Consider the following 70,058-nt stretch of genomic DNA (forward strand, 5'->3'; position numbering starts at 1 on the left):
TTACCTTAAAATCGGCTATATTCATAATTTTTGTGGTTTTGTACCATATTATTAAATTAATTTATAAATTAAATAATTAAGAATAGCAAATTAATCATTATTTATATATAAATTAAATTAATTTAAAATTTTTCAAAAAATATATTTTTTTTAATTGATCAGGGTGAAATTCTAAGCCGATCTAGCTATGTCCGTCCGTCTAACGTAATCACGCTATTTTCTAAATGCACAGGGAGGTTTGTTACCATATACGACTGCAAAATACCAAATTGGAAAACACGCTCAAGAACCCCAAAATACCGAATATTGGGGGTACCTTTATATGGGGGCTATCCGAAAAACTTGATCTACATTCATAATTTTTTGTTAAGAGATTTGGTACCTATTAAGAACTCAAAGTACTAAATTACAGCCAATGCGGTGAAAAAATATGATCAAAAATCCCCAAAATACAGAAAATTAGGGGGTACCGTTGTATGGGGCTACTAGAAAAAGTGGACCTATATATATTTTTTTTGTGGAGAAATTTGGTACCCAATAAAAACCCAATGTAGCAAATTTCAGCGAATTCGGTTGAAAACGCTCTCAAGAACCTCAAAATACCGAAAATTGGGGGTACTTTGGGGTTCTTTCGGGTAGCCCCTAACCTATATTTATAATTTTTAGTAAAGAGATTTGCTATCCAATAAGAACTCAATGTACTAAAGTACCGCCAATTCGGTAGAAAAATGCAATCAAAACCCACAAAATACTAAACATTTGGGGGTTACGGTATATATTATTTTTTATTGAGAAATTTGGTAGAGATTTCAAATGATTATTTCCATGTGTTACAAACGGAAAAACAAAACTAATATACCCTCCATACTATGGTGGAAGGTATAAAAACCTTGAACTATTTACATTAATTAGCATTGGACTATTTAAATGTCACATTGTTAGAAATAACAAGTGGGAAAAACGGGTTCGATCTTTAGGTAGGGGACATGAACATTAATTAACATAGGCGCACGTGAATTATGCGCACGTGAATTACATTCCATCAGTCGAACAGTCTGTCAAGCTGTGCCAAGAGGTTATGCTGCCCCAGCGGTTGGAAACAAACTTGTGAAAACCTGTTCAATTCTGGTACTCTGACGCAGCTTACCATACATTATGTTCTCCCGCCAACTGCATTTACATTATCACGAGAAAATAAAGTTTTGAAAACTGTGAAACATTTTAGTTATAGGTAAATAAATGTTAGTTATTATAAGTTAAAAATATATAATCTTATTATTCGTAATTTTTAATAAATTGCAGCAATTTTTGATGACAAATTTCTTTAAGTTTACACCATATTGTATTGACATTAATTTGCAATGAAGATTATTATTCCACAAGGAACTTTATTATACTGCCGCGTCTTATATTGTAGAGAATAACGGGAGGGATTTTCTGAAATTTCAAAACTCCAACATGTGGACCGATATTAATAACGCATATTATGGTGAAAGATGTGCATAAATTCTTCAAAATACTGCTATTTAGAGGAAAATAGGAACAATGTAGGGAATTCGGAAAATCGGATGCTAAATGTGAATTTGTATTATTCATTGCTGTATTCTTATCGGTTTTAGAGAACGAAACCATATATGTATAAGATTTTTGACGAGGTATCTAAGTCAAAGAATGTTTACTTTGCTACGTGAAATTAAAAGGATCTATAGAAGTGGTAGTAGAATCTTTGGAAGAAATAGGGGAAAATGCTAAGATTTAATTTTTATTTATTTCTAAGAAGTAGAAGTTTCAGTTCCAAGAAAGGTTGCTACGCAAAAGTACAAGTTGTAGAACTACATTATTTGTCCCATGTTTGGACGAATTTTTATACCCTACACAACTATGTTGTCAGGGTATTATAGCTTTGTGCAGCCCCAAGAGTTTGTAACGCCGCGAAATATTGGTCCTAGACCCACCTTTAAGTATACCGATCGTCATATCTCGACTAGCTGAGTCGATCTAGACATGTGTGCCCGTCCGTCTGTCCATTACAATTTATAAACACGATACAGGCCATAGTTATGGACCAATCTTCATGAAATTTTGCATATAGGATGGGTTCTGGCCAATGAAGACCCTTATTGTTTTTGCTAAAGATCGGTTAATATTTAGGGGGTGAAATGGACAAAAACTTTATTTTTGCCGATTTTTCTGGTCGCTTCAAAGGCCGCAATTATAGCCAAACAACTCGAATTTTTATATGGAGAAGAGGATCGGGCCAAAGAATAAGCATGCCTGTTTTTATAAAGATCGGTCAATATTTAGCGGGTCAAATAGACCCTGACTTTTGTGTGAAAAATTACAAAAGTTGTATTCTATGGCGTATGTATTCTGAAAGACATAGACCCGAGAAGTTGATAATATATCCAAGAGAAGTGGTTGACCTTCAAATTGATACCAATTACATTAACGTATGTACTCGGATGTGGGAGTTACACTTAAATATTTACAGGTGTCTACGTAATCAGATATTATTTGGTAACCCATTACCACTCTAGAGGGCGAAAATTTAGCGCTGATCGCTTTGAAATTTTCCATCAGGTTCCAGTTATGGTCGGAGATTAACAGATAATAATATTGGGATAAGGTGGACCGAAAACATTATTTTATTGTTTTTTTCGAGTCTATCTATAGGCTACAATTGAAAGCCGAACATAACAACACAACCCACGGTGAAAGTCAAGAGAGTGCAAATATTGCCCAAGATCAGAATATGGAACCACACAAAGTTAGATATTCGAGTAAGTTGTGTATTGTATCATATGGTCGCCCCGTCCGACTATACCGCCCCGCTAACTGGTTTACTTTATAACGGATTTATATTATTCTTTTTTTCTTTCGAAAAGTAGAATTTTTCCCTTCAAACAAGATATATATTTGGTAAATCGGTTGAGGATTGGCTGAGTTACAGTGGTATAAATGTGAAAAAAATACGCATAAAAAGACAACATTTACTTTTCTTCGGACTGTACGATGAAATTATGACATCAAGCCGTATAAGTTTTATTATATTACAGGGAAGAAACTTAAATAAGCTTTTGAAAATGAGAAAAATCAAAAAAGGAATGGAAAAGTTCTACTCTTCCAAAGAAAAAAGAATAATATAAATCCGTTATAAAGTAAATAAGTTATTCGCGTTTCAAATTGAACATCTATGAGACCACGATTTTCTCTACATTTACCGTTATAAAACCAATTTTCGAAGTGACCCAGAAAAACCAAAGGTATTTTCGTTCTCCAGGGACTGCAACTAAACCGAATTGATACATTAGAACCCCTGAATAATTTTTTTGTTTTGTATCACAGTGTGATCAGATAATAATTTTGGGATGAATTGGACCGAAAACTTATTTTTTGTGTTTTTTCGAGTCAATCTATAGGCCACAATAAACACAACCCACGATGAAGGGAATATAGACAATTAATTAGAAGGCTGTACTGAATATTAGTAATATTTGTTAACCTCTAGTCGGTCAAGAGGGTGCAACTATAACGAAATATTGCCCAGGCTCGGAGTAAAAATGCACAGAAATTTAGAGTTCTGGGTAGTTTTGTAGGGTATCGTATGGTCGGCCCCGCCCGACTACACTGATCCGCTCACTGGTTTACAAATATTTTCAATTTGTCTTTATACCCTACACAACTATGTTGTCAGGGTATTATAGCTTTGTGCAGCCCCAAATGTTTGTAACGCCGCGAAATATTGGACCTAGACCCACCTTTAAGTATACCGATCGTCATATCTCGACTAGCTGAGTCGATCTAGACATGTGTGTCCGTCCGTCCGTCCGTCTGTCCATTATAATTTGAAAACACGATACAGGCCACAGTTTTGGACCAATCTTCACGAAACTTTGCATGTAGGATGGGCTCGGCCCAATGAAGACCCCAATTGTTTTTAGTAAAGATCGATTAATATTTGGGGGATGAAATGGACCAAAAACATTATTTGGTCGCTCCAGAGGCCGCAATTATGGCCCAAACACCGCGAATTTTTGCATGGAGAAGGGGATCGGGCCAGAGAATAAGCATGCATGTTTTTATAAAGATCGATCAATATTTAGCGGGTCAAATGGACCCTGACTTTTGTGTGAAAAATGACAAAATGTGTATTCTATGGCATATATATTTACTCCTGGAGGATGTAAACCTCAGGAGTTGATAGCATTTCCAAGAGGAGTGGTTGGCCTTTAAATTGAAACCAAATATAGTGATGTATCTACTCAGATGTGGGAATTACTGTCAAATATTTACAGGTGCTTACGTATTCAGATATTAGTTAGTAACCCATTACCACATTAGAGGGGGAAATATCGCGATTATGGCTTTGAAATTTTTCATGAAGTTCCAGTTATGGTCAAGAACAACGCCTACAATTTTCGGTGATGATCAGATTAAAATTTTGGGATGAAATGGACCGAAAACATAATTATACCCTACACAACTATGTTGTGAGGGTATTATAGCTTTGTGCAGCCCCAAAAGTTTGTAACGCTGCGAATTATTGGTCCTAGCTGAGTCGATCTAGACATGTGTGTCCGTCCGTCCGTCTGTCCATTATAATTTGTAAACACGATACAGGCCACAGTTATGGATCAATCTTCACGAAATTTTGCATTTAGGATGTGTTCTGTTTTTGGGAAAGATCGGTTAATATTTAAATTTTTGTCGGTTTTTCTGGTCGCTCCAGAGACCGCAATAATGGCCCAAGCATCGTGAAGTTTTGCATGGAGAAGGGGATCGGGCCAAAGAATAAGCATGCCTGTTTTGATAGAGATCGGTCAATATTTAGCGGGTCAAATGGACCCTGACTTTTGTGTGAAAAATGACAAAATTTGTATTCTATAGCGTATATATTTGTCCTTGATGGACATAGAGCCGAGAAGTTGATTTTATATCCAAGAGGAGTGGTTGACCTTTAAATTAATACCAATTATATTGTTGTATGTGCTCGGATGTGGGAGTTACACCTAAATATTTACAAGTATCTCCGTATTCGTATATTATTTAGTAACCCATTATCACTCTATAGAGCGGAACTATAGCGCTGATCGCTTTGAAATGTTCCATGAGGTTCCAGTTATGGTCAAGGACAACGCCTATAATTTTCGCTGATGATCAGATATAAATTTTGGAAAGTGGACCGAAAACTTATTTTTTTGTGTTATTTTCGAGTCGATCTATATACCACAAATGAAAGCCGAACATCACAACACAACCCACGGTGAAGGGAATCTGGACAATAGCTGTACTGAATACTCGTAATATTCGGAAAATATGTCAGTGTGAGGAAGGGGAGGTAGGACCTCTAATCGGGCAAGAGGGTGCAAATATCACGAAATATTGCCCAGGAAATATTGCCCATAAACATCCGCAGAAAATTTGAGCTCCGTGGTAGTTGTGTAGGGTATCGTATGGTCGGCCCCGTCCGACTATACTGCTCCGCTCACTGGTTTTAATTTATTATTAATTTTAAATAATTGGAATTTATTTATTTTACTTATAACTAATAAAAAACTGTAACAGTTTTCCATAATTCATTTCCTCTTAATGATATAAAAGCTATTTGCTGGAGCATATGGCGTATGATAAGCGGCGACAGAGTGCGTGGATTGAACAGGAACACCATAAATGGTTTCTACAGCAGGGGCAGTGTAACCTTTGGGCACAGCAATGGAAGGCTGTTCGACTGATGGAATGTAATTTACTTGAAGAGAATAGCTTACTGGAATAACAGCAAAACTTGATGGAAGAGCTGTAGTGACTACGGGTGCTGTAGGATATCTAACCGATTCGGCGGCATAGCGGAGCAAAGGTGTGGAGGAGTATCTTACTTGGGGAATAGATAATGTTTGATGGTTAACTGACCCAGGGTAGCTGAAAGCTGGAGCTTTGTATGTTTGCTGAACATTTGAAACAGAATGATGTTTTTGCATTTCTGGAACGGAATACGGGTTTGGGATAGGATGCCATTCATTGGAAGCAGTATATTCTTCATATTTTCTGGACAAGTGGCTAACATCGGCGGCAGCGATAGCCAAAAGAGCGAAAGCAATGACAATTTTCTGAAAATAAAATATTAGACATAGATGTAGATATAACTCTATTTGCACCATGTTGTGCTAATCCAACTCACCATTTTACTTCGGTTGCTTAAATTTGTGAGAAGGTGGCCCTTTGTTGGGTGTAAACGTTGCAACTGATACTGTTGAGTGGACTGCAGAAAATTATATATACTCACGAAACTGTTTAAAAAGCCCGATGTTTGTCACGTTGTTTTTCTGTCCAAACTTGTAATAAATATTAATTGATTAGGCCATTGTTAATGTAGTAGAGTAAGTCATAAAATGACACTATTGCAACAATCCAAATGTTAATAATAAGTTTTATTGCGGTTTTTAGTGATATTAAGATCATTTTTATACCTTCCACCATAGTGTGGAGGGTTTATTAAGTTCATTGGTCCGTTTGAAACGAATAAAAAAGGTAATCATATAAATATATATGGTAGCCATATCAAAATCTGAATTTTAACGATGAAGTCACTTAGTATTTTTGGATATTGTCGGATTATATCTTTAGATGGTGAAATGGACCAAAACCTGTATGTTTGTATGTTTTTCTAGTCGAACTATAAGACAACGATCACAAATTTTCGTGAAGAAGTAGATGTGATCGAATATGAGAGGAATAAAATATACTAATATGTCTTACTATTACACAGAGTGACAAATTTCATATTTTTATTGAAAATTATCGGGATGTTCCAAAAAATATGATAGAGGGGCTAAAAATAGAAGACACGTGTATCCGGGTCATTATCATTATATTCATGACATGACATTTTGATAATCCAAACACCACGTTAAACCAGATGTTATCAAAATAACACTCGTCTGTGTAGCGATTTGTAAATTACAGCGACAACAAAACAAGATATTGAGAAAAATTATTTATTTTTGGTTCTTCATCATATTTATTTTTTTTTTAATTCTATTCAAGAAATTTCAGAAAAACATTTTGAGATTATTCTTCTATTTTACCCGAATTTCACTGAAAAATTGACATATAAAAAAATATTCACTGAGTGTGTATAAGTATACACTTTACGGATTGTAGCAAAACCCTTTCGCAAAATCTTCGGGGTTCTATAAATAGGAATAAATCTTAAAATAAAACTATATTATGAAATATATATTTTAAATTGCGTCTAAATCGCGGTTTCCAGGAAGTACTCATGTTTATCTTCCAATCCATGTACATGTTGCGTTGAAGAACCCAAAAACTCAAAAAACGCGAATAATTTCCGAAGTTCACAGACAAAGATATTGGTGATATTGGTGCGATCATTTGATGTAAACTAATGGACACAATCCCCGTATTCACTGTGAGCATTGATAGGCTATAATAAGTATAAGATTAGACTAAGCTAGATTAGGTTATGTAGTTCCTAAGTCAGAATATTTCATAAATAAATTAGAACTGAAACTACAATCGAACAAAAAGGTTGTTTTTCAATATCTCATTTTACACTCTCTATATATATATTCTCGTTCGACTTAATGTAAATGATTGCGATTAAATTTTGAACAGTGAGATACACCGAATAGAGTGCATCATGTTTGATTTAAATCGATTTAAATAAGTTTGCCCATTGTATGCAAACAACTTTAAATCTGTCCGATTGAAGACATGTTGCAGATGGCATATGGTTGGATGATGTTAGTCGGTTCACAAGTAGATAAAGATCACATATTTAACCCTTTCAGAGTTTTTGTCGAATATATTCGACATTTAAAAGTACTCACTTTCTTTGCGATTTTTCGGATATCCTATGGACCGTTACTATTGATGTCTTTGATTTTGCTGAAAGACAGACGAAACTGGCCGAGGGTTAAAATGACAATATATATATAAATGAAAAATGACATTGTATTGAAAATATTTGAGAATACAGAAAATAATTGAGAAGTATATCATTGAATGTACACGCGAGTATTGTATTTACACGTTTTCTATAGAATTCACGTAAGTTTTGGGACATATGCAAGGATGGAATATCAGAAGACATTCTGAATCGAGTTCGTGTTCTGTGATGCCCTAGATTATTTTGGTTGAAAACAATAATTCGACTATTAAGCTTGAATGAGAACAACTAACTATAAACCAGGAATATAAAAATGCATAATAGTCATAATATACCGGTGCCATTAACGGTCTTCCAAATGATTTTTTCCCGTTCTAAAATGAAATAAATGAAAAGCACACATATGTTAGACAAAGGCACAAATTGCTGAATATTACATGATATGAATTTAATCAAATTTTTCTCAAATATGTTTGGTATAGAAAATGTGATATATTGGTAAAGTAGCAATATAAAAAATGCACAATAGGCATAATACCTAATGTGAAGGATATACCAAAACCTCCGTCAAAAACATAGCATAGAGTCTCATGATGTTGCCAATTTGTTTTAAAAATACATGTTTTACATGTCATTCACCGATTTATAAAATTAGGAAATCTAATAACAAGTAAAGACGTCTGTAAGTTCGACCGAACCAAACTTTTATACAAGTAGTCGTTCGGGACTGGGGTACCACTATATGAAGGATATCTTAAAAATAGAGCGATATCGATAACTTTTGTAAGGGAGTTTGTTACCCAATGGGAACTCAATGTATATAATTACAGCCAATTGGGTAAAAAGACTGCCTAAACTCCCAGACACTAAAACATTAAAAAGTTTACCATTATTCTTAATTTTTGGTAGAAAGATTTGCTACCATATGAGAATTCAAAATAATAAATTATAGCCGAATTACCCAAACACCCAAAATACAGAATAATGGGGAGTACCATTATATGGGGGCTATTGTAAAAAGTGGGTCGATATCGCAATTTTTTTGTAGGGAGATTTGCTAAACAATGGAAACTGAAAGTACCAAATTACAGACAATTCGGTTGAAAAACGTGACCTAAAACCCGAAATTCCGTATATTGGGGCACCTTTATACGTGGGATTACCCCTAAACATGGGTCAATATTAATGTTATTAGTAAGAAGGTTTGCTATATATCGAAAACCAAAATGCCAAATTACTGACAATTCGGTTGAAGAACGTGCCCAACATCCCCGATATATCCCATTTTCATTACCAAAAATCAATCAAACCTATCTTAAATTTTTTTTTTGTTCGTTCCCACGCCTCTCACACCCGCCCCTGCCGACCGAGGGGGCCACCTCCCTATACGCAGGGAGCACGTACACACCAAAGACCGGACTTGTAGTGGTAGTAGTGGTTTAACAACACCGGCTACAGATAGATCATCAGCCGGCATTTAGTAATAATACAACAAATAAAAACCAGTGAGCGGAGCAGTATAGTCGGACGGGGCCGACCATGCGATACCCTACACAACTACCACGAACTCTAACTTTCTGAGGATGTTTATTCCAAGTCTGAGTAATATTTCGTGATATTTGCCCCCTCTTGTCCGATTAGAGGTTAACAACACTTCTTCCTTACTTTTTTCGAATATTCAGTACAGTCCTTCTAATTACTTGCCCAGATTACCTTCACGGTGGGTTGTGTTGTGATTTTCGGATTATACTCTACTCGAAAACACACAAAAAATTATGTTTTCGGTCCATTTCATCCCAAAATTTTAATCTGATCATCACCGAAAATTGTAGGCGTTGTTCTTGACCATAACTGGAACTTCATGAAAAATTTCAAAGCCATCAGCGCGATATTTCTCCCTCTAATGTGGTAATGGGTTACTAAATAATATCTGAATACGTAAGCACCTGTAAATATTTGACTGTAACTCCCACATCTGAGTAGATACATCACTATATTTGGTATCAATTTAAAGGCCAACCACTCCTCTTGGATATGCTATCAACTCCTAGGGTCTACATCCTCCAGGAGTAAATATATATGCCATAGAATACAAATTTTGTCATTTTTCACACAAAAGTCAGGGTCCATTTGACCCGCTAAATATTGACCGATCTTTATCAAAACATGCATGCTTATTCTCTGGCCCGATCCCCTTCTCCATACAAAAATTCGCGGTGTTTGGGCCATAATTGCGGCCTCTGGAGCGACCAGAAAAACCGACAAAAATTTAGTATTTGGTCCATTTCATCCCATAAATATTAACCGATCTTTTCCAAAAACAATAGGGGTCTTCATTGGCCAGAACCCATCCTACATGCAAAATTTCGTGAAGATTGGTCCATAACTGTGGCCTGTATCGTGTTTACAAATTATAATGGACAGACGGACGGACACACATGTCTAGATCGACTCTCATATATATGACGATCGGTGTACTTAAAGGTGGGTCTAGGACCAATATTTCGCGGCGTTACAAACATTTGGGGCTGCACAAAGCTATAATACCCTGACAACATAGTTGTGTAGGGTATAATTAGAATTAGATACATTAAACAGACATTACATTAACATACATTAAACAGACAACAGTAAACAAAAGCTACAATATAAAATTTGGCAACTGCTGCTCAAATTTCAGGGTCAACTGCTTCCAAGCCCAATATAGAATTCTTGATAGCATGCAATGGACTACTTAGGCATATAACATTACTTATGCTGTTATATATTACACATAAGGACCTCATTGGGTTGTTTAGTTCGTAATTAGTTCTCGCGATGGACAATTTCAACGGTTCAAAATTACGTGTTCTTCGAGAGGGAACATTAAAAATTATTTCTCCCGTAAGAAAAGGTGAATCGATCAGACCACGTTTCGACATAGAATTTTATTCTGATCAATAATATATACAAATACTTTCTGGGGTCTCTAGGTTGCAAAGGGAATTGCAAATTTAATATACCCTTCACCATATGGTGAAAGGTGTAAAAGCTTACTTATCATTGTGCTACCGTAATGTGAAAGTCGTATAAAATATTGGGAAAACAAATTAATTAAATACAATTCCGGTTCTTGATGTCGAACTTATATATCATTACCCAAATTTATTCTTCCATGAATTCAATTATTAAAAAAGTATATCCCCTGAAACTTTAAAAGGGAAAACAACGTTTATGGCAGGACAACGTTTTATTCCGACAAAAACATTTTTTTCTAAACTATGTGTCTTTCTATGATATTAAATATAAAATTTTAGATTTTTATTCCGACAAAAACATTTTTGACACTGAAAGGGTTAAGTTCGTTCAATTTCACGTCAATGTTCATTCGAAAAGATGACGTCTGTTAGGATACATATGAATAATATTACCCATATAGTCGGCACAGTCCGACTTTACTGATTTCCTTACTGGTTTTATTAAAATAAATAAAACTAATAGTAAAATAAGAATAATGCTCCTACAATAAATACCCCCGTACACCATTGGAAATAGTATTATTAGTTTTAGTATTTTTTATAATTTATCAAAATGTTGTTGAACCTCTTACAATGCCATGCATTACGTTATTTTTCAAAGTAGTCAGAAACCAATTTAGAAATAAACCAGTGAGCGGAACAGTATAGTCGGACGGGGCCGATCATATGATTCCCTACACAACATCCGCGAAAATCTAAGTTTCGCTATATTTGCACCTCTTGGCCGACTTGAGGTCAACAAATTTTACTAATATTTTGTAAAGCCCTTCTAATTACTTGTCCAGATTCCCTTCACCGTGGGTTGTGTTATGATGATCGGCTTTCAATTGTGGGCTATAAATCGACTCGAAAAAAACACAACAAATTAAGTTTTTGGTTCACCTCATCCCAATATTATTACCTGATCATCACCGGCGTTATACTTGACCTTGACCTGGATCCTCATGGAAAATTTCAAAGCGATCCGCGCTATATTTCCGCCTCTAGTGTAGTTATGTGTTACTAAATAATATCTGAGTACGTAAGCACATGTAAATATTTAAATGTAACTCCCACATCCGAGTACATACGACGACATAATTGTTATCAATTTAAAGGTCAACCACTGCTCTTGGATATACTATAAACTTCTCAGGTCTATGTCCTTCACGAGTAAATATATACGCCATAGAATACAATTTTTTGAAATTTTTCACACAAAAGTCAGGGTCCATTTGACCCGCTAAATATTGACCGATCTTTATAAAAACTGGCAATCCTATTTCATTGGCCTTATCCCATTCTCCATGTGAAAATTCACTATGTTTGGGCCATAATTGCGGCCTATAGAGCGACCAGAAAGTCAGACAAAAAATTAGTTTTTGGTCCATTTCATTCCCTAAATATTAACCCATCTTTACCAAACACAAAAGGGGTCTTCATTGGGCAGAACCCATCCTACATGCAAAATTTCATGACGATTGGTCCATAACTGTGGCCTGTATCGTTTTTACAACTTATAATGGACAGACAAACGACGGACGGACGCACATGTCAAGATCGACTCAGCTAGTCGAGATATGACGATCGGTATACTTAAAGGTGGGTCTAGGACCAATATTTCGCGGCGTTACAAACTCTTGGGGCTGCACAAAGCTATAATACCCTGACAACATAGTTGAGTAGGTTATAAACATATATTTCTGCGACGAAGTGAAAGTGAAACAATTATAATTCAAAATTCAATTTTTGTGATGGAAAAAAACAGATTTAAGCACACACGTGCACAGGGGTTCATCGGCATTAGCAGTGCGGCAGTATAGTGTGTGAGGGTCATATAGTAACAACAACCAGGCCATTCTTAAACCGGTGTAAAGTTTGTTATTGTTGATATTGAATGTCAACACTATTGACGTCATTAGAAAGGTTATGAAATGTTGACGAAATATGAACAGCTACCTTCATTTGGAAGCAATCAAAAACTTATCACAGTTTTTCGGCAATAATCCATTTAAATTTGAATTATAAGCATTCTGCACATTCCGTATAATATTGTTTTTTTTATCTAAAAGGGATACTTAAAATGTTAATGGTGATTGTTTACATACTAAATACCTACGCCAATGTCTGTAGCGCAGTGTTGTGTGGGGAAAGACCAACTCACGCCTTCACCCATTGAATTATTTATATTGTGTATTTTCGGATTCATCAGATTCCGTTGATAACATAGTGCCATAATATTTTACAAAGTTTTTTATGCCCTTCACACACTGTAGTAAAGGATATTATCTCTTTGTCTATATGTTTGTAACAGGCGAAAGGAAATGATATAGACACATGGTTCCTTTTGAGAATATGCATAGAATGTCCGTCATTTCTTCCATGTATTCTTGTGAAGAGATTACGGGTCACATTTATTATCCGATTTGGCACAAGTCATCTATTTGGTCCAAGGACGAACCCTACTGATATTGGATAAAATCGGCTAAGATTTGTCCGATTTTTGACAGTAGTAATTGTGCAGATAACACTAAGGATATTATATATAATGGACGATTTTTAAAAGATCTATAGTAAAAACATACAACTTGGACAAATGTATGAGATTTTTATTTAAATCGACAGTATGGTCTAAACAATTTAAAGTTTGAATTATTTCATGCAAGTGTCGGCCGCGACTGCGCTTTAAATGATCCATCCGCCTGGTCCAATTTTGACACACTGTCATAAAGTGGATCTATGGTAAAATATACATGTTGAATCTCTGCAAACGGTGACGAATTGACAAATGATCGTCATCATTAACATAACAGAGCACGAATATTGATAATAAAATTATATGATTAGTAAGCGTTGTTCGTCTGTAAGACTGGTTTATTTATGGTTAAATTATAGACCAAAATAATAGACTAATAATTAATAGGTAAAAAGCTTAGGAGCCAAATCGCTACCGAAAGAAAGAAAGAAGATAAGTTAACTAATGAAATCGATTACGCTCAAAGAAGCAATACCTTCCAATTTACGGTATTTTCAAGATTGTGGACAATTGGGTAAAAGATTTTCTAACAATATAGGTGTCATATGATATAACTCGCTCCAATAAATTTTTCTGAATGAATGTAATTTAGTATATCATTTGTTTGTCAGTACTCGGAATAAATATTGGCATATCCCCATATAACTTTGGATTTTTGGATTTGGTGCCCAATATCTCCACTAAAAATAGTCATTATACAACTGCGGTCAAAATAATAGCAGCGTAATGCATTGAAATATTCCTACTGAAGAAAACCATATTCTTTTTTTGATATCGCGTAATGTTTTCTATTCAAATTATAGTTAAAACGTTACCAATTAGTATCTACTTTGTAATTATAACAATCAGTTTTGTATTTTGAAAATATTGTGTTGAATGGGGTATATTCATGAAATGAGGTCGGTGCAATGAAAACATAACATAAATTCATATTAGGTTTTTATATGAAACTTACGTGAAAAACGCTCAAAGCGTCATATGTGATATACTTTCTTCGATAGTTTCAGGGATTTTTTGTTCTGTGAATATTGTCATATATATTGTCGGATCCAGTGTGACAATAAAAAAAATATTTTGGAATTCGATCACTGCATGTTCTTCCGTTTGCCAAATATTGATCCTTTTTTATACCCTCCACCTTTGTACAAAGGGTATATTTAAATTGTGTTTCCTTTTGTAACACATCGAAATAATCATTTCCAACTCTCTAAATTATATATATTCTTGATCAGCGTAAAATTCAACCGAATTTTGATATTTTGTAGTCGTATATGGTAACAAATTTCCCTCGACAAAAATTATTATTATTCCTCCTTTTAGGGGAAGTCTCAAATATAACTGCCTTTTTACATTGAAATAGCTATTTGATTTGTTCTGCCCTTTGGGTTTATCCCCATATAATGATTCTGAACTCGGAAGTATGTTTCTTGGGTCCAAATCGTTTCAGAATATATGAAGTCGAATTACACATGTCCGTCTGTCTGTCTGGTGCTCACGATAACTCTTGAAGGGAATTATCGATTTCTTCCAAACATTGAAAATCTTAATATTTCTTCCAAACTTAGTTTAAGTTCGAAGATGGGAAAATCGGCCCACTCCGGTAACTCCCCCACAAAATGGTCAAAATTCTGCTAAAATTTAATTTTATAAAATACAAACCGATTTTAACGAAACTTTGTACAACCAATTATCTTCACCAAGCCTGGATTAAGTAGGAAGATGGGACCCATTTGTCCACTCCTTCTCCACAAAAGGTCAAATTTCAATACATATTATAAATCCAATATAAAGCTAATTTAATGTCCGATTTGAACCAAAGTTTACACAACCTATTATCTTTAGAAAACCTAGATTAAATATGAAGATGGGATCCATTGGTCCACTCCTTTTGGTACCACCCCCACAAGGGGTCTAAATTTTAGGTATTTATAAATCCTATATCAGGCTAATGGAACGTCCGATTTGAACCAAACTTTGCACAAACCTATTAAATTTACCAAGCCTAGATCAAGTTTGAAGATGGGACCCATTTGTCCAATCTTTTTGGCACCCCCGCACAGAGGGTCAAAATTGTCAATATATATGAATCCAATATCAGCCGATAGGAATGTCCGATTTGAACCAAACTTTGCACAACCTATTATCTTAGATATAAAGTTCGAAGATGGCACCCAATTTGAACCTGTACATCCTACAAAAAGAATCAATATTATATATTTGATCAACATAAAATCCAAAACATTTTTAATTAAACATAAACTTTATATAAAACGATAGTAAAAGCTTGTATTACTCCTAAGACCTCCTCGGCAAACCACAAATCTGAACATATATGGAACCTATATTTAAATCTGAACCGATTTTCACGAAACTTAGCACATATCATTCTAGACTCAGTTCAATATGATATGGCAAATTTTGTGCAAATCGAAATATATATAGGGCCTTTGGTGCATTGTTTATATAAAATCGGACGAAAATATATATATGGGAGCTATATCTAAATCTGAACCGATTTTCACGAAGCTAAGCATCTCGTTTCCTTTTGCCTGTTAAAAACGTATGCACAAAGTCATAAGGGTATAAATACACGTTAAATTTTGTACCTTTTCAAATTTCGACGTAACTTGTGGGATACAAACATGCGCATGGGTTTTAAACGATTTTGTATATATTTAATGCGCACTTCAGGGCGGAGGTAGGTCCGACCGAACTTTCATTTATATATTCAAAAGTGGTAACCCTACTTGTTAAATCCCATTTATCAGTTATACTCAAAAAACATGTATTAATACTTAAAATACTATTTGTTTTCATTTTATTTCTTAAACTAACATCAGGTAATTTCTTTAAATAGAAAAAAAATAAATAAATAAAATGTTTCAGTCTGTAAGGATTTACCTCTTCTTTAGAGTATAACCGCCGTTAACTGTAACAAATGCGGTATGAAAATTTGATGCAGGGTAATTGGTGTGAACAGCTGGGGCTCCATATACTGTTTGATATGCTGGAGTAGAATATCCAGTTTGAATTGCTGGAAGAGAGTATCCAGTTTGAACTGTAGCTGGAGCTGTACAAACAACGCCCGAAGGAGCATAATTGAGTGCAGGTGCAAAGTAGTTTCCTAAGGGAGCGACTTGATTTACAGATTGAATGGGATAGTTTGGTGTTTGAGCAGGATAGCTAAACTGAGTGTTACCAGAGTTAAAAGCTACACCAGGAACTGGGTAAGGCTGATGGACAGCTGGTGCGGTATATCCTAAAACTGGAGCAGTAGTATGGATATTTTGGACAGCTGGAACTGAATAAATTTGTTGTACACCTGGATGAGAATAAGATTGTCGAGCAGGATCTAAATATTTGGCAGCTGGTGCAGTATGTTCATTATGAACACGATGTTGAATTGCGGGCTGTCGTGCGGAATAGCTGGTTTGTTGAGGTTGTAAATATGTGTTGGGCAAGAAACTGACATCAGCGGCAACAACTGCCAACAGAGCGGAAAGAATAAAGAATCGCTGCAAAGGTAAGGCAAAAATATAAATACATTTTATTGGCATACTTTTAGGAGCACATGAATAACTTTTTTGTTTTGAAATATTGAAAAATGAAATGAAAGTTTAGTTTATTTTTCAATTCCTTAAATATTTGCTTTAATTTCACTAACCATTTTATTGTATGTTTTGTTTCTTAAACATGTGTCAAGGTAGTTTGCAGTTGCAAGAAAACTTCAAAACTGATGCTGTTAATAATTTTTACAAAGTTATTTATACTAAGCCAAACAAAAATGTTCATCAATAGTTGTCTAACTATTCCAAATATGCAAATAGACAAACATTATGTCTTTTTTTATAGTATGAAATGCAATCAAGTTTATTTGAATTGCCTATAGTTTTGCAATCGTATATTAGGCATAAAATCGAACAAATTTTTATCAACATTACCTGACAACGACCGTTACATTTTTACATTTTTGATGATGATGATGATGAAGAGAAAAACCATAAGCTTCTTAAATTCCATTTACAAACATCATGATCCGAATATTTTATCGCATTCGAGCATCCGGTTTTTACATAAATCATTGAAAAATCATATCATCAGAGACAATAGGCGTGGGCATGGCGTCTTTTGCTATGCAAAATATTATTTAAAATATACGAGTGAAAATGTTTTGAAATTTGAATGATCAAATTTTTTTATAATCTATATATTGGGATAATAAAAATCACCCCTCAATATCGGCAACACAAAATATCTATTTTACTACAATATAATTAGCACACTATAATATTTTAAATATTTTCATATTCTGTTTTAAATAATAATAACAATAACATCGACAAACATTGGAAGTTTGGTGCAAAATTTACATAAAATCAGTCGAAAATATATGTGGGAGTTACATACATAAATCTGAACTGATTTCACGAAACTTTGCACACATCATTCTAGACTTTATTTAATACACAATGCCTAATTTTTTGCAATTCGAAACATATATAGGGACCTTGTTGCACAACTTACATTAAATCAAACGAACAATTTATGGAGGATCTAAATCTGAACCGATTTTAACAAAACACGCGTTATGTTATAGCAACTTCAGTACGTTGTGCAAAATTTTGAGGCAATATTCTACCTCATTTTCTTCTGCCTGTTACAAACATATGTACAAAGATTTAATAACCTGTACCATAGTGTGGCGAAGGGTATAAAAAGCGGTGGTTTATATGGGGACTACCCTTAAAGGGGGTGAATATTTATAATTTTTAGGAGGGAGATTTGTTACCATATACGACTATAAAATATCAAATTACAGCGGCAAACACGTTCGGATGGCCCTTATATTTATTAAGTAAATTATGCACCAATAATCAATCAACTACAAAAAAAAAAAAATTGTAAAATCTATCAAAATTGGCAACCATAGATACAATTTATAGATATCAATAAATAATCTTAAACATACAATCAAATCTACTAGATTTGATTATTTTCTTCGATAACATAAAGGAAATTTCGTTATCGTAGTAAAAAGTAGTATATTCTTGCGGTATGGGAACAGACCATATGTGAGGAAATATCAGTTAATATTGACATTTATTATATCGAATCAATTGTTCGATTAGTAGAAAATATATTTGATATAAAAATATATCAGTCACAAAAGAATGGGCAGAGATAAACGCCTATTCTTCCGACTTGATCTTTGGACAGTTCGATGTGCTGCAGCATACCGATTGACTGGATTGATTTAATTTGGTTCATAAATCATTGTAAACCACTAATTTTATTTCGTCCGATTCCATTTCAATGATCCTCAAAAGATACAATCAAACTGATGTAAAAATTGTAGGAGAATATCTTATATAACAAACCAGTAAGGAAAGTAGTAAAGTCGGACGGGGCCGACTATATGATACCCTTCACCACATTGTGTATATCCAACAGATGAATCCTAACAGACGTCGCATTATTGAAGGACCATAAACATGAAATTAAACATGTCATTTTGCAACATATACTAAATTTTGGTCAGATATAGAGTTGCTTCTTACAATGGGACAAAATAATGTAAATAACTTTAAAGCAAAATATCGAAATCTAAACCGATTTCATCGAAACTTGTCACATGTTAAGTTACACTTATAGTTCTTTATTTACTTATAAATCCAAAATCGGACGAAAATATATATGGGAGCTATATCTAAATCTGAACCGATTTTCACGAAATTTAACACACATCGTTCTATACTTAGCTCAGTACGCTATGCGAAATTTCGTGCAAATCGAAGGATATATAGGGACGTTGGTGCACTATTTACCAAAAATCGGACGAAAATATATATGGGAGCTATATCTAAATCTGAACCGATTTTCACGAAATTTTACACACATCGTTCTAGTCTTAATTCAGTACGCTATGCCAAATTTCGTGCAAATCGAAATATATATAGGGACGTTGGTGCACTATTAACCTAAAATCGGACGAAAATATATATGGGAGCTATATCTAAATCTGAACCGATTTTCCCAATTTCAATAGGGTTCGTCCTTGGGCCAAATAAGTGAACTGTGCCAAATTTCATCCAAATCGGATCACAAATGCGACCTGTACTTTGTTAACAAAAATACATGGACGGACGGACATGCATAAATCGACTTACAAAGTGATTCTATGCATATTCTCAAAAGGAACCATGTGTATATCTCGTTTCCTTTTGCCTGTTACAAACATATGCACAAAGACATAATACCCTGTACCACAGTGTGGTGAAGGGTATAAAAAGGTGAAGAGTATCATATAATCGAACCCAGATTTTTGAACTTTCCTTGAAGGTTTTAAATTAATTGGCTGGAAAATTATGTAAAACAATTTAAAGCAAATATCAATCGAACACCCGTTGATTATTTGGATCAATATCTGATAAACATGAGGAGTTTTGTGAACCATTTACATTAAATCGGACGAAATTATATGTGTGAGCTATATCTAAATATGAACCCATTTCAACAAAACTTCGCATTCATTAATTATGACCCAATTTAGTACGCTGTGCAAAATTTTGTCTCAATCGGATAAATATTGGCAGTATGTTGCTCCATTTACATAAAATCGAACGAAACTATATACAGCAGCTATATCTAAATCTGGACCGATTCCAAAAAAATTTCGTATTCATCCGTAAGAACCTAATCCAGTACGCTGCCCAAAATTTTGCTTCAATCGTACCAATATTGGAAGTTTGGTGCACTATTTACATTAAATCGGACGATACTATATATGGGAGGTATATCTAAATCTGACCCGATTTCAACAAAACGCATTCATTAATTATGACCTAATTTAGTACGCTGTGCAAAATTTGGTCTCAATCGGATACATATTGGCAGTATGTTGCTCCATTTACATAACATCGAACGAAACTATATATAGCATATTAATATAAATCTGAACCGATTCCAACAAAATTTCTCATACATCAGTCGGGACCTAATTCAGTACTCTGTGCAAAATGTTGCTTTAGTCGGACCACTATTGGGAGTTTGGTGCACTATTTACATTAAATCGGACGAAACTATACATCGGAGCTATATCTAAATATGAACCGATTTCAACAAACCAACTATCTAGACCTAATTTAATACTTACTTAATACTCTGCGCAAAAATTTGTCTCAATCGGACCATAATTGGGAGTTTGATGCATCAATAAGTTAAAATGGGACGGAAATATATATGAGCTATATCTAAATCTGAACCGATTAAGTGACCTGTGCCAAATTTCATCCAAAACGGATCATCAAGCGACCTGTACTTCGTTAACAAAAATACATGGACGGACGAACAGACGGACATGCATAAATCGACTCAGAAAGTGATTCTATGCATATTCCCAAAAGGAACCATGGGACTATCTAGATTATTTTTGCCTGTTACAAACATGTGCACAACGACACAATACCCTGCATCACAGTGTGGTGAAGGGTATAAATATAGTTTTATTTTAAATTGTTTATTATTATTATTATTTTTATTTTTAAATTAATTAATTTAAAACAATGCATAACGACTTAAAACTAAATTATTTCAAAGTTTCTAACAAATTAATGCTTCTTGTAAACGTAACCACCATTGGAAGCGTATTGGGTTTCAGTGACAGCTGGAGCAGAGTAGGTGGTTTGAACAGCTGGAGCGGAGTAGGTGGTTTGAACTGCTGGAGCAGAGTAGGTGGTTTGAACAGCTGGAGCAGAGTAGCCAACTGAGGGAGCATAGTTAACAGTTGGAGCCGAATAGCTAGCTGCAGGAGTAGAGTAAGTTTGTTGCACAGCTGGAGCAGAGTAGCTTACACTGGGAGCTGAATAAGTCTGTTGAACAACTGGAGCAGAGTAGGTTTGTTGCACAGCTGGAGCAGAGTAGCTTACGCTGGGAGCATAATAGGTTTCTTGGACAGCTGGAGCAGTGTATGTGTGTTGAACAGCTGGAGCAGTGTAATTTTGTTGGATAGCTGGGGCAGAGTAAGTTTGTTGAACTGCTGGGGCTGAGTAAGTGTGTTGGATAGCTGGGGCTGAGTAAGTGTGTTGGACAGCTGGGGCAGAGTATGTTTGTTGGACAGCTGGGGCAGAATAAGTTTGTTGGACAGCTGGAGCAGAGTAAGTTTGTTGGAAAGCAGGTACGGAGTAAGTATGTTGAACAGTTTGTTGTTCAACAGGAGGCAAGTATTCAGTAACTGGAGCTGGAGCATGGTATTCTTGGTGAACAGGAGCACTGTAAGTCTGTTGGAAGGTGGCAGCTGGAACGGAATATGTTGTTTCATGTTGAGGTGGTAAATATTTCTTGGACAAGTGACTGACATCGGCGGCAGCGACGGCCAATAGAGCGAAAGCAATGAAGAATTTCTGCAAATGTAAGAAGAACAATTTTTTTATAAAATGTTAAAACAGGTGTTACAGAACCCCAACAATATATTTTAAATTCTAATTACTTAAAATATTTGTTATTGTTTAATTATCCCACAACTAACCATTTTGATATATTAGATGATTCTTAAATCTCAAATAAAGGTAGTTTACTATGAAGATAAACGTTGAAACTGATGCTGTTGGTTACAATCGGAGATTCATTTATACTAAAAAAAAACAACATATTGGAAACAATTCAACTAAGCACAAGGCCGATGTTGGTATCAATTCTTTGTGTGCGTTTTTTATGTTAAAAAAATCTCATAAATTTACTTGTCATTTACCTACTTAAGGTGCTACTCCCATAGTTTATGAAAATGTCTAACACAAACAAAGTAGACCAGATCATATCAACACAAATGCTAATAACATCTTCATTTACTGCATCTACTTACAGTGATGATCAAATATTTGGATACACTGAAAAACATTTGGGTTTCAATCAATTTAAAAATAAAAATTATAATTATTTATGATTAAGTTTCCTACCGGTTTAATTGAGAATGAACCAAATAAACCTATACTTGTATACCCTACGTCTTATGGCTAGTGAGTTATATTGAAGCGAAATTTATTGGTCTCATCGAAATATTGGTTTCCTTGGACCAAATCCGTAGGGAGTAACTGATTTCACCCCAACTTTATACATCGTAATATTTCTTCCAAACTTAAATCATGTTCGAAGATGTGGAATATCGGTCCACTCCTTATAGCACTTCACCCACAAAATGGTACACAATTTTGCATAAAATTAATTTCATAATATCATACGAACGGGCTATCCGCACCAGCTTACACATCGTCATATTTCTTTGAAACTCAAATCAAGTTGGAAGGTGGGGAAAATGTGTTTACTGCTTCTGGTAGCTCCCCCACAAAATTGTTAAACTTGTGTTAAAAATAAATTGTATAATATAATGGTATTCTTCGACCCACTCCTTCTAGTACTTCTTCCACAAAACGGTCGAAATTTTGAAATTAATCTAATATTAAGCTTATGGAATGCCTGATTTTATTTTTTACCAAACCTGGACTTAGTCAAAAGAAGGGGCCCGTAGGTCCACTCATTCTGGTACCCTACTCTACAAAGGGTAAACTTTACAAAAACCTGTAATACAAAATTTGAAGAAGTATTCAATCTAGAGAACAATATCGACCATAATAAAAATTTGAGTACCATTCAGTACTAAATTTCATGATTCGAGCTCTATAGTTTCACCCAAATTATAAGTTTACCAAATTTAATACCATTTAGCACATATTAATATAAATTTCTATAAATACCCACCTCAGCAATCGAATAGAAATCATATTTCCCAATTGCAGGACTCCAGCCCGTTCAGTCAACTCCAAATTGTACCAAATTTGGTACCATTCTGTATACATGAGTACGAATTTCTTCCCAATCATACACCCTATCTTAATTTCAATCTTCATGATTCCAGCTCTATTGGAACACCTAACCCCGATTGTATAAAATGTAGCACCATAATATAAATTTCCATCACTACCTATATCATAGAATCTAATGCAAATCGTATTTCCCAATTACCGGATTCCAGCCATATCGGTTCACCCAAAGTACAAATTTCCTAAACATGCCTTAATTCTATGATGCTCGATTGATTCATCGAAATCCAAATTTTATTGAATACATTGAATTGTATGATTTTTTTCACAGTAAATTTATGTTTGCAACAGCGAATTATTTCATTTTGTACTTTCGTGCCGTTCTAACACGAATTTCCCAAAAACCAATCCTTAACTGACACCTTCGTACTAAGAGTGACCCTCTGCCCAAATTTCAAGATTATAGATTCAGCCGTTTCATCTGGTCGTTGATGAATCGTTAAGTCAGTCAGTCACTTTACTCTTTTATTTGCATAGATGATGTATATAAATACTGAATTTGTGCGTATACATATGTTTGCTACTGTAAACAACAATTCATCATCATAAATATCAGCGCCATGAATGGAGATTTGTGAATGACAAATGTAACCGGAGCAACAATAGTGATAAAACAATAGAGGCCTAAAACTCGTTTAATGTTCATTAGCATATGTAAATGTCATTGAAGGTGCGAAGTTTTATAGTTTATTATATATTTCAATAAAAAAAACACATTTCTACATTAATTTAACCGCATTTACAAGTTGCACTATAGGCCTATTGAAATTTAGCAAACTAATATTAAAGATTCACTTTCCAAAAATTTAAATGACCTTGAGTTTCTTATTGTTAAATAGTCCATTAAAATAGACATTATTGATTGATCCAAATAAGTATTAACTGACAGGAAAAGTTTGCCAACCAATGACAAAAAAAAATTAATTAATTAATTAAAAAAATTAAACGTGACACAAACGACGATACCCCCGAATATTTGATATTTTTGAAATCATGGAAATTTTTTTCCAGCAAATTGGTATTTTGGGTCCTCATTGTGTAGCACATTTCCGTACCAACAATTTTTAATATTGATCAAAGTTTCAGCGTTGCCTCTATATAACGGTATCCTAATATTCGGTAGTTTGGGGATTAAAGGCTATTGCAATTGTCCTACCATCGGAAGGTATTAAGATAATGAGCTATATCGGTCCAGATTTAGGCAGTGTCTTCATATAATGAAACATCCCAATGTATGTAATTTTCTACCAGAGGTAATTTGGTATTTTGAATCATCATTGTGTATCACATTTCCATACGAACAATTTTTAATATTGAACAAAGTTTTAGGGTTGCCTCTATATAACGGTAGGCCAATATTCGGTAATTTGGGGGTTAAAAGTTATTGTAAGTGTCCTACCATCGGAGGGTATTAAGATACAAAATTAAAATGTCAGGTTAGAAAATGAGCTATATCGGTCCAGATTAGGCAGAGTCCTCATATAATGGAACATCCCAATGTTTGGAATTTTCCACCAGAGGTAATCAAGTCTGGTTTCCGAATGGATATAGCCTCATATAAATTTGCCCTATATTTACAAATTTGCACAGCGTTCCAAATTATGCTTAGAATGACGTGTATTGAATTTTGTTGAAACTGTTTCGGATTTAAATATAGGTCCTTTATATATTTTCCGGCGATTTCATCTAAATAGTGCAACAAATACACTAATATGGTCCGATTGCGACGAAATTACAAATTCTGAACCAAGTAGCGAACATTTTATTTTTATGTTTTAAAAAATTAAAATGTTTAAATATGTTTTAAAAAGAAAAAAAAATCATTTAAATAACAAAAATATTTTTTATTACTTTATAATTAATTTAACATTTTTTTAAAGAGTTATAACAATTTTTCTAAAATTAAATAGTTTAACAGTTTCAGACGATTTACTTCTTCTTGTAAATGTAACCACCATTGGCAGCGTATTGAGTATCAGTTACAGTAGGGACAGAGTAGGTTTGTTGAACAGCTGGAGCTGAGTAGGTGGTCTGGACAGCTGGTGCGGAGTAGGTGGTCTGAACAGCTGGGGCAGAGTAGGTTTGTTGAACAACTGGAGCAGAGTAGGTGGTTTGAACAGCTGGGGCAGAGTAGGTTTGTTGGACAGCAGGCGCGGAATAGGTGGTTTGGACTGCTGGAGCTGAGTAGGTTTGTTGGACAGCAGGAGCAGAGTAGCTTACAGAAGGAGCGGAGTAGGTGGTTTGTACAGCTGGGACGGAGTAGGTTTCTTGAACAGCTGGAGCAGAGTAGGTTTGTTGGACAACTGGGGCAGAGTAGCTTACACTGGGAGCAGAGTAGGTTTGTTGAACAGCTGGGGCAGAGTAGGTTTCTTGGACGGCTGGGGCAGAGTAGGTTTGTTGAACAGCTGGGGCAGAGTAGGTTTCTTGGACAGCTGGGGCAGAGTAGGTTTGTTGGACGGAGTAGGTTTGTTGAACAGCTGGGGCAGTGTAGGTTTGTTGGACAGTTTGTTGTTGAACGGGAGGCAAGTATTCAGTGACTGGGGCAACAGCGTGGTGTTCATGATGTTCGTGGTATTGAACGGTTTGTTGAACAGGAGCGGTGTAAGTCTGTTGAACTGTGGCAGCTGGTACGGAATAGGTGGTTTCAACGCTAGTACGTTGAGGTGGCAAGTATTTCTTGGACAAGTGGCTGACATCGGCGGCAGCGACAGCCAATAGAGCGAAAGCAATGAAGAATTTCTGCAAAGATAAGGCACACATATTTTTATTTTTCAAACTATATTTTTAGGAACTAATAAAATACACTTGATGCATTATTCATAAAAAATCACATTCACACAATTTTTCACATAATGCAAAACATATTGTTGATTAATTTAATCCGATTAACTCAATCAATATTGTCGATGTTCGAAGTGCTCCTTGGATTTTCAACTAACCATTTTAAATTATGAAATGGTTCTATAAAAATTGACTAGAGAAGTAGTTTACAGATTGAAGTAAACGTTGAAACTGATGCTGTTGATCATCATCGGCGATTAATTTATACTAGAGCATCGTTGATGTTAATACAACACTAATTTCCGCTGTTGTCTAAACATTTCAAGCAAAGCAAAGAGTTTCGGTGTGTTAGTTTGTGATTTTTTTATGTTGAAAAAATCTCATAAATTAAATGGTAATTTGCTTACCACCAGGGACGTATGAAATTATTTGTTTTTTTTGTTTTCTCTAAATAAGTTTAGTTTTGCAACAGAAAATTTTGAATTCCAGTAGAATTCTTTAAATTTCTTCTTGTTTGTCCATAATATGTTCTGTACGTTTTGCAACATCTTTCATCTCGATATAAAGTCTGGATTCCTCATAATTGCAATTTTGTGGTATTCCATTTTTTCGTGGACGGTAAAGCATTTAGTGGCATATTTGTAATTTTTAAGAGGGTGCGACAGAAGTAATTTTGGCACCTTCGCACCCTCTTAAAAATTGGAATCTCTTTGAGGGGAAGTAAAGACTCTGGAATACTGTCCTTAGACGTAGATAATCCGAATCAAACGAAATTTGAGAGCGTTGTTGTAAGATAGATTAATTTTAAATGTAGTTTCGATGTTTCGAGACAAAGAATAAAATAATCTAAGTTAAATTACACTGCAAGTCCCAAAACAAACTATATATTTATATTCAATAGTTTTTATGACCTTTACGGTATAAAAATAACTAGAGGCAGCAACAAAATTGTTGTTATTATTGATAATTTTATACTGTAAATTTCTTAAAATCTATTGAATATACATATATTGTTTGTTTTTGGGGCTTGCAGTAGAATTTGACGTAGAATATTTTATTCTTTGACATAATATTACTAAATTTAATGCGCTTAGTCAAAAAGGAGTGGGAAATGTCTTTGAAAAAAAATACACGAACTTCTTGAATATTTTGTTCAAAATATATTCGGAAATACATATATATACAGATACCAGCAAAGTGCCCGCTACTTCGTCTGCGGAAATGGAATACAAAAAATAAATAAATAAATAAATATTTCATATGTAATCGTGAATACTGTAAATTTGTTGGACTATAGTTTGTGATTTAGTACCGTTTATACACATAAACACTATTTTTCGAAATCTCTCTTACTTCCATTACACAGATTAAAACCAGTAAGGAAAGTAGTAAAGTCGGACGGAGCCGACTATATGATACCCTTCACCACTTTGGGTATATTCAACAGATGGAGTCCTAACAGACGTCGCATTTTTTAAGGACCATAAACGTGAAATTAAACATGTCATTCTGCAACCTATATTAAATTTTGGTCACATATAGAGTTGCTTCTTACAATGGAACAAAATTATGTAAATAAATTTAAAGCAAAATATCGAAATCTAAACCGATTTCATCGAAACTTGCCACATCTTAGGTTACAGTTATTTCATTATGTTTTTTTGCATTCGGCCACATTTTAAGTTCTTTATTTACTTATAAATCCAAATTTCGTGCAAATGGAAGGATATATAGGGACTTTGGTGCACTATTTACCTAAAATCAGACGAAAATATATATGGGAGCTATATCTAAATCTGAACCGATTTTCACGAAATTTAACACACACCGTTCTAGATTTAATTCAGTACGCTGTGCTAAATTTCGTGCAAATCGAAGGATATATAGGGACTTTGGTGCACTATTTACCTAAAATCGGACGAAATATATATGGGAGCAACATCTAAATCTGAACCGATTTTCACGAAATTTAACGCACATCGTTCTAGACTTAATGCAGTACGCTGTGCCAAATTTCGTGCAAATGGAAGGAAATATAGGGACTTTGGTGCACTATTTACCTAAAATTGGACGAAAATATATATAGGAGCTATATCTAAATCTGAACCGATTTTCACGAAATTTAACACACATCGTTCTAGGCTTAATTCAGTACGCTGTGCCAAATTTCGTTCAAATCGAAATATATATAGGGACTTTGGTACACTATTTACCTTAAATCGGACGAAAATATATATGGGAGCTATATCTAAATCTTTCCCAATTTCAATAGGGTTCGTCGTTGGGCCAAATAAGTGAACTGTGTCAAATTTCATCCACATGGGATCACAAATGCGACCTGTACTTTGTTAACAAAAATACATGGACGGACAGACGGACATGCAAAAGTCGACTTAAAAAGTGATTCTATGCATAATCTCAAAAGGAACCATGTGTCTATCTCGTTTCCTTTTGCCTGTTACAAACATATGCACAAAGACATAATACCCTGTACCACAGTGTGGTGAAGGGTATAAATATATCAGAATTCCAATTATTGGTTTCAGCAAATACGTACAGGTTCCATATTTACTACCATTTAGCACTTTTCGAATACATAACCAGTAAGGAAAGTAGTAAAGTCGGACGGAGCCGACTATATGATACCCTTCACCACTTTGAGTATATTCAACAGATGAATCCTAACAGAAGTCGCATTTTTAAAGAACCAGTAAAATGAAATTGGAACCATAAACACGTCATTCTGCAACCGATATTAAATTGTTCATTTGGTCAGATATAGAAGTTATATCTAAATCTGAACCGATTTCATTCTAGACCTAATTTGTCTGTGCCAAATTTCGTGCTTAAATCGACTCAAAAAGTGATTTTATGCATATTCTCAAAAGGAACCATATGTCTGTCTCGTTTCCTTTTGCATGTTACAAATATATGCACAGACATAATACCCTGTACCAGAAAAAAGAATTTGGTTCAAGAACCTCAAAACCTGGGGGCTACCAGAAACAATTAACCAATAATTATAATTTATAGTGGAGAGATGTGCTACCTAATAAGAAGTACTAAATTACTGTCAATTTGGTCGAAAAATACGATCAGAAACCCAAAATACCAAAAATTTGGGGGTACCGTTATATGGGGAGTACCAGAAAAACTGGACCTATATTTATAATTTTTAGTGGAGTAATTTTGTACCCAATAAGAACCCAATGTACAAAATTTCAGAGAATTCAGTTATAAAACGAGCCCAAGAACCCGAAAAAATGGACCTTTATTTATAATGTTTGGTAGGGAGATTTGCTACACAATAAGAACACAAAGTACCAAATTTCAGCGAATTCGGTCGAAAAATGCAATCAAGAACCTCAAAATACCGCAAATTTGGGGGTACCCTTATATGAGGGCTATCCGAAAAAATTGACCTTTATTTATAATTTTTGGTAGGGAGATTTGCTACCCAATAACAACACAAAGTACAAAATTTCAGCGAATTCGGTCGGAAAATGCGATCAAAACCCCCAAAATACCGAAAATTGGGGGTACCCTTATATGGGGGCTATCCGAAAAAATGGACCATTATTTATAATTTTTGGTAGAGAGATTTGCTACCCAGTAAGAACTCAAAGTACCAAATTTCAGCAAATTCAGTTAAAAACGCGCTCAAGAACCTCAAAATACCGAAAATTTTGGGGTACCCTTATATGGGAGCTATGCCTAAACGTGGACCGATTTTCTCCAATTTCAATAGGGTTCGTCCTTGGGCCAATTAAGTGACCTCTGCCAAATTTCATCCAAATCGGATCATAAATGCGAACTGTACATTGTTAACAAAAATACATGGACGGACGGACGGACGGACGGACGGACAGACGGACATGCATAAATCGACTCAGAAAGTGATTCTGTGCATATTCTCATTTCTTCTTCATCTCGATTATTTTTGCCTGTTACAAACATATGCACAAAGACATTATACCCTGTACCACAGTGTGGTGAAGGGTATAATTACTCATTTTCAAGACTACCTCCATATCATCACCACTAAATTTTAGGTTTCCAGCTCTCTCCGTTACCCAAATCCAAATTTAGTGCATTTGCTATTCTATTTAATATTCGTATACATCAATTCGAGTTTCCAAAGTTATCTCCATAGCTCAGTATACACTTCAACAGTAATCTAAATTCCAAATCTCAGGATCCAACCAAATTTAGTGTCATCATGCTCATAAGTAAGAATTTCTAAAACTATATCAATCTTGCCCTCTTAATTCCACCAAAGTCCAAATTATACCAAATTTAGTATTTTTCGTACTCATAAATCAAAATTTAAGAATTCCAGCTCTGTCTGTTTACCAACAACAAAATTGTACCAGATTTGGTACCACAGTACTTTTCGTAATCATATTCCAAACTGAATCTAAACTCCCACAGTAACCTAAGTTGCAACTTTCAGGATTCGAATTCTACCCGTTCACCAAAGTCCAAATGGTACCATATTTTGAGCTTTTCGTACCCATAAGTACGAATTTCCAAAACTACCTCAGTCATGCACTCCAATAATAACCTTAAGTCTACATTTAAGGATTCCAGCGCTATCCGTTCATCAACAACCAAATTAAACCTAATTATACCCTACACAACTATGTTGTCAGGGTATTATAGCTTTGTGCAGCCTTAAAAGTTTGTAACGCCGCGAAATATTGGTCCTAGACCCACCTTTAAGTATACCGATCGTCATATCTCGACTAGCTGAGTTGATCTAGACATGTGTGTCCGTCCGTCCGTCCGTCCGTCTGTCCATTATAATTTGTAAACACGATACAGGCCACAGTTATGGACCAATCTTCACGAAATTTTGCATGTAGGATGGGTTCTGGCCAATGAAGACCCCTATTGTTTTTGGGAAGGATCGGCTAATATTTAGGGGATGAAATGGACCAAATACTAATTTTTTCGGTTTTTCTGGTCGCTCCAAAGGCCGCAATAATGGCCCGAACTTCGTGATATTTTGCATGGAAAAGGGGATCGGGCCAAATAATAAGCATGCCTGTTTTGATAAAGATCGGTCAATATTTAGCGGGTCAAATGGACCCTGACTTTTGTGTGAAAAATGACAAAATTTGTATTCTATAGCGTATATATTTACCCCTGAAGGACATAGACCCGAGAAGTTGATATTATATCCACGAGCAGTCGTTGACCTTTAAATTAATACCAATTATATTGTTGTATGTGCTCGGATGTGGGAGTTACACCTAAATATTCACAGGTATCTCCGTATTCCTATATTATTTAGTAACCCATTATTACTCTAGAGAGGGGAAATACAGCACTGATCGCTTTGAAATGTTTCATGAGGTTCCAGTTATGGTCAAGGACAACGCCTATAATTTTCGGTGATGATCAGATAATAATTTTGGAATGAATTGGACCAAAAACTTAATTTTTTGTGTTATTTTCGAGTCGATCTTTAGACCACAAATGAAAGCCGAACATCACAACACAACCCACGGTGAAGGGAATCTGGACAATAGCTGTACTGAATAATCGTAATATTCGGAAAATATGTCAGTGCGAGGAAGAGGAGCTGTTTACCTCTAATCGAGCAAGAGGGTGCAAAAATCACGAAATATTGCCCAGGCTCAGAATAAACATTCGCAGAAAATTTGAGTTCCGTGGTAGTTGTGTAGGGTATCGTATGGTCGGCCCCGTCCAACTATACTGCTCCGCTCACTGGTTTAGTACCATATATTACTTTCCGTAGACGTATGTACGAGTTTATAAAACTTCCTCAATTCCACACTCCAACAGTAATTATACCCTACACAACTATGTTGTCAGGGTATTATAGCTTTGTGCAGCCCCAAAAGTTTGTAACGCCGCGAAATATTGGTCCTAGACGCACCTTTAAGTATACCGATCGTCATATCTCGACTAGCTGAGTCGATCAAGACATGTGTGTCCGTCCGTCCGTCCGTCTGTCCATTATAATTTGTAAACACGATACAGGCCACAGTTATGGACCAATCTTCACGAAATTTTGCATGTAGGATGGGTTCTGGCCAATGAAGACCCCTATTGTTTTTGATAAAGATCGGTTAATATTTAGGGGATGAAATGGACCAAATACTAAATTTTTGTCGCTTTTTCTGGTCGCTCCAGAGGCCGCAGTTTTGGTCCGAACATCGTGAAATTTTTCATGGAGAAGAGGATCGGGGCTAAGAATAAGCATACCAGTTTGATAAAGATCGGTCAATATTTAGCGGGTCAAATGGACCCTGACTTTTGTGTGAAAAATTACAAAATTTTTATTCTGGGACGTATATACTTGCTCCTGAAGGACATATACTCGAGATGTTGATAGTATGTCCAAGATGAGTTGTTGACCCTCAAATTGATACCAATTATATGGCTGTATATACTCCGATGGGGGAGTTATACGTAATTAAGTGAAGGTGACTATGTGCATATTATTACTGCTATTCCATTAGGGGACGGAAATGTATCGCTGATCGCTTTGAAAGTGTACATGAAGTTCCGATTATGGTCAAGGACGACGCTTATAGTTTTCGGTGAAGTTGAGATTTCATTCAGGGGGTGCAATGAACCGAAAACTTTAATTTAGTCAGATTTTCTAGTCGCTTTAGAGGCAATTATTATATACAGAACATGATATATTTTACAAGGTGAAGGGGATCTGACCAAATACTTAGAGCGGCTGTTTAGATGATGATCGGTCAATTTTCCGAGGGTCAAATCAACCAAAACCTAAAGTGACCAATTTTTTATTCTATGGCGTAAAAATTCTCTTCAAGAAAAAAACATTTTGGAAAATATGCAAGACTTAGAAATAGGCGTTGTTGATCTATAATCTGTAAAACGGGTGCAAATATCACGAAATATTGACCAGGCTCAGGATATAGAACCGCCGAAAGTGTGATTTTCGTGGTAGTTGTGTAGGGTATCATATGGTCGGCCCCGTTCGACTATACTGCTCCGCTCACTGGTTTTATTCATAAATTTCAGAATCCCAGCCCTATCCGTTCACATAAATCCGAATTGTAGCGTATTGAGTACCATTTAGTACCTTTCGTACTTTAAGTTTGAATTTTTAACACTGTCTCAATCCTGTACTCTAACAGTAATTTTATTTTCAAATATAATATATCTTTTCATTGAAATCTAAATTGTACTAAACTTAGTACCAATCCTACACTCCACCCCTAATTCCAAATTTTACGATTCCCGCTCACACAAAACGAATTGTACCCTATTTAGTACTATTTAGTGTTTCTCCTATCCATAAGTATGAAATTCAAATACTACCTTAATCCTGCAATTTGCATTCCAAATTTAAGTTTTCCATCTCTATCCGTTCGCTCTAATCTAAACTGTACCAAATTTAGTACAATTAATGACAAATTTTCAGGATCTCAACCCTATCCGTTAACACAAAAAAGATTTGTCAACTATTGGGTACCATTTAGTACTTTTGTTTCTATAGTTAAGCCTACCTCAATCCTACACTCCAACAGTTATTTTAATTCAAAAATTCTGGAGTCCAACTCTATTCAAACATAATCAAGTTGTACCAAATATAGTGTGTACTAAATGGTACACATAAGTACCATGCTTCCATATCTCAAATCTATATTCCAAAAGCAATTATTATTCCAAATTTTAGTTTTCCAGTCCAAACCCAAAGTGTACCAAATCTAGTGCCGTTTAGTACTTTTCGTACACATAAATACGAATTTCCAAATTGTACTAAATTTAGTACCATTTAGTACTTTTTGTACCAATAAGTACGAATTTCCAAAATCTACCTCAATTCTACATTGCAACAGTCATTTTAATTCCCAATTTCAAGACTCCAGTTCTATCTGTGAACCGAAATCCAACTCGCCCCAAATTTAGTACCATTAAGTACTTTTCGTACACATAAGTACGATTTTTTAAAACTACCTCAATTCTGTACTCCAACAGTAGTCCTAATTCCGATTTTCAGAATTCCATCTATATACACTCAACTAAATGCAAATAGTACCAAATTTAGTACCATTTTGTAGTTTTTATAAAAATAAGTACGAAATTCTTAAACCATTTCCATACATCAACACCACTTCCCAACCTGTATTCCATATCAAATTTCAAGATTTTAGCTTTATATGTTCAATATATGTAAAATTAGAGGTTTAGTACTTTTAGTACAATTATAGGTCAAATTTCCATAAAACCCTTTTGTACATCTTTCAAACATTCCATCAGTGACCCACATTCAAAATTTCAGAATTCTAGCGTTCGCCTAATACAAAGGGTACCATATTTGGTACATTTCGTACCCTTCTATATCGAATTTCCAAAAACCCAGCCTTATCTCACGCCTACACACCAACAACAACCCACACTAAAAATTCAAGGATTTCAAGAAATCATAATTCGAAAATTATCAAAATTCTTGAAAATGTGGAATATATATCTGAACCGATGTTACCCAATTTCACCGGGTTTTCAAAATTTGACTGTATATTGTTCGAAAATTTGATATATGACCACATTTTACAATACAGTTTGATGTTCAAGATTTCGTCATAGCGACGGACGACGAAGCAACTGTCTTGAGAATATCATACTTGGTTGAGAACTCATTTACGGATCAGGCGGAAATAAATTTATGATAAATACATAATGCGTTAGAAAAATATACGTCTTAAAAATTAAGTATAATTCATTTAAACAAAAAATATACATTTTTAATTATTTATTTAAAATTCTCTTTTATTAAAGAGTTATAACAATTATTCTAAAAACTAAATAGTTTCACAGTTTCAAACGATTTACTTCTTCTTGTAAATGTAACCACCGTTGGGAGCATATTGAGTATCAGTGACAGCAGGGTAGGTTTGTTGAACAGCTGGGGCAGAGTAGGTGGTTTGGACAGCTGGTGCGGAGTAGGTTTGTTGGACAGCAGGAGCTGAGTAGGTGGTTTGAACAGCTGGGGCAGAGTAGGTTTGTTGGACAGCTGGAGCAGAGTAGGTGGTTTGAACAGCTGGGGCAGAGTAAGTTTGTTGGACAGCAGGAGCTGAGTAGGTGGTTTGGACAGCTGGGGCAGAGTAGGTTTGTTGGACAGCAGGAGCTGAGTAGGTGGTTTGAACAGCTGGGGCAGAGTAGGTTTGTTGGACAACAGGAGCAGAGTAGCTTACAGAAGGAGCGGAGTAGGTGGTTTGGACAGCTGGGGCAGAGTAGGTTTCTTGAACAGCTGGGGCAGAGTAGCTTACACTGGGAGCAGAGTAGGTGGTCTGAACAGCTGGGGCAGAGTAGGTTTGTTGAACAGCTGGGGCAGAGTAGGTTTCTTGGACAGCTGGAGCAGAGTAGGTTTGTTGGACGGAGTAGGTTTGTTGAACAGCTGGGGCAGTGTAGGTTTGTTGAACAGCGGGGGCAGTGTAGGTTTGTTGGACAGTTTGTTGTTGAACGGGAGGCAAGTATTCAGTGACTGGGGCAACAGCGTGGTGTTCATGATGTTCGTGGTATTGAACGGCTTGTTGAACTGGAGCGGTGTAAGTCTGTTGAACTGTGGCAGATGGTACGGAATAGGTGGTTTCAAAGCTGTTACGTTGAGGTGGCAAGTATTTCTTGGACAAGTGGCTGACATCGGCGGCAGCGACAGCCAAAAGAGCGAAAGCAATGAAGAATTTCTGCAATGATAAGGCACATATATTTTTAGTTTATTTTCTAAAGTATAGTTTTAGGAACTAATAAAAACGCTTGATTCAATATTTATAAAAAATCACATTCGCACATTCTTTCACATAATGCAAAATATATTTTTGATTAATTTAATCCGATAATCTAATCAATTTTTTTATGTTCAAAATGTTCTTTGGATTTTCAACTAACCATTTTAAATTATGAATTGGTTCTAAAAATTTGACTAGTGATGTAGTTTACAGACTGAAGTAAACGTTGAAACTGATGCTGTTGGTCATCATCGGCGATTAATTTATACTAAGGCATCATTGGTGTTGATACAACATAGTTTCCTCAGTTGACCAAACATTTCAAGCAAAGCAAAGAGTCAATGGTGACAAAAACGCACGTTTCATAATTCTCTGTGTGTTAGTGTGTGATTTTTTTATGTTGAAAAAAATCCCATAAATTAAATGGTAATTTGCCTACCACAAACCTATTGGTATAGTTTAAGTAAATGTTTAACACACGTACACACACACACACAAAACCTGGCCACAGTATGCCAATACAAATGCTAATAAACTTCATTCGCAGCATCTGCCATCAACCATCTACATAATTAGCCCCTATACGCATTGACGAAGACAAATGTGACCGGCGGCTCATCATGGAAGTAAGAAATAAAAGCCTAAAACTTGTTTACAACCCATCTTCGGCTGGACAGAGGTGCAATTTTTTATTGTTTACAGCCATTTGATGTTTATAGAATTCAATGATTGAAAAGACCTTCCTGAAAAAGATTACATATTCCAGCAATACTCCTACATTTATTGGCGATGCACTTTACCGAACTTGACATTTATGATAGAGTATCAAATTTAAATGTAAATTTTTGTTTTATTCAAATGAACAAAAGACTGCTGAAATACACTTCAATCTTGTTGGTAAACAAAATATAAATCGGTTACGTCTGTATAAATTAATCGTCTATCATGGTGTTGACAACAATAATTCGATACTTTCGAATTAGTATCGATAGAGTGGTGTTAAGGTCAAGATAGTCTTTATATTTGGTTTAGCGCTGAAAAGGAAGTTCGTCAAAAAATTAATTTTGTATGATAGTCGGATATTTGTAAGTGATCGGGTAAATGAAAAAAATGTATCAATCGTTATGATCTATCTCGGAAAATTAGTGAAAAATTCGAAACGTGTAGTATTCTTATCAACTGGAAAAAACGTAGCTAGGTTTAGCCAGGCAGAACTTTTTTATAACATGGAGTGCGTTCAAACTACCCAAATCTGTCGGGACATTTATTTAAAAAAATTTAAGGGCAAATTATCGATCAGAAAATATCAAGGTTTTTCATAATCAGGTTGAATATTTCGGACACCGAAAATGAGGCCAGGACCTTTATATAGGAGCTATATCAACATGGAATGCCAAATTACAACAACTAAGGTGTTAAAAGCTTCTAGGATTATAAAATATCTAAAATTACGCTGGGAGTTATATTAAAAATATTTTACTCGCCAAAAACACAGTACCCCAAATAAGAACCACCATGATTTGATATAATGAGTTTAGGATTATAACAATAGGTGGGAGTACATATATTTGATAGATAATTATATTGAAATGAGAACTATATTGTATTGGTTTCGGTTTATAAGCAAATTATCCTGGGATCATGAAAATAGGGCAGGATTTTTATATGAGGACTATATCCAAACATGGACCACAGGGCGTTGCATTCTACAAATATATACACATACAAACATATGCAGTGGCAGAGTAGGTGGTTTTAACAGCCTGGTCAGGTATGCTGGAAAGCAGGATCTGGTGATTTGAACAGCTAAGGCAGAGTAGGTTTATTGGGCAGCAGAAGTAGATTAGCTTACAGAAGGGGCCTGTTGACAGCAGAATTGATGTATGTGGTTTGGACAGCTGGAGCGGAGTAGGTTTCTCGAACAACTGGACCAGAGTAGTGGGGAACAATTATTCAGTGACTGTAGTGATGAAACGTTTTACAGGAGTAGCATTGTCAACCAAAATGAAATTTATTGGTATTTCAGGGTATATATGGGTAAAATAAATTCGTACATACTATGAGGTACATAATGTAATTAGTTTGTTGTATTTATGTAGCACATATATATTCTCAAACCAGTAAGGAAAGTAGTAAAGTCGGACGGGGCCGACTATATGATACCCTTCATCACTTCGGGCATAATAGATGGTATCCTAACAGTCGTCGCATTTTTGAATGACCATTAATATGAAATTAAGCAAGTCATTTTGGTCAGATATAGAGTTTCTTACAATGGGTCAAAATTATATAAATAAATTTAAAGCAAAATATCGAAATCTAAACCGATTTCATCGAAACTTGTCAAATGTTAGGTTACACTTATTTCTGTATGTTTTGTGCATTCGGCCACATTTTGAGTTCTACATTTACTTATAATCCGTGCAAATCGGAGGATATATAGGGGCATTTACATAAAATCGGACGAACATATATATGGGATCTATATTTAAATCTGAACCGATTTTCACGAAATTTAACACACATTTTTCTAGACTTAATTCAGTACTCTATGCCAAATTTCGTGCAAATCGAAGGATATATAGGGACTTTAATGCACTATTTACATTAAATCGGATGAATGCATATGAGAGCTATATTTAAATCTGAACCGATTTTTACGAAATTTAATACACATCGAAGGATATATAAGGTCTTTGGTGCACCATTTACATAAAATCGGACGAAAATATATATGGGAGCTATATCTAAATCTGAACCGATTTTCTCCAATTTCAATAGGGTTCGTCCTTGGGCCAAATAAATGAGCTGTGCCAACTTCCATATAATTCGAATCAAAAATGCGACCTGTACAATTTAACAATGACAGCCAGACGGATGGACGGACATGCATAATACGACTTACAAAGTGATTCTATGCATATTCTCAAAAGGAACCATGTGTCTATCTCGTTTCCTTTTGCCTGTTACAGACATATGCACAGAGACATAATAACCTGTATCACAGTGTGGTGAAGGGTATAAAAATATATTTTCTCAAATCCCCCAATAATTGTCTTGGGACAATTATTCGGAGATTAGCATAAAATATTGCGTCGATGTCCTAGGACCGGTTTATTAGTTTTGAACTCGGAATGAAACATGATAATACAGAAATGAAAAACATCCATATTAAGTTAGGGGTATGTTAATATCCCGATTTGCAGGATCTAATCAGTTCACATCATGATGGCGGATATACAAATATCGAGTCGGCATCGTTTAACATCATTTTACTACTTAATATTTATTTAATATATCTAAGATACCTTTCACTCATTTGTCATAACATGAGTAATTAACGGTTGGCTGTATCAATATTGGCATCATCTTTGCTGACACACCCCAATGTCATTTGCAAAAAAAGTGAATGTTATAAGCGTAATATGTTTTATCTTCAGTTCCGAAATAGTTTATTGGAACGGCTACTCACTTATTATTTTATTTGAAGTTTTTAACTTAAATGATTTTTTTTTTCAACTAAAACACCGGAATGAACATGAATTTGGAGTGCGATCATTGTTGAAAATTTTGGAAAAAATCTATATGGGCTATACCATATAGATTTTATCCATGTTTTCTTTTACATCGACTCCTCTAGTCGATGTAGACATGTGTGTCGGTCTGTCTGTCCATTATAATTTATAAACACCATACAGATCAATGTAACGAAATTTTGCATGTAGGATGGGTTATGGCTAAAGAAGACCCCTACTGTTTTTGATAATATTCTGTTAATATTTATACAAGCCATAATCAATCTTTCATGTAGGTTCTGTACAATGAAGGCCCTTATCGTTTTTGGTAAAGATCGGTTAATATTTAGGGGATGAAATGGACAAAACAATTTATTATTGTCTGATTTTCTGGTCCCTCCAGAGGCCGCAATTATGGCTCAAACATCGTGAAGTTGTACATGGAGAGGTGGATCGGGCTAAAGGATAAGCATGCCTGTTTTGATAAAGATCGGTCAATATTTAGCGGGTCAAATGGACCCTGACTTCTTTGTGAAAAATTACCCATGAAGGACATCAAACCGAGAAGTTGATAGTATATCCAAGAGGAGTGGTTGAACTTTAAATTGATACCAATTATATTGTCCCATGTACTCGGATTTGGGAATTACACTTAAATATTTATAAGTGATTACGTAATTATATATTATTTAGTAACTCATTGCTCTAATTATGTAAAAAAATGGCATCACTGGCCCATAGTGGGCTGTAAAAAATCCTAGTCTTAATCCGACAAACCTCTATCTTTCAAAGCTCTATCTTAAATATTGTGATCTCTGATGTGATGAATTGGACAGTTATACAATCATGACTAAATCAGCATAGTATTTTATTCTGATTTAGAGTATACGAGTTTCCGAGGTGCTGCAATAGCAATGACAATTTTAATATCCCTTCCACCTTAAAAATAAACTAATTTTGATGGCATGTACTACTCACGAAGCGGTTACCTACGCCAATGGTTTCTGTATTTAATGCATCTATAGTTGATTGAATAGCGGTCAAACGCGTGGTATATCGCTGTCTGATAAAATAGATTTTTTATTCAAATTCGAACATAAAATACACTTCGATTTAAATGAATGAAAACAATAAAATGAAATTTATTGCTGTTATCGACATTTCCGATCATAAGTTGTCGTACACTTTAGGTAATATAAAAATTTGGCATGTTAGTAGGTCACATGCACAGTGTTTAGCATGTTGATTTAAATAAATTGTATTCCTTATATAGTGTTTTTAAAGTAGCTGAATTTTTTATTAAGGTCTTGTAAATATTATGTGTAGGATGTATTTATCGTGAGGTTTTCTCTCCTAAATAAATAACAATAGGTAATTAAACGGTTTAATGATAATTTGAATATTAAGAAGTACAGACACATATTTTTTCAAAAGGCATGCCATTAACAACTGCTATTCTAAGCTGTTTATAAGGAAAACACGAAAAGAACTGGTTCAGATTTCGAAGAAATCTTCAAATACACAATAAAAAAACAAAATTATGAATATAATCCACTCCTAAGTCCTCTAATTTACATACACTATGCTGAACTACTACATATATTGTTGTTGTTTTATTTCAATTATTATTCATTAAAATGTGTAAATTCATAACCATCATGAGGGGAAGTACCCAAAATGGACCACAAAAAACATCATTATATATGTAGGTGCCCGTATGTCTTGTCTGGCAAAATGGCATTGTATGCCTATCGAATTCTCAGAAACCATCACAAAACAAAAATTTTGTTTTTTGCTGCCAAACATGGGTAAGCACATAATTTGACTAATTGTCTAGCTGACTGATCGACACATGTTTAGATTGAGAGCAACATCATTGTCATAACACACACACACGCGATCTTATTCAGTTTTACCTCGATATGACTAAGCATGAATATTATAACGTGATGAATATTTATGTTATCATATTGAAAGATGCATGCTGTTTACCATGGACGTAGTAGGTAGATTTTATTGGAGGGAATGAAGGCGCAAAAAAATAAATACGGAATGCATGAAAGACTTTTTAAAGTTCAAAACTCTTTTTGACGGATGCTGAATGTATGTATGACTTCCAAATTACATTCCACCTTATTGTGGAGGGTACAACACTATGAAATGTCTAAATATCGATTTCGCACAGGCCATATAAAAACAATATAAACTAAAGCTGGCAAAACGTTATTAAGTTTTTATACACCCCACCATGAGGACATTTAAAAAACTGTAATCGTTCGGAACTTACTATATGATGGGCTATGCCGAAGTCAATTTTTGATTTAATTTGACAACGAATAAGAACCAATCCCCTAATTACCGATATCCGATTATTGGTCGGAATAAATGCAACACATTGTAAATTCAAAACAAACGTGTATTCTTGTGTACAAAATACAGGTCGCATTTATAAACCGAATTGGACAAAATTTAGCAGAGGTCACTAATTTAGTCCAAAGACGAACCCTATTGAAATTAGAGAAAATCAATTTTATATAAATGGTGTACAAAACTCCAAAGATTTGCCCGATTTGTTAAGTTGTATTGAAGTCGGTTCAGATTAACATATAGCTCCCATATATATTTCCGTCAGATTACATTTAAACAGTACAACAAAGAACCTATGTCTGTTCGATTTATTTTGAATTGTGTACAGAAGGACGTGTTTTAAGTTTTTTCCGATTGGAATTAAATTTTGGACAGCGCTGGCACCAGTTTTATTAATACCAAACTGGTTCTCCTTAACCTGTTTTTATCCATTTTATATATAAAAGTTGAACCCAATTATGCTTGATTGACGTGCAGTTTTACTTAGATTTAATTTCGTCCGATTTTATGTCAATGGTTCAAAGTTGATATGTCTGGTGAAGGGTATCATATAGTCGGCCCCTTCCAACTTTGGAACTTTTGTTTCTGGTTCTTGGATGGAAGGTGCACTTCCTACCTACTACCTACGTGCATTCAAAATACAAAACTACAGGCAATTGTGTTGAAAATGTGCTAATGTTCTGCGGATGTTTATTCCGAGCTTGGGCAATGTTTCTTGATATTATATTTTGCGCTCTCTTGTCCTCACCTCTTTCTTACACTGACATATTTTCCGAATATTACTAATATTCAGTACAGCCCTTCTAATTACCTGTCCAATTTCCCACCATGAGTTGTGCTGTGATGTTCGGCGTTTAATTGTCGCCTATAGATCGACTTGACAAAATTATTATCTGATCATCACCGAAAATTATAAGCGTTGTCCTTGATCATAAGTGGGACCTGATACAAAATTTCCAAACGATCAGTGATATATTTCCGACCTCTAGTGTGGTAATGGGTTACTATCTAATATATGGATATATACTATCAACTTATCTATGCCATAGAATACAAATGTCATTTTTCACACAAAAGTCCATGTAAAATTTCGCAATGTTCGGGCCATAATTACGTCCTCTGGAGCATCCAGAAAAATCAACAAAGTAAAATAAAGTATTTGGTCTATTTCATCCCCTAAATATTAACCGATCTTTACCAAAAACAATAGTGGTCTTCATTGGCCAGAACCTATCCTACGAGCAAAATTTTGTGAAGATTGGTCCATAACTGTGGCCTGTATCGGGTTTACAAATTATACTGGAGAGACGGACGGACACACATGTCTCAATCGACTCAGCTAGTCGAGATATGACGATCGGTATATTTAAATATTTCTCCAAACAAATACAATCGCGGTTAGGGGTTGATATATTGAGAATTATGTAAGAGGGTATAAAAATAAAAAAAGTCCCTAACATAATTTGAATGGCCACATAATACTTCCATATGAACGAACGTACTACTCCACATCACCTTGAGTATTGTTATATTGTTTTCAATAAACTTCTATCAGGAATATATCATACAAAACCGCATCAACATTCATGTTCCGGAGATCATTAATAACAACTACGTCTTCCGAAGGCTTACCATTTTGCATAGATAGAAAATCATCTAAAATGACTTCTTCTACAATAGAAATGATTACCTACGCCATTGGCTTTTGCATTTGATTATAACAGATAATTTAATGCATAGCAGCTAAACGTGTGTGTTATGGGGCGTTTTGACAATAGTTTTTTTTTATTAAAATTTAAAAATGACATGTTTTTGATTTAAATTTTTGAAAACAATAAAATGCAACATTGGTACTCTATGGGCATTTCCGACCAAAAGTTATGGTCATAAAATTTGAGATGCTAGTAGGCCATTTCTGTTCCGAGATGGACATATATTTATAACTAAGTAAATTAAAAATTAATCTAATTGTTGAATAAATAGTTAAATTGTAGCAATATAAGAGATGTCGTGATGTTTTAGTCATATATTTTAGTGAGTAGTGGACATGTATAATACTAACACCGAAAAAAAATCTGAATATAGTATAGACTATATTTTTTAAGTAAACGTATCTACAAAATTTAAATTGTTCCTTCTGTCGGAGAACGTGTTGCATTCGAATTGGCAAATTCTATTTTACTTCCTGTCCTATAAAATATTCTACATTTGCACAATTTCACGGTTGATCTGATATTCACTTGATAGTTAAGTGGTATGCCTAAAAACTATGTTTTGAATTCATCTTCCTCAAGTGTATTACACAGACACACATACACATTTATGTATTTATAAATTTGTAAAATCACCAAATGCCCCATAGCGCAAAGTTCTGTTAATTATAATCACGTGTTCTATAACATTGAGGTATTAGGCAGTGCACAGTGTGCCTAGCTTGGACGTTACACAAAACTGGCGAATACATCAATTAAGTAAACAAACATAAATTAATATCTTGAGGATGGATATTTCTTCGCCACAAACAGTTTTTTGCCGCTAAACAAACACGTACAATGGATTACTACCAATTATTTATATGCGTGCCGAATTAAAGTTTTAGGGTTTCAATGTTATTGTCAATGCTTTTGGCAAAATTAGCGTTTAATTATTTACAGTTGAGCTTAGACATTTTGAGTGGGGAATACATTAACATCTGAACCAATTTCAAAAAAGGCTAATCATTAGCTACGCTAACCAAAATTGCATCGCAATCGAACAAACTCCTGCTATTTAGTCCAGCATTTAAGGGGACCCCCCATTCTCGGGGTCAAAAATTTTGTTGATATAATTCGAATCTACACTCATTAAAGAATGTCCCTACAAAATTTCAAATGAAAATCTCAAGAACTCTTGAAGATATAGCCGATTTATTGTGTCAGCATTAAGTGACGGCTAAAGGGCTTCTCAAACTTTAAACGCGTTTTTCTCTAAACATTTTTTTGCGAATGGCGGGCACGATAACTCAAAAACTAATAAACCAATCGATTTCAAATTTTTACACGTTTCTCTGTGAGTCAGGGACGTACGCAGGGGGGAGCCCAGGGGGACCGCCCCCCCCCCCCCCAAATAAATTTTTTTCACAGTAAATTTATGTTTGCAACAGCGAATTTTTTCATTTTGTACTACCGGGCATCAACCGGCTTATCGAGCAGGAATTAATAGCATTAGCAAGGAAGCAATGTCAATGGGCCAATGCCACGTGAATGCAGTTCTTGCATGCCCAGCGTAATGTGCTATGTAAAAGTTTGTCTCGATCGGACGAATCTTAGGACTTCGGTGCATCATTTAAACCAAATCAGTCGAAAATATATATTGGAGCTACGTCGAAATCTGAACCTCGTCGACATCTGAACCTCAAATCAATCCAAAATGTCGTCTCAATTGGTTGGCGCACTAAAATTCGAGCTATATATTGGAAATATATTCATAATCTGGACTATAGTTGTTTGACTGTATATTAATTTACAATTAAGATACAAATGTTGATTGCAAATTAGATTAAACCCGTCTTTAGTATTTTATACATTTCCGCAAATTATTTCCGTTTACAAAATGGTTGAAGGTAATTGTTTAATCAATTTTTAATACAAAACAGTTGAAAATAAAATTATGGTACAATTTAAAAACGCGTGATATACAAATTTCAGTGTGAAGGCTTTATGATCAATAAAATAAATAGGTATATTTGCAGGTGAAAACAATGGTGTATCAAAGATAAAAAAATACTGATAAAAAATATATATTTAAACTAACGAAGTGCCTGATACTTCGTATGCAGAATGGGAATAAAAAGATAATAATATTTTAAATGGAAATAGAGATTATTGCATAATTGCGTGTACTATAATTCCGAATTCTACTTCGATTCCTACATCTAATATCAAGTTTATTACTTTTTCTTTTTTCCATTATACAGATTCTAAAGTGATCAGAATTTGAATTATATATTTTAGCAAATATATACAGGTTCCACATTTAGATTCATCCAGTACTTTTCGAACTTATAACTACACATTTTCAAGACTACCTTCATATATCTATCGCACTTCTAATTCCACCTAATTTAGTACTAGTTAATATCACATTTTTGGTTTCCAGCTATATCCGTTACCCAAATCAAAATTGTTCCAAATTTACTGCATTTAGTATAACTCGTACACATAAATTTCCAAAGCTGTCTCCATAGCTCAATCCTACACTTCAACACACAATCTAAATTACAAATCTCAGGATTTCAGGCCTATTCATTCAACCAAATTCCAATTGTACCAAATTTAGTACTTTTCATACACATAAGCAAGAATTTCTAAAACTACATCAATCCTATCCTCTAAGAGTAATCTTGATTTCTCCATTTTTAGAACATTTATAAAACTACCTCTATCCTATCCAAATTTAAGAATTTAACTTCTATCTGTTCATCGAAATCCAAATTGTACCAAATTTTGGTACCGTTCTGTATTTTTCGTACCCATATTCCAAAACTATATCAATGCTACACTCCGTCAGTAATCTTAGTTGCATCTTTCAGTATTCCAGTTCTGCACGTCCAAGTCAAAATTGTACAAAATTTAGAATTTTTCGTACCAAAACGACCTCATTCATACACTCCAATAATAGTCTTGAGCCCACATTTACGACTTCCAGCTCTATCCATTCACCAACTTCCAAATTGTGCCAAATCTAGTACCATTTATTACTTTTCGTAGACGTATCCGTCTACATCCTATCCGTTCACATAGATCTAAATTGTACAATATTTAGTACTTTTCGTACTTATAAATTTGAATTTTTAACACTACCTCAATCACGTACTCTAACAGCAATCCAAATATAAATTTTCCATCTCTATCCGTTCACTCAAATGCCAATGTCTCAATCATACACTTCCAACACTAATTTTAATTCCAAATTTTAGGATTCCCGCTCTGCCTGTTCATACACACCAAAATTGTGCCATATTTAGTACATTTACTGTTTTTCGTATCCTTATGTACGAAACTCCAATAATTTCTCAATCCTGCAATTGTAATTCCAAATTTATATTTCCCATCTCTATCCGCTCACTCAAAGTAAGAATTTTCTTAGCTACTTCCATCATGTTCTCTAATAGTACACATAAATACGCTTAATCCTGTCTCTATAGCTTAATCCTCAACAGTAATTTTATTTCCAAATTTCAGTGTCCTAGCTCTATCGGTTCACCAAAAATCTAAATTGCACCAAATACAGTACTATTTAGTACGTTTCATACATTTCCCAATTATACACTCTGACGGTAATATTAATTTTATATTTCAAGATTCCAGCTCCATAAGTTTCTCCAAATTTAAATTGTACTAAATTTAGTAAATTGTACCTAATACACACTTCCAAAACCACCTCATTATATCGAAATATTTAAACATGCATTAACATATTATTTATTTTCACAGCAAATTGCATATGTCAGAAAAAACAATCCACACATTAATATCGTACCATTGAGTACCAAATTCGATTCGATTAGTACATGATTCGAGCTCTAAAGTTTCAATAAAAAACTTTAGAGCTCGAATCAAAGCTTCAGGATTCCAACTCCATAGGTTCAAACACAATTCAATAGTACCAATTACAAAACTTCCTATATACCTCAATCCTACACCCCCACAGTGATCATAAATCCAAGTTTCTGGATTCTAACTCTATCGGTTCACCCACAATTCAAATTGTACCAAATTTAGTACACAGTAGTACTTATTTAAAAAAACTTCCTACCCCAAACCTACACTCCCACAGTCATCCTAAATGCAAATTTCAGGATTCCAACTCTATTGGTGCACCCACAATTCAAATTGTACCAAATTTAGTACATAGTAGTACGAATTTCCAAAACTTCCTACATACCCCAATCCTACACCTCCACAGTGATCCTAAATCAAAATTTCATGATTTCATAGCTTCACCCACAATTTAAATTGTACCAAATTTAGTACACATTAGTACGAATTTCTAAAACTTCCTACCTATTTCAATCCTACACCTCCACAGTGATCCTGACTCCAATTTTCATGATTTTAGCTCTATTGGTTCACCTAAAATTCAAATTGTACCAAATTTAGTACCCATAAGTATTAATTTGCTAAACTGAATCCTGACCCTAATCCAACATCCCTACAATGATCCTAACTCCAAATTTCATTGTTCCAGCTCTATCGTTTCACCCAAATCCGCTTTACTATTACACATAAGTAAACAATTTCCAAAACTACGTACATATCCTAATCCTTCACTCCGACGGTAATGTTACTTTTCTGGATTCCAGCTCGATTTGTACCTTCAAATCAAATTTGTACCATATTTCAGAGTTCTAGCTCTACTGGTTCGCCAAATACAAATGGTATCACAGTTAGTACTTTTCGTACCGTTCTAGTACGAATTTCCAAAAACCCAGCCTTATCTGACACCTTTGGACCAAAAGTGACCCTCACCTAAAATTTCAAGATTCTATCTTCAGCCGTTTCGTCTGGGCGTTGATGAATCGTTAAATCATTCAGTCAGTCAATCACTTTACTCTTTTATTAGAATATATGCTTCTTAACCCTGATTCGCATTTCAAATTTTTAGCTCTATCCGTTCACATGCTACGAAATTGTAACAAATTCAGTACATTTCAGTACTTTTCGGAAACTTATTGTTTTAATTGCGAAAAAAACCCCTTTGGCACGCCTACACTCCATCAGTGTCCCTCATTTTAAATTTAAGTGTTCTAGCCCTGCCGGTTCGCCAAATACAAATGTACCATATTTAGTACTGTTCGTGTCGTTCTTGTACGGATTTCTAAAAACCCAGCCTTATCTGACACATTTGGACTAAGAGTGACCCTCGCACAAAATTTCAAGATTCTTTCGCCTGAGCATTGATGATTCTTAAGTCAGTCAACCACTGTACTCTTTTATTAGTATACATAATTATTCTTAACAATTAAAACTTGAGATTCTTAGAAGTAGTAGTCACAATAATTTCGCAATAAGCATTTGAAATTAGAGCATATAGTAAACGTTTATATTCCGCACATAAGTTAGCTTCATTGACAATAGGAATCCTGAGAATACCCACATCATATTAGCAATTATAAAAAACAATCTTTCCAGACGTACTAATTAATGCACATATCCATAATTTTATTGTTTCAATATAAACAAAGTATAATTAAGCCATCAACTTATTTTAATATTGACAAATGTGGTTTCCTGACAATTAATAATTAGCAAATCTTTTCATATCCAATTGACATTTTTATTAATGGTAGGTGAATAATTTCTATGAATCATTGATTTGTGATTATTCTAAAAATCCAAAACAATTTTGATAATAGGCATTTTGAAATGTTTACCAAATAAACTATTGCAGATGTTTATTCCGATCCTGTGCAATATTTCGTGATATTTGCATTTCCTTGTCCGATAAGAGGTCACTGACATATTTTCCGTATATTACTAATATTCAGTGTGTTGAGATTTTTGGCTTATAGATCGATTAAAATATATATATATATATATATATGCTTTCGGTCGATTTCATCCCAAAATTATTATCTGATCATGACCATAACTGGAACTTCATGAAAAATTTTAAAGCAATCCGCGCTATATTTCCGCCCTCTAGTGTGGTAATAGGTTACTAACTAATAATTGAATACGTAGACACCGGTAAATATGTAAGTGTCATTGACTTCTTTGGCCAGAAAAGGCCCTACATGCAAAATTTTGCAAAGATTGGTCCATAACTGTATCGTGTTTACAAATTATAGTGGACGGATGGACGGACACACCAGTCTAGATCGGCTCAGCTAGTCGAGATATGACAATCGGTAAACTTAAGCTGACGTCAGAGAGCGCGCGAGAAGCGATGCTATGATATGCCGCTAGACGCTATAAACCTCTGCGTGTGCTGTCAGAGTGGATGCTATGCTACAAGCGAGACGAAGCGAGTGCAAGCGATAAAGCGTGTTGTGCAATGGTTTGGAGCAAGAACTCGCTTCGTCTCTGTTTGAGTTTCTTTGTTTATTAGTTTAATTTACCGTTATGATCGGTTTTTGGCATCGTTCTTGTGGACTCAAGTCCAAATTTAATTAAATAATAATAAAATAATTTTGAAAAAATTAATGAAATCGACGAACAAACATTTGTTAATTTCGTTAATTTTCGTTTAAAAATTAATTTGAAAATATTTTGTGATATGAAAAATTCTTCGTCTGAATCCTTCTTGAGTGAACAAACACCAGTTTACAATTGGCGATGTAAACAAACAACACGCTTTGCTCTCTATAGCACTCACTCTGACATACTATAGCATTGAAGTAGCATGAACTATTATAGCATGTAGTATCGCATCGCTTCTCGCTTGCACTCTGACGTTAGCCTTACAGGTGGGTTTGGACAGATATTTCGTGGTTTTACAAACTTTTGGCTTTGCACAAATCTTTAATACCTGACAACAAAGTTGTGGAGGGTATAAAAATATACTGCCTTTTTCAGCATTTACATAAATTTGGATATATGTATATGAGAGCTACATCTAATTCTGAACCTATTCTAAGAAAACTTAGCTCCTATCTTTCTAAGCCCAATACGGAGAGTTTGGTGCACCATTTACATAATATCGTCCGAAAATAGATATGGAATATATATAAGTCTGAACCGAATTTCACGAAAGTTAACTTACCGTATTAAATCTAGAATGCCAAATTTTGTCTCAATCGGACAAATCTGGTGAGTAGTGTGCACGATTTAAATTTAATCAGCCGAAAATAAATGTGGGAGCTATATCTACATCGATTTCAATGGAACTTAAATCAGAAAAAAAGTTTCGCCTTTGGTGAACCTTTTATATAAAATCGGGCGAATATATATGTTAGCTATATCAAAATCTGAACCGATTTAAACGACACTTGATACGCGTCATTGTAGACTGAATTTAGTACGATTAGAAAACTTTCATCTAAAGCGGATATACCTTGAGAGTTTAATGCACCACTTAATTCATCTCGGGTAAAATTACATGTGAGAGCTATATGTAAATGTAAAGAGATGTTGTCCTTGGGCCAAATAAATGATCTGCAACTTCACCCAAAATTATCCATGGTATGGCCTCATAAAACCTAGCTCCCTTACTAGATCATCATCGTTTTCTCTCGTATTTTTCGGTATATTCAAGGTCCTAATTTAATATACGTTTTCTTCAAGGAACCCCCATTAATTTCACATATTTTAAATGTGAAGGGTATAAAAAGTTCGGTCGGTAATAATTTTAGGGAGTTATATTTTCTTACAATATTTTTAAAAAAAGAAAACATATTTATTCGAAATGTTTTCAATAACATATATTTTAAATAAAAAATATTTTTTCAAAAATGTATAATGCAAATTTACAGTCCTGAAAATTCCACATTCAGTAAATGTAACCACCATTGGCAGCATATTGGGTACCAACATCAACCCCAGTTGATGAAGAGCTACCAGAACCCGACGAGTATGATTGTTGATAGAATGTAGCAGGAGCAGAGTATGTTTTCTGTATAGGGGCTAAATAACCACGAGAAGGAGAAGAAATACGATTGCCAGAAACGGTCGAAAATGATTGTTGATGGAAAGATACAGGAGCAAGGAAAGTTCTTTGTACAGGTGCTAAATATTCACGGGAAGGTTTTGAAATATGTCTACCAAAACCTGCTTGGAATGAGTGTTGATGGAAAGAAACGGGAGCAGAAAAAGTCCTATGAACAGGAGCTAGATATTCACGGGAAGGAGCTGGCGGTGATAGGGTATTTTGAACTGGAGGCAAATATTCATTCGATGGAGCCTTATAGCTTTGTTGTACTGGCGGCAAATAAGTGTTCAACAAGTGGCTAACATCGGCCGAGGCAAATGCCAAGAGGGCAAAACAGGAGAACAGGAAAAAATTCTGTAATAAATAAAAATTATTGTTATAAAATATAAAAAATCATGGCGAATTAAAAAAATCTCCATTTGTATACCAACCATATTGCTGGAATAGACTTTTTAAAATCCAAAGAAGTGATCTTGTTGAAATAAGTAAAGGGACTGATGTTTTTCGTAAAACACCGCAGGTAATTTATAGCCAAAAACTATTACACGATATCAAATTACGGACTACTGCACACAAACTCAATTGCCAATTCTTGTGTTTTTATGGTAGTAAATGGGGTAAATCAAGTTTGTTATTTTTTTGTATTCTTTAATTTCTCACAAATAAAATAATAAAAAATGGTCATAAAAAATATTCTTAATATTTTCAATGAAACAATTGTCTTATACTGAGATGAACGTTTCGGAATGACAAATCAATTATAATGGCATTTTTTTTGGAAATTACTTTAAAAGGAAACAATGGTATATCCGGACGATTTCTTACATTTATGCGGACATCATGGAGGTAGACCTATGATTCCTTTTAAGAGTATGTATAGAATCTGAGTTGATTTTGGTGTAAAATTGTATGCAAAATACAGATCACATTTAAAGTCAGATTAAGATGAAATTTGGTACAGCGTATTTATTTGACCCAAACAAGAGTACTGGAATCCCACGTACGGTTTCTTCCGATTTAATTCAAATGTTGCAATATCATTTCTATATGTAATAAAAATTATCTGTGGGTATAAGTACACTTTTAGAATATAACGGTACATTATATACATATATTTTGTAATGCAGACTTATACCCACAGATTAATTATTAAGAATTATTATTGGACCTATATAAAGTATGTTCTTAAAACTGGAATAAAATGCAAAAAGGTATATGGAAATTCCTCGGAGTGTCTATTTTCAAATAAAAATAAGACCAGTGAGCGAAGCAGTATAGACGGACGGGGCCGACCAGATGATACCCTGTACAACTACCATGAAAATCTATATTCTATATTCAGAACCTGGGCAATATTTCGCTATATTTGCACCTTCTTGAGCGATTATAGCTCCACTTTTTAACCCTGGTATATTTTCCAAATCTTGTCTTACCGAAGTGAATATTTACGCTAAAAAATAACAATGTGGTTAGGTTCTAAGTATTTGGTCAGATTCACTTCACTTCAAAGTGAACCGAAAATACCAAATTACAGCTAATTCGGCTGGAAAGTGTGTCCAAAATACCTAAAATATGAGTATTGGTGTACTCCCCAATATGTGTGCTACATTGAAACATGGGTCAGAACCCAAAACACCAAGTTACAGCTAATTCGGTGGAATAACATGCCCAAAATCCCTTTAATACTGGGGTACTCCCCAATAGGGGGGTCTACCCTGCAACATGGGTCATAATATTTTTAGGTACTGAGATGTGCTGTGATGACAACCCAAAATACCAAATTAAAGCCAATTCGGTTGGAAAACGTGTCCAAAATCCCCAAAATACCTTATGGCGGAGGGAAGGGAAGAGCTCTATATCTCAGTACTTATTGAACAGATATACAAAATTTTTGGCTGATTATTGTCCTCTGATTCTTAATTATAAAAATTAGTTCAAAAATATATAATAAATTAATATTAGTTAAACATTTTTGCAGTTTTGTAAAAGAAGTCAAATTCGCCGAATATGCTCCTACCCTGGTAAGCTTCGGCGTTGATCTCTCAATATCACACGCACCATCAGAAATAGATTTTCTATAGCATTTTCGTCGACATTTGGTCTTTTTCTTTCAATTTTCTAACATTATATTTTCAATTGTTCTTATAAGAAAGTACATTGTAATTAACTACTTTTTAGTAATACTGTCTAAAAAAAATCTGTAAAAATGCGAAGAATAGTACATCTAACTAAATAAGTTTATTAGTTAGAGATTTCAAACTTTGCTACAATTATTTATTATACCCTCCACCATAGTATGGAGGTATTACCATACCTCCATACTATGGTGGAGGGTATTAATTTTGACATTCCGTTTGTAACTCATCGAAATATCGATTTGACCGAAGAAATGTCATCTAAAAACAACCCCCAAAAAGGTAGGGTCTGCAGAAAAAACTGTATCACACATTGACTTAACATCATGACCTTTTGTCCTTCTTGATTCTTAATATAATCGACCATTCCCAACAAAATTTGTCCTCGCTGCAAAATCTTGTTTCATAGTGTAATAATAAGAAGAAATGTGTTTATATCTTATGATAATTTACCAACCCGTAGAAAATAGTAAAAAGTAACCGCAGTCTATACCGAAATCTTTAGAAGCCAATTGCAAAAAATCGATGCAACCTTCTGTGGCTTTTAATAAATTTCAAAATAAAATACGTTATTTATTTTTTTAAAAAAGTTCAATTTATTTAATTTACATGTGTAAAAAATGGATATAACAATTACGCATAAATGAAACTATATAGCTGAGTGAAAAATACTATAATTCGTTGAAACTGCAAGCCCTTCTTAGCTCTCAAGTGATTTACTTCTTCTTGTAGACATAACCACCGTTGGCAGCATATTGAGTACCAACATCAGCACCAGCTGAGGAATAGCTACCAGATGAGTACGATTGTTGTTGGAAAGTGGCGACGGGAGCCGAGTAGGTGGTTTGCACAGCTGGAGCAGAGTAGGTAGCTTGGACAGCGGGAGCAGAGTAAGTGGTTTGGACAGCTGGAGCAGAATAGGTGGCTTGTACAGCTGGAGCTGAGTAGGTGGTTTGAACAGCTGGAGCAGAGTAGCTGACAGAAGGAGCAGAGTAAGTGCTTTGGACAGGAGGCAAATATTCACTGGTTGGGGCAGAGTAGGTGGAGAAAGACTGAACAGCTGGAGCAGAGTAGGTGGTTTGTACAGCAGGAGCAGAATAGGTGGTTTGCACTGGAGCTGAATAGCTGACCGAGGGGGCAGAGTAGGTGCTTTGTACAGGAGGCAAGTATTCGTTGGAAGGAGCCGAGTAGGTTTGTTGAACAGGTGGCAAATAGGTATTGGACAAATGGCTAACATCAGCGGCAGCCAAGGCCAAAAGAGCAAAAGAAGCAGCTACGAAAAGTTTCTGGAAAAAATACAAAGTTATTACATTAAGAAATGCATTTACGATTTTATTTTTATTTTGTTATATCCCAAACTGCATTTAATCCGATTCGATGCCAAATGAAGAGATCCTCCTTTCTGTTATACTAACCATTTTGAGTTAATTGAAAATTAAAATGTTGAATGTGATCTTTGTGAAGTGAGCAAAGGAACTGATACTCATCGACCAGCGCACTTGCCAATTTATAGCCAAAAAACTATGTTTCGCAGGGTCCAGTCACAGCAGCAGACCTACCGCACTCAAGTTCAGTTGTCGATTCTCTGTTTGTGTTGTTGTTTAAATATCAACTAAACAAGTTTGTGTATTTTTATTTATTTGCTTCTTACAATGTTTCCATGGCTTCAACAGACAAACAGAAGAAAGAAGCACTACCTCTGTATGCCTCCATACTATGGTGGAGGGTATTAATTTTGACATTCCGTTTGTAACTCATCGAAATATCGATTTGACCGAAGAAATGTCATCTAAAAACAACCCCCAAAAAGGTAGGGTCTGCAGAAAAAACTGTATCACACATTGACTTAACATCATGACATTTTGTCCTTCTTGATTCTTAATATAACAACAAAATTTGTCCTTGCTGCAAAATCTTGTTTCATAGTGTAATAATAAGAAGAAATGTGTTTATATCTTATGATAATTTACCAACCCGTAGAAAATAGTAAAAAGTAACCTCAGTCTATACAGAAATCTTTAGAAGCCAATTGCAAAAAATCGATGCACCCTGCAGTGGCTTTCAATAAATTATATATATATACGTTATTTATTTTTTTTAAAAAAGTTCAATTTATTTAATTTACATGTGTAAAAAATGGATATAACAATTACGCATAAATGAAACTATATAGCTGAGTGAAAAATACTATAATTCGTTGAAACTGCAAGCCCTTCTTAGCTCTCAAGTGATTTACTTCTTCTTGTAGACATAACCACCGTTGGCAGCATATTGAGTACCAACATCAGCACCAGCTGAGGAATAGCTACCAGATGAGTACGATTGTTGTTGGAAAGTGGCGACGGGAGCCGAGTAGGTGGTTTGCACAGCTGGAGCAGAGTAGGTAGCTTGGACAGCGGGAGCAGAGTAAGTGGTTTGGACAGCTGGAGCAGAATAGGTGGCTTGTACAGCTGGAGCTGAGTAGGTGGTTTGAACAGCTGGAGCAGAGTAGCTGACAGAAGGAGCAGAGTAAGTGCTTTGGACAGGAGGCAAATATTCACTGGTTGGGGCAGAGTAGGTGGAGAAAGACTGAACAGCTGGAGCAGAGTAGGTGGTTTGTACAGCAGGAGCAGAATAGGTGGTTTGCACTGGAGCTGAATAGCTGACCGAGGGGGCAGAGTAGGTGCTTTGTACAGGAGGCAAGTATTCGTTGGAAGGAGCCGAGTAGGTTTGTTGAACAGGTGGCAAATAGGTATTGGACAAATGGCTAACATCAGCGGCAGCCAAGGCCAAAAGAGCAAAAGAAGCAGCTACGAAAAGTTTCTGGAAAAAATACAAAGTTATTACATTAAGAAATGCATTTACGATTTTATTTTTATTTTGTTATATCCCAAACTGCATTTAATCCGATTCGATGCCAAATGAAGAGATCCTCCTTTCTGTTATACTAACCATTTTGAGTGAATTGAAAATTAAAATGTTGAATGTGATCTTTGTGAAGTGAGCAAAGGAACTGATACTCATCGACCAGCGCACTTGCCAATTTATAGCCAAAAAACTATGTTTCGCAGGGTCCAGTCACAGCAGCAGACCTACCGCACTCAAGTTCAGTTGTCGATTCTCTGTTTGTGTTGTTGTTTAAATATCAACTAAACAAGTTTGTGTATTTTTATTTATTTGCTTCTTACAATGTTTCCATGGCTTCAACAGACAAACAGAAGAAAGAAGCACTACCTCTGTATGCGAATAAAACAAATACGTATAAAAATCGCAGTTAGCTAAAACAGCATGCAGCTAAAGGCAAAAGAAAACAAAACACAAAAAGTACCGACCAACATTAAGTCAGTATTAATTTGTTTTGCCCCCCAACCATTATGTTCGTTTGTATGTGAGTGAAAAATATGAAATTCTAAAATATGCTAATAAATTTTTTTATTTCTTTTTTACGAAACATACTGAAGATTCTAATGTCTTCTGGAAGACATTTGACACACGCAAATATCAAATTTCAGTTATTAGATACACTGAGTAAATTTATATACCTTGTGGGTATATAAAGTTGGTTCCTTCTAAGCCATTACAATAAAGGAAATACGTACATTTATAATCGGGATTTGCCGTATCGAAGGCTTTAAAATGTAAATTAAAATTTAATAGATTGGTTTGACACGAACAACGGGTCAACATTTTTTAAACTTTGGTTACTAGCCCTACATTTACCAACCCAATTCGGGCTTTATTCGGGCACACTTACAGGAAACTTTCCCACTTATAGTAATAGGGTATATATGGGCAATATTACCAATTTTTTTTAAAATAGTTGAATCCGAGGTCCACCCCTCTTCAACTCGGGAATTATTAAAGAACATAAGAATAGTTGAATAGTTTTGGATTTATAGATCTGTCGTTGCAAACTTTTCATGATATTACCTCCAAAGTTTATTTGTGTGGAAGCTGTGTCTACTTTAATGTAAAACCAGTAAAGAAAGTAGTAAAGTCGGACGGGACAGACTATATGATACCCTTCACAACTTTGGGTATATTCAACAGATGAATCCTAACAGATGTCGCATTTTTGAAGGGCCAGAAAAATGAAATTGGATCCATAAACACATCATTCTGCAACCTATACTAAATTTTGCATTTGGTCAGATATAGAGTTGCTTTTTACAATGGGACACAATTACATAAATAAATTTAAAGCAAATATCAATTCGACACCCGTTGATTATTTGGATAAATATCTTATAAACGTGGAGAGATTGGTGCACCATTAACTTAAAATCGGACGAAAATATTTATAAAAGCTATATCGAAATCTAAACCGATTTCTTCGAAACTTATCACAGGTTAGGTTATACTAATTTCAGCATGTTTTGTGCACACCGGCCACATTTTGAGTTCTTGGTGCATAATTTTACTTAAAATCCGGAGAAAATATATATTGTAGCTCTATCCAAATTTAAACCGATTTCAATAAAAACCTTCCACATGCTAAGTTATAGTAACATCAGTTCATTGCACAAAATTGTGTGGCTATCGGACAAACTTTGGGTCTTACGGAAGAAAAGGTATATAGTACTTATGTCTTAATCTGAACCGAAACTTAGTACCCAATATTCACGACTTAATTCAGTACGCTATGACAAATTTTGCGCAAATAGAAAGATATATAGGGACTTTGATACACCATTTATCTGAACTGATTTTTACGAAACTTAGTAGACACCATTCTAGACTCAATTCAGTACGCTATGCCAAATTTCGTGCAAATCGAAATATTTTTAGGGACTATGGTACATCATTCACCTTAAATCGAACGAAAATATATATGGGAGCTATATCTAAATCTGAACCGATTTTCAGGAAATTTAACACATTCATTTTGGACCTAATTCTGTACACAATATCAAATTTCGTGCAAATCGAAATATATATAAAATCAGACGAAAATATATAAGGGAACTTAACACACACCATTCTAGACCTAATTCAGTACGATATACCAAATTTGGTGCAGCATTTACATAAAATCGTACGAAAATATATATATATATATAAATCTGAACCGATTTTTCCCAATTTTAATAGGGTTCGTCCTTGGGCCAAATAAATGAGCTGTGCGGAATTTCGTGCAATTCGCATCACAAATGCGACATGTACCTTGTTTACAATTTAGCATGGACAGACGGGCGGACATGTATAGATCGACTTAGAAAGTGATTCTATGCATTTTCTCAAAAGGAACCATGTGTCAATCTCGTTTCCTTTTGCCTGTTACAAACATATGCACAAATGGGTAAAACCAGGGTGAGGCAACTGGGGTTTCTTATGTCGATTTGCTGAAATTTTGAAGCCCGATTTTGAGTGTTTAGTCTCAATGCGCAATCACAAATTTTCAAATATTAATTTTGTAATTGTTGTACTCGCGAATCTGAGTAATTTGATATATACTTTGTGTATGTAGTATGTACGTCTTCAGAGTAATATTTGTTTCATATGGGTACCCGCTACAACACCTCGAAATATTCTTTCGATACCCCACAAAGTAAACACATTATTGATCAGATTAAAATTCTATGTCGATTTATGTATGTCCATCTGTAATTTGGTATTTTGTATTCTCAATGGATGTCAAATCTCACTACCAAAAACTTCAATATCTCCATCCGGCTAGATAGATTAGATATTTTTGGGAATTTCAATCATATTTGCTCACGTACTTTTCGGTATTCTCAAGGTCCTATCATAACATGAGTTTTCTTTTTTTCAATCTCCATTGCAATAAATGACAGTATCCTTATGGTAAAGGGACCAAATTAACGCTTTGATTTATGAATTTTAATTCAAACATATTTCGAATAGATATGAAATTAAAAACAAACAAAAAATCTCTATGTGTGTATTTAATTCATTGCATAAATTTCTATAGTTATAAAAAATAATGCAAAAACAACAACAACGACGATGCACGTCTTTTGTCAATTTTCATATAGCTTTTAGGATTTTTGTTTAATATATTTTGGTGCTAATAAAATTTGATTTATGACTGAAGCCAGTATGATACCCAGAGAAGACTGCATCATTATAAATGACTTAATTACCCACTAAATATTGACGGCTAACATGTGTGAGGTGAGAGCATCACTTAATTTGCTCGAACTAAAAAAATATATATCTGTTCATAGATTGCTGTTGTGTTTTATTACACTTTAGCCACATAATTTTATCTTTGGGGCGTTTTAAAATCGAATATAAGCGTGATTAGTTTTTCCCCAGTTCATAAGCGGAACTTACACTTTTCAACCCGCCGAGTTGGGAGCAAAGATTAGTTGCAATGCATTGAATATAAAAACAAAACAAATATATATAACACCACTTAAAATTTAATGGACATTTAAATTGGCTTAGTTAATTGTTGAGTGGTAATAAATCAAAATAATATTTCGAAAGTATATAAAGATGTGTCGCCCATGGCAGCCTTAACTCATTAGATAGCTATATTAGGTAGAAACAGCATTATTGGGAACAAATGCTAGCTGGTGGGTTAATAAAGTAGCGGGCGTATTTTTATGACTTAAACGACTATCTATTAAATGGCTATCTTAAATTGTTGTTGTACTATGCTATAAGAAATACATACGAAACCTTCAAATTAAAAAAAAAAACATATGATTTTTTATTATAATTTAATTTTTATAACATTTCAGAAACATGATAGACTAATGCGTTTAGTTGAATTCAAGGTAATATATTTGGTTTTTTAAATGCACACATATTACGATGTTGCCAACATTCAAAACTGTCAATTAACTGGCCAATAAAATTTGATTAACATCTTCTGTCATGGCTAACATGGAAGTGCCCTGATGGTGCAGACATCCGGTCACTTGAATAATTTTAAATACTTGGGTGTGTATTTAAATTAAGAGAATGTAAACTTGCATGGGACCCTGCACATATTTGATCATCATACCTATGAATGGACCAACACGTTTCATTTTGAAGTGGCAAAATCCAAATGAAGAGCATATAATTGTTTTCTTGCATTTGCAACATCTCCAAATGTTCGCCGTAGACGCAATAAACTATATACGAAGTCTGATCAAAAAATTATCCGACCCTAGCAAAACGCCTTCGTTTCATTGGTGCCGTCAGAGGACGAGGGTCATATTCGGTTATATGGTGGGGTGGGGCGGGGTCATATTCGGTTATATGGTGGTTTATCATCCTTGTTTTATAACGGAACCGCCGTATGGTTCCATAACCTACCGCCGTGGTTATGGAACCATAGCCATATATATAAAGAAGGTCAAAAGATGGATCCACGTTTTAAATGTTATGAGCGGCCCGGCCGAAATTTTTATACTCTCCACCATGAGGATGGCATTCAAAATAGGATAGGACATTGAATATACAGAAAAAGTAGTGAAAAAATAGGATTGCCTAATAGGACCAAAATGGATAACAATATCTTGGGTAGTGAAATAAGTACACCCTACACAACTATGTTGTCAAAGTATTATAGCTTTGTGTGGCCCCAAACGTTTGTAACACCACGAAATATTGATCATAGACCCACCTTTAAGTATACCTAGCTGAGTCGATCTAAATATGTGTGGTTGTAAACATGATATAGGCCACAGTTATTAACCAATCCCTAAAGAAAATCCCTATTGTTTTTGATCCGTTTTGATCCGTTACAATTTAGGAAATGAAATGGACCAAAACTTTTTTTGTTTGTTTTTCTGGAGAACTTACAATTATGACCGGAACATTATGAAATTTTACACAGAAAGAGGGTTCTGGCCATAGAATAAGCATGACAGTTTTGATGGAGATCGGCCAAGTTTTAGCGGGTCAAAAGGAACCAAACTTTTGCGTGAAAATTTAGAAAATGTGTATTCTATGGCGAATATGGTTACTCCTGATGGCTATGTTGACAGTAGTATATACTAGAGGGGCGGTTGACCTTTAAATTGATGACATGTTTATTGTTGTGTGTACTCGGATGTGGGAGTTATATGTAAATATTTACTGATGTGATTAGGGCACTGATCGATTTGAAATTTTATACGATATTCCGGTTACGGTCAAGGACGACGCCTAAAATGTTTGGATATGATCAGATGACATTTGGGGAATGAAATGAACCAAAAAGTTAATTTTTTCAAGTCGCATATGGGCCACAATTATAAGCCGAACATCACATGGGGATGTTCTGGCAAGCTGATTAGAATAGCTGTTTTGAGGAGACAATATTCAGCGGGTCAAATCAGCCAAATCCTATCTGTGTAAAATGGCAAAAATTAGAATCTTATGACGAAAATGTTCACCACGGGAAAAAGTATTCCGGAAGAGTAGCTGTTGATTTCTAATCGGTCAAGAGGGTGCATTTACCGCGAGAAATTATCCAGGCACGGAATATAGATTCGCAGAATATTAGTGTTCCGTGGTAGTTGTGTAGGATAGGGTCGGCCCGTCTAACTATTCAGCTCCGCTCTCTGGTTTTTAGTACTGATATGTGGGGATACCGTTATATGAGGGATACACTGAATCTTGGATCAATATTAATAATTATACCCTTCACCTCACTGTGGTACAGGGTATTATGTCTTTGTGCATATGTTTGTAACAGGCAAAAGGAAACGAGATAGACACATGGTTCCTTTTGAGAATATGCATAGAATCACTCTCTGAGTCGATTTATGCATGTCCGTCCGTCCGTCCGTCCGTCCGTCTGTAGATGTTAAATTGTAAACAACTATAGGTCAAATGACCACTTTTTCTGTGCAAAATTAATAGCGGCAACAAAATCATAGTATTCGTCATGAAATTTGGCCCAACTGATTTTTTTGTTACTTGAATCGTTATTTTTGAATTTGGAAGAAATCGGTTCAGATTTGGATATAGCTCCCATATATATATATATATATATATATATATATTTTCGTCCGATTTTATGTAAATGGTGCACCATACTGCCAATATTGGTCCGATTTAGACAAAATTTTGAACAGAGTATTGAATTAGGTCTAGATTGGTATGTGTCAAGTTTTGTTGAAATCGGTTCAGATTTAGATATAGCTCCATATATATAGTTTCGTCCAATTTTATGTAACCAGAGCACCATACTGCCAATATTGGTCCGATTGAGACAAAATTTTACACAGAGTATTGAATTATGTCCAGATTGATGTATGCGAAGTTTTGTTGGAATCGGTTCTGATTTAGATATAGCTCCCATATATAGTTTCGTCCGATTTTAGGTAAATAGTGCACCAAACTGAAAATGTTTGCCCGATTGGGACAAAATGTAGCACAGCGTACGGAATTTAATCGAGTTTGACATCTGTGAAGTTTTGTTGAAATCGGTCCAAATTTATATATAGCACACATATATAGTTTCGTCCGATTTTATGTAAATGGTGCACCAAACTCCCAATAATGGTCCGATTTAAACGAAATTTTGCACAGCGTACTGAATTCAGTCCAGTTTGGCATCTATGAAGTTTTCCTGGAAATCGGTCCATATTGAGATTTTTGGTAAATGGTGCACCAAACTTTCAATATTTATGCGATTGGCATGCAATTTTCTTATAGATTTCAGAATGTCATGTGTATGGTTTTTATTGGCTCAAATATCTATGTAGATCACATTTGTTTTTTACCCGATTCCATGTTAATGGTCATCCAAAGATGGTATGTCTCTTCTATCAACAGGATATTGTACACATTATCATTTTTGTTTGTACCCAAAGTGGTAAAGGGTATCATATAGTCGGTCCAGTCTGACTTTTGATCTTTCCTTACTGGTTGTCTTTGAAAACATTCATCTTTCTGTGACATTTTTCCAAATTTTGCGCTAATGTTAAGCAAAATTAATGTACTATTTGCTTTAAAAATTTCTCTCTTTCATCCGAAATGTTGTCGACAGCAATTTTGCTCACTACATCTTTATATTTAGCACTAATAAATATCACGTGTCATTTTCTATCGAAATTTCAAAGTTGACTGAAATATCTATTTATAGAATAAATTGTAAATACAAAAACTACAACAACTCATGAATAACGACACTTTGATTTTCTCCAATTTTGTGAACAATTGTGTGAACCTTGGCTGCTACAAGGTAGTGGTCTGAATCGATATTCGCTCCTTGGATTGATCGAACGTCTAATACATTGGATGAATGCCTTCCGTTATCACAACATGATTATTTAGATTTCTCGTCGCTTGATAAGGAGAAATCCAGGTGACCGGCCTTGTGTTTAACGACATGCTTAAATCTGGTTCTCATGGCTTTGTCGGAAGTTTCTTCATGGAGACGAAAATTTTCGAATTGCATTAAAATCTCCTAGCAGAATTTTAATGGCATGGCCAGGGAAGCGGTCAAATGCTGTTTCTAGGCGTACAAACTGTACATAAAACCAGCGAGCGTCGGACGGAATGACCATATGATACCTTACACAACTATCACACAAATGTATTTCGCGATATTTGCACTCTTTTGGCCGATTAGTGGGCGACAGATATTTTTTCTTACTCTGGTATGAAAACAGGTATTCTAATTAGTTGTCCTGATTTTTTCCCCGTTAGTGATGTTCGGGTTATAATAGAGAGTGACTAGAAAACCAAACAAAAATAACGTTGTCGGTCCATTTCATGTCCAAAATGACATCTGGTCATCATCGAAAATTATAGGTGTCGTTCTTGACCATAACATACACTTCATGTATAATTTTAAAGCGATCAGCGATATTATATGAGTGCTACCCATATAAAAATTCCGACCATTTTTTCGAAATTTGGACACGTTTCCAGCCAAATTGAATGTAATTTTATATTTTGAAGTCTCGTTGGTTATCAAATCTCTTATTGATAGAACCATTTTTATAGGTTTTATCAAGGGCTAATTCTTCTCTGTTGTGACCTCTTCTTATAACATGACATATTTGGTTTGGAAACAATACGTAGATTATGTGATGTAACCATTGAAAACGATGTTCCCTTTTCAAATGAAAAGGGCTCTCGATGGTCAGAAGCACACTTCTTTTCTGACAGGTATCCTTAACAGATTTATTTCCTATTGGAATAAATATAACAATTGTGCGGTTTGTATAGTCCAAAACTTCCCTTAAAGGAATTTAATTCCGCATTCATAACATGAACACAATTGTGAGCAAACAAAAGCAAAAACACACTGACACAACAGAAATTAAGACATTAAACTTCAATTGTTTCAAATCTTTGATGTCACTCAATACAGTATTTAATGCAACTACCACTACTGCCAACACTACCTCTTATGACAATAATACCTTTTTTGTTGCAAAATCAGATTTTCTCAGTTCTCTTCTGTCTTCTGTTTTTGTATTTTTCTGAAGTATTGAGACAATAAAAATGAAGATTGCTTTTTATGTTTTATATTCTATTGACGTGATGTCGTCCACCCAAGAACAAATGTGTTGGACAGTTTTTGTGAAACAATGTTGCTGTTGTTCTTGCTGAGTATTTCACTACAGAGGCGGACACATTAAAACCTTTCGCAAACAATAGCAACAAAAAAGAATGAATGAAACAACAACAACAAAAGGAAAATGTCAATAACACGTACACGAACACCATCACATTATAGACGGTAACTTAAACACAAAATACGTACAAACAAACACACACTATATACTTACGTATATAGTTTGTGTTTTTATTATTTCTACCATTCATCTACATTTGTGTTGCTGGTGTTTTTGTTTCGCATCTAAAAAGACTCCCCGAAGGTCAAGTAACCAAAAAAAGGGGGGATATTACAAATTTGTCATGCTGACAACTTGGATTTGGGTTTTTCTTTCCAGATCAGAATATTTAATTTTTTTGCTCTACATTTCTTTGTTATTGTCACAAAAATATGCAGTATCATAGCAAAAAGGAATTTGCTTGGCCACGTTGAGGAAAACTAAATTGTGTGTAGAAAGAAATTGATAATTTATCAATGTATTATCTTCAATATTTTGTATAGTATAAACAATTTGTTGTTATTTTGTTATTTTATTTGCGGAGTAATGCTGATGCATTAAATATTGTAATTTCTCAAAATGATGTACTAAATGTTATAATTTACTGAGCACAGTAGTAAATGTTAGATTGGGGAAAAATAAATCCATTATTTTTATATGAACTATAGGAATTTATTTAACATGTTTCGGAATGTCCGATTTGCACCGTTTTGTTTTATGATTTGTTGCCATTTTAAAGGTAACTTCATAATGTTTCTGTATAATTTTTGAAAATGTTGCTAATCAGTGCACTACTTCTAGGTCCTCTAACTAAATGAATTTCGAAAATGGAACCCATTGGTCTACTCATTTTTAATTCAAACTAGCATATGCCCGATACTTCGTTAGCGAATATACGATTTATTTAAAAAACCAATACCGACCGTAATATAAATTATAGTACATATTTCGAAAACTATCTCCATATCTCAATACGACACACCAATTCTTTCCGCAACATAGATCTAGTTTTAATTGATTTCATTTATTAGCCTTTACATTCTTGTAATACTTATTTTCAAAAAATCCAAATATAGGCTCACCAAAATATCATACCAATGTGTACTAACATTAATATAAATTTCCATAACTAACTACCTTAAAAATCATAAGTACGAATTTCCAAAACTTCTCACTTAACCCAATCTTAATTCCAAATTTGAGGATTCAAGATCTATCGGTTCACCTGAATCTAAATTATATCAAATTTAGTACCATTTACATCATGCAATCCAATGGCCATTTAGTACACATTAAAAAACATTTCCAAAAGTTCCTACATAACACGATCCAACACTCCAACAGTGATACTAACTCTAAATTTTAGGATTCCAGACCTATCAAAATCCAACAGTAATATTAATTCAAAATATTTAGTATTCTAGCTCTATCGGTTCACCAAAATCCAAATTGTACCAAATTTAGTACTTTTCAAACCATAAGTACAAATTTCCAAATTACCTACACCTAACTCCAAGTTTCAGGATATTGGTTCTCCCAAAATTTAAAATTGTTACTATTCCAGCCCTAAATCCAAATTGTATTAAATTTAGTGCCATTTAGTATCCATAAGTACAAATTTCCAAAACTACTCCATACCCTCCAATGCGAAACTCCCACAATAACCTTGTGGGAGTTTCAACTAAATCCAAAATGGTACCAAATTTAGTACAATTCTGTACACATTTAGACATTTCAAAAACTTCCAACATACCCCAATCCTACACGCCAAAAGTGATCCTAACTCTATATTTCAGAATTCCAGCTCAATTGGTTCACCCAATATTTAAATTGTACCAAATTTTGAACACATAAGAACGTATTTCCAAAAGTACCCATACATCCAATATAAATTATATTTCCACATTTCAGCCCTCTATCGATTCATCTAAATCCAAATTGTACCAAATATAGTACCATTTAGTACTTTTCTTACACATAAGCAAAACTACCTACACTCCGACGGTAATATTAATTTCACAGTTCAGCTTCATCCGTTTCTAAAAATTGAAATTGTACCAAATTTAGTGAAGTTTTGTACTTTTCGTATACATGAGTTCAAGCTGTCAACACCACTTTCTTATATCGACCTTACTTTTCAATCTTAATCCGCATTCCAAATTCCAAGTTTTTAGCTTTATCCATTCACATGCTATGAAATCGTATCAACATTAGTACATTTTAGCAATTTTGTGGATACTAACAGTTCGAATGTTCAAAAAATACGTTGCTACATCTATTCTACAATTTAAAATTTAAGAGTTCTATCTCTACCGTTTTGCCAAATACAAATGTCTGTCCGTCCATGTATTTTTGTGAACAAAGTACAGGTCGCATTTATAATCCGATTTGAATGAAATTTGGCACATGTCACTACTTTGGCCCAAGGACGAACGCCATTGAAATTGGAGAAAATCGGTTTACATTTAGCTCCCATATACAGTTTCGTCCGATTTTATGTAAATGGTGCACAAAACTGCGAATATTTGTCTGTTTGAGACAAAATATTGCATAGAGTACTGAATTATGTCTACTTTGATGTATGCCAAGGTTTGTTGAAATCGGTTCAGATTTAGATAAAGCTCCCATATATAGATTCATGTAAATGGAGCACCAATGAGTCAAATTCAGGCCGATTGGCACAAAATTTTGCACACCGTACTGAATTAAGTCTAAATTTATGAATTGAAATCGATTCCGATGTATATCCTATGTCTGTTCTCCTAGCGTATATGATTGGAGACTTTTCAGGTTTAGATACAGCTTCCATATATATTTTCATCCGATTTCATTAAAATGATGTACCAAATAAATAAATAAAATAAATAAAGTTTGTCCGCTTAGGATGAATTAGCGCACAATGTACCAAATCGAACATAGAATAACATGTATTGGATTTTGTGTCGATATAAATTTTGGATAGCGCACTGTGTTGCAGCATACCAAATTAATATATAGATCGTATACGTATTTTGCCCGATGATTGACATTTAATTTTTTATAAAATTCAGATTGGTATATGTATGGGTTGTTTTAATATAGTTCAAATATCTATGTAATTCACGCAGTTAATTTCATCTAATTTCCATTTCAATGGTCCCCCCAATTTCTATTTAAAGGATTCTATTTAAAGGATATTGTACATATGAGCATCTCTTGTATGTGAAGGGTATCATATAGGCGGAACGTCCGACTTTTAAATTTTCCTTATTGGTTTTTAATTTATATAATTTCGTTTATATTTTGTAATTTTTGTTCTGAATTTTTAAGTTTCAAATATATTATCCACATTTTATGAATTTCAAAATGTGTCAACCCGAGTACATACCTAAGGGCACATTGTTCTATGCTATTCTATGTCAAATAAAATGTGTGACAACAACAAGAACATTAAATGCAAAATTGAAATATTCCCCATTCGATTGGGCTTCATTATAAATATAATATTATGTTCATTAAAATATATTTGCCATATTATGGTTGTGACAGTTTATTTGATTAAATTAAATTATAACAAGGAGCTTAGGAGTACTTCAAAGGAATAACTCTGTTCATGATGGTTTTGAATGACATATGTTATATATGTAAATAAAAAGCGGGTTCGAAAACGTTTTTTTTTATCAAAGCATATAATTAAATGTCTGATATGCTGATTATTAACATGACATAAAACAAGAATTATTACCATGAAAAAAATAAGAATTATGTTGCAAATTATCCTACACATGTTACAAAAAATCAATTTCATTAAAGTGATTAAGGGAATCCAATGAGGGGTAATTTAATATTATTTTCTCTGTAATAGAATGTGAAAGTCTCTGTAGAAATTGAAAGTATCGGAACCAGTTATTCATGTTCTTATGACTAGAAGCCTTTGAAGGTCTTCTATGGCAACGGGCAGAAGAAGATTGTTGATATTTTTTATATATGTTTATATATTCCTTAAAGTTCCCTCAGACAACTTACCTTCTATAGTTCTTCTATGACCGGAAAGGTTATCCGTTATCAGTTGTTAAGACCTTTATATATCACTATGCATAAAGAAAAATTTTTGTATAGTTCCTTCATAGACACATGATCATTTCTTCATGATGTTCTTCACAATCCTTGAATTTTGTCTTTGTAACAACCTGTCAACAATTTACAATTTGTTAACAAAACTTTGTAACCGTTTAATTTTTTAGTTATTCTCGCATAACAATATTTTACATTCTCTTTCAAATACAATATTTTTATATATCCCCCACTGAATTCCAATAGTTGTTCTTTCATTTATTTCCTCAATTCAGAAGTGTCGAAGAAAGACGACGACCATTTGTGGTTTTCCTTTTCCTCTGCGCATTCCACTTCCGCTCAAGGATGCTTATCTTCCCGACATTCCTGTCCGCCCGGCAAACACCAAATAATTTTTGTGAAGCGTTCGAATTTCCGTTTTATTGACAATAATCAAAATACAAAGCGCCCCCACCGAAAAGAAACCCTTAGGCACCTAAAAGAAATTCGATTGTAAAACGGAATGTCGTTGTCGTATACGACAGACAGACACAGTAAGTGCCTATGCCTGTGTGGGATGATGGAATCCGGAATAACAAAAGATCCAGAGTTCTCAAATGTCAGCGGAAAACGAATGTCCGTAACAATGGCATGCATCTCATTGCCAGCATTTGCCACAGCATTTGCCAGCATTTGCCATATTACAATAAAAAAGCACACACACACACAAATGATATAAAATGAATTGATATAGTGGTTAAAGGTAAAAAATACCAAGGTTGAAGATATCAATGAATAATTGTTTGTCTTTAATGTTGATACAAATTTCATGAATTGATTTAAATGGTCTTGTTTTTGGAACTGCTCATACTACCACAATTAATTACAAGACTTTATGCAGTTGGGACTCATTACGATAATCAAAAAAAGTGAAAAAAACGTTAAGTTTGGCTGGGCTGAATTTTTGATACCATCCACCATAGGTATATTGAAAGGTACTTGAAATGAAAATATATTGAACATACCAAAAACTTGACCTGTACCGACAATTCTACA

The 70,058-nt window shown here is 34.6% G+C and overlaps 2 protein-coding genes across 2 annotated transcripts; both read right to left on the reverse strand.

Annotated features, from left to right (window-relative positions):
- Positions 1 to 25,206: 25,206 nt before the first annotated feature.
- LOC133335975 (paternally-expressed gene 3 protein-like) lies at positions 25,207 to 56,277 on the reverse strand (the record flags this gene model as incomplete). Its single annotated transcript, XM_061544269.1, has 6 exons — positions 25,207 to 25,546; positions 25,601 to 25,648; positions 35,101 to 35,412; positions 54,316 to 54,761; positions 55,314 to 55,380; positions 55,712 to 56,277. Coding segments are annotated over 6 exons (1,746 nt in total), but the record flags the coding sequence as incomplete, so codon positions are not given.
- LOC133335974 (uncharacterized) lies at positions 51,182 to 53,660 on the reverse strand. The gene is made up of 2 exons (XM_061544268.1): positions 53,655 to 53,660; positions 51,182 to 51,694 (listed from the first exon to the last, which is right to left on the reverse strand). Exons 1-2 carry the CDS (start codon positions 53,658 to 53,660, stop codon positions 51,182 to 51,184), a joined length of 519 nt encoding a protein of 172 aa, XP_061400252.1.
- Positions 56,278 to 70,058: the final 13,781 nt, after the last annotated feature.

This window comes from Musca vetustissima, unplaced genomic scaffold (genome assembly GCF_032173495.1).
Source record: "Musca vetustissima isolate MV318-11 ecotype Yass unplaced genomic scaffold, APGP_CSIRO_Mvet_v1 utg34393, whole genome shotgun sequence".
NCBI lineage: Eukaryota > Metazoa > Arthropoda > Insecta > Diptera > Muscidae > Musca > Musca vetustissima.